Source organism: Oncorhynchus mykiss, chromosome 25 (genome assembly GCF_057628025.1).
Source record: "Oncorhynchus mykiss isolate SJ-2025 chromosome 25, ASM5762802v1, whole genome shotgun sequence".
Classification (NCBI taxonomy): domain Eukaryota; kingdom Metazoa; phylum Chordata; class Actinopteri; order Salmoniformes; family Salmonidae; genus Oncorhynchus; species Oncorhynchus mykiss.
Window position 1 is genome coordinate 47,722,318 of NC_143046.1, and position 72,089 is coordinate 47,794,406.

General features: G+C 42.3%; 1 protein-coding gene and 1 long non-coding RNA gene across 2 annotated transcripts; one reads left to right on the forward strand and one right to left on the reverse strand.

The window, feature by feature from the left end:
- Positions 1-387: 387 nt before the first annotated feature.
- ptger2a (prostaglandin E receptor 2a (subtype EP2)) lies at positions 388-25,064 on the forward strand. The gene is made up of 2 exons (XM_021584311.3): positions 388-1,716; positions 20,704-25,064. Exons 1-2 carry the CDS (start codon positions 901-903, stop codon positions 20,884-20,886), a joined length of 999 nt encoding a protein of 332 aa, XP_021439986.1. The 5' UTR covers positions 388-900; the 3' UTR covers positions 20,887-25,064.
- An 11,338-nt stretch (positions 25,065-36,402) lies between these two features.
- On the reverse strand, positions 36,403-43,193 carry LOC149972013 (uncharacterized). Its single transcript, XR_016491524.1, has 3 exons — positions 41,636-43,193; positions 40,895-40,993; positions 36,403-40,681 (listed from the first exon to the last, which is right to left on the reverse strand). It is a non-coding gene; the product is annotated as an uncharacterized LOC149972013 (long non-coding RNA).
- Positions 43,194-72,089: the final 28,896 nt, after the last annotated feature.

The following is a 72,089-nucleotide window of genomic DNA, read 5'->3' on the forward strand; positions in this document are numbered from 1 at the left end:
AACTTATTGTGGGAAGCTTGTGGACGACTACCCAAAATGTTTGACCCAAATTAAACAATTTAAAGGCAATGCTAAAAAGTACTAATTCCACACCCATGTAAACTTCTGACCCATTGGGAATGTGATGAAAGAAATAAAAGCTGAAATAAATCATTCTCTCTATTATTCTGACATTTCACATTCTTAAAATAAAGTGGTGATCCTAACTGACCTGAGACAGGTAATTTTTACTCTGATTTAATGTCAGGAATTGTGAAAAACTGAGTTTAAATGTACTTGGCTAAGGTTTATGTAAACTTCAGACTTCAACTGTAAGTCGTCCGTTGCCGCCATAGTGGAGCAGCGATACTGAGCTCTTAAAAGAGCTTTTGGGTGTGGAAAATGCGTGCTCATTGTAGGACTAAGTCGAGACCAGGATGTCGGGTTTGTCCTGAGACTTCTCGCTTCTCTGGTTCTTCAGACCAGTCCTGCTGCTGAAGATAATGGGAGGCTGATTGAGGGGAAGCATTCTCTTATATAGGGACACCTGTACCCCTATTGGCTGCAGGTGTGTGCATAATTTTCTCTCAGGCTATTTGCTGCCTAGGCAGCTGGGTAAACCACTAGGAGGAGAGCTCCCATATGGGGCGGAGCTCCACGATATAGAAACCTTAGCTCACTATACTTCACTGATGAGTTGTAATTCGTGTGAAGAAAAGGTGGAGAGAAGACGCTTGTGGCGCCATCACAATAGGTGCCCTCCTCTCTCAACCTGTCTTATCACAAGCTCCCAGACACCGCAGCATTTTAAAGTGCTGAAACTAAAGCACCTAAGTCTAATTCTGCGGAACAGCAAATCGTTTTGGAATATCACACAGATAGAGCAGGACTGAAGTATTTGACGGAGGCAAAACTCTTCCTATGGCAAATGACACAGAGAATGACCCATGCCACAGCAATCTGCACATTGACAAGGGGAACCCGCGCATCAGCGCGATCATGTTCTCCGCCGGAGTGATAGGGAACTTGGCCGCTTTGATCCTTTTGGAGATCCGCCGAAGGAAGTACCAGAGCCGGCAGCGACTGTCGCTCTTTCACGTTCTGGTCACCACGCTGGTCGTCACGGACCTGATGGGCACCTGTCTGGTCAGCCCTTTCGTCCTGGCTGCCTATTCCTTAAACACCACCATTATTGCTATGTTTAACACTGAACCTCCTGCAATGTGTGAGTATTTTGGATTCTGTATGACTTTTTTCAGCTTGGCCACTTTATTTCTCCTTTTCGCCATGGCGCTCGAGCGATGCCTCTCAATTGGCTACCCCTACTTCTACGGGCGGCACATCACTAAACGTTGTGGATACATCACCATTCCTTTCATCTATTTAGTTTGCGCGGTGTTTTGCATCATGCCCTTTTTGGGTTTCGGGGACTACGTGCAGTATTGCCCGGGGACGTGGTGCTTCATTGACATGAATCCGTTAATGCCCGAAGACCGTGTTTACCCAGTCCTGTACGCAACTGTTATGCTCATTTTAGTCCTTTCTGTAGCGGCTTGTAACGCCTTTGTCGTTTATCACCTGGTTTTGATGTACCGGAGGCGCAAACTAAACGGGGGATCCGTGACAACTCGGAGTAAGAAGGACCGGAGAGTCCTCTCCATGTCCGAAGAGGTCGAGCATCTCATCGTACTGGTGTTCATGACGGTGATATTCATGATTTGCTCCCTTCCTCTGGTGGTAAGTTTTTAAAAACTATTCTAAATGTTGTACTGTTCGCCTCCCAAGTGTCCCTTTGATAGTCTGACACATATTTTGCGCAATCGAGTCAAGCTATATTTCTCACTTGATAGGTAATAACCATTTACTTGTCTGCAGACAGCTCTAATGCTATATTACTTGCTATAACAGTGGTAGGCTACATGTGAGGTTTATATGGTAGGCTATGTCTCTCTATGAAATCTTTAACGTACTCAAAATTACTGTTATTTAATCATGATCATTATTATGATAATAGTTAGACAAGCTAATAGCCCGTCTCGCCATGCGTTATACCTTGGCATATTGTCTACTGAAAGTAAAAGGCAAAGCCAACATCCAAACAGTTTGACATCCAAAAATATTAGGATGCCTGTCTAATACATAAAAATGTGCATGTATAAACAAAGAGTGTTTCTCAGAAAAAGAAAGACAAACATGAGTAACACATGTTCTTATTCAGTACCGTTAGGCAATAAAGAGGGCAATGAATTTCAATAAAGACATTCACATATGTCTTATATATCTCAAAGCATTTTGCAACCGAAGATGAAGCATTACAGTTTAACCACAACTAGCATGTCAAATCGTGCCCATATGTTGGAGCTATATTTCTCCTGCTCCTAAAAATCTGCCTGTCATTGACTGAGGAATTGCCTCAATGCCCTGTTCATGGTATATTCTAAGGATCAATGTACATTAACCTAAGATTTTAGATGGGATTTTGTGAATCCACGTGCAATGGTATGTCAGGGGTGGACACTTGTCTCAGTCAGCTGTGATTTGTTGTGATTAGCAGATTGAGTCCTGTAAAGACACAGCAACCCCAGTGTCCCATATATCACCATTAATGGAGTTACATGGTCATTAGTCCTAATTGCCTCTGGTTCAATAAAGTGGTGATTGAATCCTCCTGGCTCTTCATATATGTCAGATTAGACTAGCGTTCCTTGGGGATAGTGTGCCAGTTATGCTATGATATAAACACATTATGTATTTCAACACTTACTACATGGAGTTTGTGTTATTATTACTATATTTAATGAAAGAAGCGAAAGGAAGTAGACAACAATAGGAAACTGAGTGGTACCTATTTATAGATCACTGTATGTGTCATGTAGGCAGGAAACCAAATGCCAACCAACCAGTGACATTTCACACAGAAAAATTCCCCCACAAAACCAAAACTGGTCATTACAAAAGTCAACTTTGGTCATTTAACTCTGACAGGTATAATCATTTAGAGTGCATTGACATTTATGATGTCTCGTTATAAGGCTATAAGGGGGTCATACATTACGAAAAGTCAATGCATTATAACTGTATCATAATGTATCATCTGTATCATCTGTCAGGTCAGCTCTCTCACAATTGGAGCTTCATAAGGGTCGCACAGTGGCGGTTCAGGTCCCCAACAGTGGGACCAATTCAGTTTCGCTCTCAACCACCCCCGCTCCGTATGATGGATGAGATCCATTGATAGATTTAAGGTCACCAATAGGTAGATGGCATGAAACATGTGCTTGTTACAGAAGAATGACCTCCTGCTAAATTGACAAGGTGTCTGCCCCGATGGAGAAAAGCAACAACGGCCCTACGCACAAACGCATGGATGTCCCATGACGCCGTCTGTAAATCAATCGTGAAAGCGGAACATCGGCCTTGCTTATCGTGCCAAACACAGGACCCCACATACTGTAAGAGTCTGGTTGTTAACCACATAACTTGTATAGGTTATAAATAACAACATAATTTGTTCAATTTCAAACATTCCATTGTGTTCGAAAACTCTGACTCTTAAAAGGTGATAAATGAGGATCCTATAGTTTTAAGCGTATTTCCCACTTCTTGGTTAATCGTTCTTATCTCTCAGTATAGTGCACTAGACTCTATCTAAGGCAATGCAGACAGTCAGACCCCCCTGTGGGATTCAAGCCTATACTCTAGGTCGGTCTGCTGTTAATGAAACCGCATCCTGCCTCTGTGCCCTCAGTCACAGATGATATGATGAATAATTAAACATAGTTTCACTGTTGCGATTGGACACCTACTGAGAATACAGCTATCTGCTTGTCTCATCAACATCCACCCAGAGTGCTCTCTAACTAAACCACAAGCAACCGCGTGAAACAATCCCCCCAGCGTTTTCTCAAGTTCCAGGGTACGTAGGGTTCAGACAGAGCATAATTAGTGGAGAATTTGAAGGAGCTCTCTGAAGTATTTGTGTTTAGTAGATTAAGCCCTGGGGATAAGGTGCTGTTCCCTGACTCTTGGGAAACAAAATTGCACCTCGGTTGGAGGGAATACCAAAATTACATGTAGGCTATTTCTTCAGTCGTCTTTTGCTCGATTCCTCAAGTCCTATCTCATCGCTTCCTTCTCAAAAACACATTGGAGGAGAAAGTCAGAAAGGAGGAACCATGTCTTCTCCAATACGTTCTGAGGAGCCATAGAGAAAGGACACAAGGAAAGAATAGTATAGAATCAACATCTGGAGGTACTTATAAAGCCATTACTATATTTGCCTAATGCTTACTGGAATACGAATGTATTGAGAGCACTAATCAACCCTCTCACACTTAGTAGTGTCAATAATTCATATGGATGAGCTTGGCTCCATTGCACTTTGTGAGTACCTACGGTCCTGTGCACCGTGCAGACACAGAAGTAAGGCCTGGCTGCGGTGTGTTTTTCACTCTCCTCGAGGTTGTTCTCACTGCTAGTTCCACCCACAGGATATTGGAGTAATTGTGGTTGTTTCAGGAAATTGGCCCACTTTTACTGGGGTCAGCACTTGTGTGTCACACTGGGAAAGCCAAATAGTGCACATAGCTTAGCCACATAGAGCAGGGGCTGTGTGTGTTTGTGTGTGTGTGTGCCCGGTCGAGGAATGTGTCTCACTAATACTGAGAGTAATAACCTGTGAGATGGTCACATTTTCCAATCATTATTGTGGAATTACTTGATAGGGATATTGATGGCATTTGTACTTTATTTGACTTTATTTCAGAAAATAGCATCTGTTCTAAGGTACAGACAGACTGTTGGAAATTTGTACCAGACCAAATCTTTCGCTCGCATCTTCGGCTCTCTGCCATTTAGCATGTGGAATAGATATTTAGATAGTGTCATTGTTGCTCTGGCCTCAGCCTACCCTCTCTCTTGTTTGATTAGCTTATCAATAAACTCTGTATGTTTTAAAGTTGCACTATGCAGAAATTGCTCCACCATTTCCTGGTTGCTAAAACTCTAATAGTTTGCCTAATTTCAGTTTATGTGGCAAAATAAGCGAGTATAGTGTTGAGAATCTTTGTACCATCTAGTGTATTTTCCATAACCAAAAATATTATTATTTCAGCAGTGTCAGAGTCTAGGTGATGTGGGTGCGGCGGAGTCTGGCGCAGGATACAGCGATGAGTAATAATAGTAACTTTACTCAAAAATAATCTTCCAACAAGGAGAACGAAAATCCAGAATCACATAAACGAGACAACTGACAACAATAAACACGCACAAAACCATGATGGCTCCAGAGGGTTAAATAGGGAAAGAATTCAAACGTAATGGGAACCAGGTGTGTACAATCAAGACAAAACAAATGGAAAAAGAAATGTTGATCGGTGGAGGCTAGGAAGCCGGTGACGTCGACCGCCGAACGCCGCCCGGACAAGGAGAGGCACCTACTTTGGCGGAAGTCGAGACAAGCTGTTTGAAGCTGGTGTACAAAACCGACAGTAAAAGACACAAAAACAAAACTTAGAAATAGAAATAGTGCACATAAAACATATCTACTGCTTGTTATACTTTACATTTTTATTTTATATATATATATATAATATATAAAATATATTTTTAAATACATTTTCCTTTATTATTTTCCCCTAACCCTACCACACCTCCACTATTTTGAGTAAAATAATGGACAACAACACTTAGGCTTCTACTTCCAGCTTATATATACATTTTCCAGACACATAATATTTTACAATAGTTACCTTTTTGTTTGTTTTTAGTCCCATCCTTCAGCTACCCTCAACCCCTTTCATATATCTCTGAAGACCGTCCAGGTTTGATTTCTATTTGCCATATATTTGTCAACTGTGCTGTGATGCTTCACAAAAGTATTGAACCTTTCTATTCTCATAGATTCTACATATTGTAAATTAAATAATAATTTTGCTAAGAATATTATCATATTATTGATTGATTGACTATGACTTTTTAAATCAGCCAGCAGTGCTATTTAGCTCCAGGTAAATGTTGCAATTCTTCAGCCATTCCTGAACCTACGACCAAAAACAAGCTACATATGGACGGTACCAAAACAAATGATCTAATGATTCTGACACTTTGCAGCAAAATCTGCAGAGCTGGGATGGTTGTATCCCCCATATATATAATATTCTATTGGTTGCAAGAATTTTGTATAATAATTTAAATTGAAAAACTCTTAAGTTTTGAATCCAGCATTGTTTTGTGTATCGGTTGATAAACCGTGTGCCATGGAATTAGTACATCAAATCTCTGTGGTGTAGCTGTTCATTTTTTTGTCCTTAGATTAAACTGGTATACTTTTTTTTGAATTATCACAATTTTCTTTAACTAATTTTGGTCTTTAAGCAAGGCAACAGACAAGTTCCTTATTTTCTCCCCCTTCCACTTGGCTCTTCCATTTTTGCGGCAATGCTGCAATTAGTTGGTTGTAATTTTGAGTAGAGCAGACATTTCCATATATTTTTGTGAGCTACTCCACCAGTCCTTTTTATGATAACATTTACAAAGATTATATATATTTTTTTATTATGACATTGTTTTTTTAATCAATTAGTATATTTGAGTTTAACCATAACATTTCTTGTAATATTTGTTCTGTCTTTTCTGGTGGATTAAACTGAAATTGCAACCAACTTTTTATGGCATGTTTTAATAGCGATATTTTGGATTTTAATTTTCAAATAACCGAAAGTGAGACATTGTAATCTGATTAAAGGGAAAAGGGCCATTCTTGAATATGGGGTGAGACATTTTTACTCATCTGCTAGATAACCAGTTTGGGTTTAAGTATAACTTTTGTATGACTGAAGACTTTAGTGAGAGGTCTACTGCTTTAATATTTAATCATTTCTGCCCTCTGAATTCATATTTGTTATATAAATAGGCCCGTTTAATTTGTCTGAAATGCCGTTCCAAATCAAATGGAATATTTTTTGCTCATATAATTAAAAAAACAAGTCACTAGGTGTAGGCAAGACCATAAGCAAATAGGTATACTGGGAAATTACGAAAGAGTTAATCAGGGTGATTATTTTCATTTCCATGGTAGCAAGATCTTGATGGAAGCTTGGGAGGTGTGAGCATGGCCACTAAAGTGCTATGGATAGTTAAAGCCAGGACTAAGTTATTGGCTAGAAAGTCTAAGCTGCTTGATAAGGACTCCATGAGAGTGCTAGCCACTGCCCTCATTCAATGCCATTTTTACTACACTGGTACTTCCTGGTTTGGGGGCTTATCTAAGCTTCTGAAGGGTATCATTTGGCTGTACTTTTGTAGAGACCCATCCACTTGGCAATATGTGGCTGGGGGTTATAGCATTTCTTTCAGATCAAATCAAATCAAAGTTTATTTGTCACGTGCGCCGAATACAACAGGTGTAGACCTTAAAGTGAAATGCTTACTTACAGGCTCTAACCAATAGTGCAAAAAATGTATTAGGTGAACAATAGGTAAGTATAGAAAAAAAACATTAAAAAGACAGTGAAAAATATCAGTAGCAAGGCTATATACAGTAGCTAGGCTATAAAAGTAGTGAGGCTACATACAGACACAGGTTAGTCGGGCTGATTGAGGTAGAATGTACACAAGACCTACTTCCAAGAAAACAATATCTTAAATGGAATGCAATCAGGTTTTAGGTCTGGACACAGCACTTTTTCAGCAACATTGAAGGTTTTAAATGACATCCACTGTGCTCTTGATAAGAAGTTACATTGTGTGTGTTTTTATTGATTTGTCAAAGGCATTTGACACCGTGGACCATGCTGTGTTAGTGCAAAGGTTAAAATGTTGTGGAATTACTGGTCATGCTCTAGATTGGTTTATAAATTACCTATCAAATCGTACACAATGTGTAATGGCGGATGGTTGTAAATCTGAGTCCATAGAGGTGTGCTCAGGTGTTCCGCAAGGTTCTATTTTGGGCCCACTGTTGTTCATTTTGTATATCAACAACATTGGGGTTCTTATTGAAACAGCGGATGTTAATTTTTATGCAGGTGATACGGTTCTTTATTCAAGTGGTAGTAGTTTATCTTTAGCTTTTGAAAATGCCCAAAGAGCATTTAACATCATTCAACAGAATCTGTATGATTTAAAGCTGATTCTAAATTCGGGTAAAACAAAATGCATGGTATTTTCAAATGCCAGGCATGTTACAAATCATGTCATTGCTACATTGGCTGGACATACTATAGAGCAAGTTAAAGTGTACAAATATTTGGGTTTGTGGGTTGATGATAAGCTGACCTTCACTGTGCATGTAGAAACTTGATAAGGAAGCTCCAGCTGAAAACAAGATTTTATTACCAGCATGAGGCTTGTTTTTCTTTTGAGGAAGGAGCTGGCACGATGTACGTTACTGTCGGTTTTAGATTTGAGTGATGTTATATATATGCAGGCCTCAGCCACTACCCTGAGAGCACTTGATTCAGTGTATCATGCAGCCCTCAGGTTAATTTCAAATCAGAAACGTCTAACACATCATTGTGATCTCTACAGCGCTGTTGACTGGTCGTCATTGACCTTACGTAGGCTTAAACACTGGTATACACTGATTTATAAGGATATATTGGGTAAAATGCCATTTTATCTCTGTTCTTTTTTAGTCAGGTCAGTAAATAAATATCAATTTGGTCCCATTCTGATTTGCTTCTAACAGTACCAAAAATTAGAACAGGTCATGGTAGAAATAGTTTTAGTTACTTAGCACCTTGGTCCTGGAATTCTCTCCTGAACATTTTAAAATGTGTTGATCAAGTTTCGTTGGTGGAGTTTAAACACTTGATCTATGTATATATCATAGAAGAGTGTAATTGTTTTGAGGCCAGCTGTTTTTAGTCAAGATGTTTGTGTTTTTAATGTAAAATATTTGTGGCACTGTATGTGTGTTTATAGTTTTGTTTAATGTTGTGTTAGTGTATGTAAGTTGTTTTGTCTGAAACGCTGTTCCCTCTGCTGCTATTGGACCAGGTCTCTCTTGGAAAATTAGATATTATCTCAATGAGAAAAAAACGGTATAAATAAAGGTAAAATAAAAAAATAGAAAATAAATGTACAGTCATGACCAAAAGTTTTGAGAATGACACAAATATAAATTTTCACAAAGTCTGCTGCCTCAGTTTGTATGATGGCAATTTGCATATACTCCAGAATTTTATGAAGAGTGATCAGATGAATTGCAATTAATTGCAAAGTCCCTCTTTGCCATGCAAATGAACTGAATCCCCCCAAAATATTTCCACTGCATTTCAGCCCTGCCACAAAAGGACCAGCTGACATGTCAGTGATTCTCTCGTTAACACAGGTGTGAGTGTTGACGAGGACAAGGCTGGAGATCACTCTGTCATGCTGATTGAGTTTGAATAACAGACTGGAAGCTTCAAAAGGAGGGTGGTGCTTGGACTCATTGTTATTTCTCTGTCAACCATGGTTACCTGCAAGGAAACACGTGCCATCATCATTGCTTTGCACAAAAAGGGCTTCACAGACAAGGATATTGCTGTCAGTAAGATTGCACCCAAATCAACCATTTATCAGATCATCAAGAACTTAAAGGAGAGCGGTTCAATTGTTGTGAAGAAGGCTTCAGGGTGCCCAAGAAAGTCCAGCAAGCGCCAGGACCGTCTCCTAAAGTTGATTCAGCTGTGGGATCGGGGCACCACCAGTACAGAGCTTGCTCAGGAATGGCAGCAGGCAGGTGTGAGTGCATCTGCACGCACAGTGAGGCAAAGACTTTTGGAGTATGGCCTGGTGTCAAGAAGGGCAGCAAAGAAGCCACTTCTCTCCAGGAGAAACATCAGGAACAGACTGATATTCTGCAGAAGGTACAGGGTTTGGACTGCTGAGGACTGGGGTAAAGTCATTTTCTCTGATGAATCCCCTTTCTGATTGTTTGGGGCGTCCGGAAAAAAGCTTGTCCGAAGAAGACAAGGTGAGCGCTACCATCAGTCCTGTAAAGCAAAAAGCCTCCTGAGACCATTCATGTGTGGGGTTGCTTCTCAGCCAAGGAAGTGGGCTCACTCACAATGTTGCCTAAGAACACAACCATGAATAAAGAATGATACCAACACATTCTCCAAGAGCAACTTCTCCCAACCATCCAGAAACAGTTTGGTGATGAACAATGCCTTTTCCAGTATGATGGAGCACCTTGCCATAAGTCAAAAGTAATAACTAAGTGGCTTGGGGAACAAAACATCGATATTTTGGGTTATGGCCAGGAAACTCCCCAGACCTTAATCCCATTGAGAATTTGTGGTCAATCCTCAATAGGCGGGTGGACAAACAAAAACCCACAAATTCTGACAAACTCCAAGCATTGATTATGCAAGAATGGGCTGCCATCAGTCCGGATGTGGCCCAGAAGTTAATTGACAGCATGCCAGGGTGGATTGCAGAGGTCTTGAAAAAGAAGGTTCAATACTGCAAATATTGTCTCTTTGCATCAACTTCATGTAATTGTCAATAAAAGCCTTTGACACTTATGAAATGCTTGTAATTATACTTCAGTATTCCATAGTAACATCTGACAAAAATATCTAAAGACCCTGAAGCAGCAAACTTTGTGAAAATTTATATTTGTGTCATTCTCAAAACTTTTGGCCACAACTGTAGATATGGTTAAAGTGACTATGCATATATGATGAACAGAGAGTAGTAGTAGCATAAAAGAGGGGTTGGCGGGTGGTGGGTGGCGGGACACAATTCAGATGGCCCGGTTAGCCAATGAGCGGGAGCACTGGTTGGTCCGGGCAATTGAGGTAGTATGTACATGAATGTATAGTTCAAGTGACAATGCATATATGATAGACTGAGAGTAGCAGCAGCGTAAAAGAAGGGTTGGGGGGGCACACAGTGCAAATAGTCTGGGTAGCCATTTGATTACCTGCTCAGGAGTCTGATGGCTTGGGGGTAAAAACTGTCGACCCATCAATTTAGACAAGTGTGTCTGGGTAAGTGTCATCTAATATTTATAAAATATTTTTTATCTGGACACTTCCTGTTTACATGGAATTTTTCCTTATTGTAGGCTACTACTTTTACCACATTTGGTCTTAATCTTTACTACACCACTCACTGTTTAGCACCTCATGCGAATCCTTAAAAAGATGGGTGGGGCTGGCTTAAGAGGGCGTGAACAATGCTGAATGGGTGTAGACAAAGGAGAGTTCTCCAGTAGGTACCAAACATTCAAAGACTATTCTCTCAAAAGTTGGTATTTACAAGTCTGTCAACTTTCAAAGCAGAATTACTTTCCCATTGTTCCTCAAATGCAGTGTATGATATACCATTTTGTAGCTCTGAGTCTCTACTTTTATCCTATGTAAAAAAAAAAAACAATTTCAAATTTTCCTACATAAGACCGAGCCGGTCCCCCACATTTATGGTTCTGCATCCAGATATCTGTTTACTTTCCCCATGTTAGGGATGCACACAACCACAGCAGCAGATCAAATACATTTTATTGGTCACATACACATGTTTAGCAGATGTTATTGTGTGTTTAGCAGAATGCTTGTCTTTGTAGCTCCAACAGTACAGTAATATATAACAATTCACAACAATACACACAAACTTAAAAGTAAAATAATGGAATTAAGGAATATATAAATATAAGATGAGCAATGTCGGAGTTGCATAGACTAAAATACAGTAGAATAGAATACAGTACATACATATGAGATGAGTAAAGCAAAAATATGTAAACATTATTAAAGTGACTAGTGTCCCATTATTAAAGTGGCCAGTGATTTCAAGTTTATGAATATAGGGCAGTAGCTGCTCAGGTGCAGGGTTACGTAACCGGGTGGAAGCCACCTAGTGATGGCTATTTAACAGTCGGATGGCCTCGAAATAAGAGCTGTTTTTCAGTCTCTCGGTCCCAGCTTTGATGCACCTGTACTGACCTCGCCTTCTGGATGATAGTGGGGTGAACAGGCAGTGGCTCGGGTGGTTGTTGTCCTTGATGCTCTTTTTGGCCCTCATGTGACATCGGGTGCTGTAGGTGTACTGGATGGCAGGTCATTTGCCCCCGGTGATGCGTTGTGCAGTCTGCACCACCCCCTGGAGAGCCCTGCGGTTGCGGGCGGTGCAGTTGCCATACCAGGCGGTGATACAGCCTGACAGGATGCTCTCAATTGTGCATCTGTAAAAGTTTGTGAATATTTTAGGTGCCAAGCCAAATTTCTTCAGCCTCCTGAGGTTGAAGAGGCGCTGTTGCGCCTTCTTCACCACGCTGTCTGTGTTGGTGGACCAATTCAGTTTGACCGTGATGTGTACGCCGAGGAACTTAAAACTTACTACCCTCTCCACTACTGTCCCGTCGATGTGGATAGGGGGGTGCTCCCTCTGCTGTTTCCTGACTCCTTTGTTTTGTTGACGTTGAGTGTGAGGTTATTTTCCTGACACCACACTCCGAGGGCCCTCACCTCCTCCCTGTAGGCCGTCTCGTCGTTGTTGGTAATCAAGCCTACCACTGTAGTGTCGTCTGCAAACTTGATGATTGAGTTGGAGGCGTGCATGGCCACGCAGTCGTGGATGAACAGGGAGTACAGGAGAGGGCTCAGAACGCACCCTTGTGAGGCCCCAGTGTTGAGGATCAGCGGGGTGGAGATGTTGTTATCTACCCTCACCACCTGGGGGCGGCCCGTCAGGAAGTCCTGTACCCAGTTGCACGGGGCTGGGTCAAGACCCAGGGTCACGAGCTTGATGACGAGTGTGGAGGGTGCTATGGAGTTAAATGCTGAGCTGTAGTCGATGAACAGCATTCTCACATAGGTATTCCTCTTGTCCAGATGGGTTAGGGCAGTGTGCAGTGTGGTTGTGAATGCTTCATCTGTGGACCTATTGGGGAGGTAAGCAAATTGGACTGGGTCTAGGGTGTCAGGTAGGGTGGAGGTGATATGGTCCTTGACTAGTCTCTCAAAGCACTTCATGATGATGGAAGTGAGTTACCTTAGCTTTCTTGGGAACAGGAACAATGGTGGCCCTCTTGAAACATGTTGGAACAGCAGACTGGGATAAGGATTGATTGAATATGTCACCACCAGCCAGCTGGTCTGTGCATGCTCTGAGGACGCGGCTGGGGATGCCATCTGGGCCTGCAGCCTTGCGAAGGTTAACACGTTTAAATGTTTTACTCACGTCGGCTGGAGTGAAGAAGAGTCCGCAGGTTTTGGTACCTGTCTGTGTCAGTGGCACTGTATTGTCCTCAAAGCGAGCAAAGAAGTTGTTTAGTCTGGGAGCAAGACATCCTGGTCCGCGACGGGGCTGGTTTTCTTTTTGTAATCCATGATTGACTGTAGACCCTGCCACATACCTCTTGTGTCTGAGCCGTTGAATTGCGACTCTACTTTGTCTCTATACTGACGCTTAGCTTGTTTGATTTTCTTGCGGAGGGAATAGCTACACTGTTTGTATTCGGTCATGTTTCCGGTCACCTTGCCCTGGTTAAAAGCAGTGGTTCGAACTTTCAGTTTCGCTCGAATGCTGCCATCAATCCACGGTTTCTGGTTGGGGAATGTTTTAATAGTTGCTGTGGGTACGACATCGCCAATGCACTTGCAAATAATCTCGCTCACCGAATCAGCGTATACGCCAATGTTGTTGTTTGATGCAATGCGGAACATATCCCAATCCACGTGATCGAAGCAATCTTGAAGCGTGGAATCAGATTGGTCAGACCAGCGTTGAGCAGACCTGAGAGTGGGAGCTTCCTGCTTTAGTTTCTGTCTATAGGCTGGAAGCAACAAAACGGAGTCATGGTCAGCTTTTCCAAAAGGAGTAAGGGAAAGGGCCTTATATATGTCGCGGAAGTTAGAATAACAATGATCCAGGGTTTTACCAGCCCTGGTAGCACAATCTATGTGCTGATAGAATTTAGGGAGTCTTGTTTTCAGATTAGCCTTGTCAAAATCGGCAGCTACAATGAATGCAGCCTCAGGATACGTGGTTTCCAGTTTACATAGAGTCAAATAAAGTTTGTTCAGGGCCATCGATGTGTCTGCTTGGGGGGGAATATATGCGGCTGTGATTATAATCGAAGACAATTCTCTTGGTAGATAATGCGGTCGACATTTGATTGTGAGGAATTTAAGTCAGGTGAACAGAAGGACTTGAGTTCCTCTGTGTTGTTATGATCACACCACGTCTCGTTAATCATTACGCCCCTCTTCTTACCAGAAAGATGCTTGTTTCTGTCTGCACGATGCGTGAAGAAACCAGCTGGCTGTACCGACTCCATAGCGTGTCTCGAGTGAGCCATGTTTCCGTGAAGCAAAGAATGTTACAGTCTCTTATGTCTCTCTGGAATGCTACACTTGCTCGGACTACATCAACCTTGTTATCAAGAGACTGGACATTGGCGAGTAGTATGCTTGGGAGTGGTGCACGATGTGCCCGTCTCCGGAGCCTGACCAGAAGACTGCTTCGTCTGCCCCTTTTACGGCGTTGTTGTATTGGTTCGCCGGCTGGGATCCAATCCATTGTCCCAGGTGGTGGGCAAAACACAGGATCCGCTTCGGGAAAGTCGTATTCCTGGTCGTAATGATGGTGAGTTGACATTGTTCTTATATCCAGTAGTTCCTCCCGACTGTATGTAATAAAACCTATGATTACCTGGGTACCAATGTAATAAATAACACGTATAAAAAGGCGAGGCGCCGGAAGTGTAAAAATATACCTTTGACCATATACCTTTGACTATTGGATGTTCTTATAGGCACTTTAGTATTGCCAGTGTAACCATATAGCTTATGTCCCTCTCCTTGCCCCTACTAGGGCTCGAACCAGAAACACATTGACAACAACCACCCTCGATGCATCGTTATCCATCGCTCCACAAAAGCCGCGGCCCTTGCAGAGCAAGGGGAACAACTACTCCAAGTCTCAGAGCGAGTGACGTTTGATATGCTATTAGCACGCACCCCGCTAACTAGCTAGCCATTTCACATCGGTTACACCAGCCTAATCTCGGGAGTTGATAGGCTTGAAGTCATAAACAGCGCAATCCTTGAAGCATTGCGAAGAGCTGCTGGCAAACGCATTAAAGTGCTGTTTGAATGAATGCTTACGAGCCTGCTGCTGCTCAGTCAGACTGCTCTATCAAATATCAAATCATAGACTTAATTATAACATAATAACACACAGAAATACAAGCCTTAGGTTATTAATATGATCAAATCCGGAAACAATCATTTAGAAAATAAAACGTTTATTCTTTCAGTGAAATACGGAACCGTTCCGTATTTTGTCTAACGAATGGCATCCCTAAGTCTAAATATTGCTGTTACATTGTACAACCTTCAATGTTATGTCATAATTATGTTCAATTCTGGTCAATTAATTATGGCCTTTGTTAGGAATAAATGGACTTCACACAGTTCGCAATGAGTCAGGCGGCCCAAACTGCAGCATATACCATGATTGCTTGTGGAACGGTTGTTAAGACACTAACAGCTTACAGACAGGCAATTCATGTCACAGTTATGAAATCTTAGGAGGCCTTTCTACTGACTCTGAAAAACACCAAAAGAAAGATGCCCAAGGTCCCTGCTCCTCTGCGTGAACATGCCTTAGGCATGCTGCAAGGAGGCATGAGTACTGCAGATGTGGCCAGGGAAATAAATTGCAATGTCTGTGCTGTGAGATGCCTAAGACAGCACTGCAGGGAGACAGGACGGACAGCTGATCGTCCTCGCAATGGCAGACCAAGTGTAACAACACCTGCACAGGATGGGTACATCCGAACATCACACCTGCGGGACAGGTACAGGACGGCAACTGCCCAATTTACACCAGGAACGCACAATCCCTCCATCGGTGCTCAGACTGTCCGCAATAGGCTGAGAGAGGCTGGACTGAGGGCTTGTAGGCCTGTTGTAAGGCAGGTCCTCACCAGACATCACCGGCAACAACATGGCCTAAGGGCACAAACCCACCGTCGCTGGACCAGACAGGACTGGCAAAAAGTGCTCTTCACTGACGAGTCACGGTTTTGTCTCACCATGGGGTGATAGTCACGTTTATCGTCGAAGGAATGAGCATTACACCCCGAGGCCTGTACTCTGGAGCGGGATCGATTTTGTGGTGGAGGGTCCGTCATCTGACGCTGTGTGTCACAGCATCATCGGACTGAGTTTGTTGTCATTGCAGGCAATCTCAACGCTGTGCGTTACGGGGAAAACATCCTCCTCCCTCATGTGGTACCCTTCCTTCAGGCTCATCCTGACATGACCCTCCAGCATGACAATGCCACCAGCCATACTACTCGTTCAATGCGTGATTTCCTGCAAGACAGGAATGTCAGTGTTCTGCCATGGCCAGTGAACAGCCCGGATCTCAATCCCATTGAGCACGTCTGGGACCTGTTGGATCGGGGGGTGAGAGCTAGGGCCATTCCCCCCAGAAATGTCTGGGAACTTGCAGGTGCCTTGTTGGAAGAGTGGGGTAACATCTCACAGCAAGAACTGGAAAATCCGTTGCAGTCCATGAGGAGGAGATGCACTGCAGTACTCAATGCAGCTGGTGGCCACACCAGATACTGACTATTACTTTTGATTTTGACCCCCCCCCCACCCCTTTGTTCAGGGACACATTATTCCATTTCTGTTAGTCGCATGTCTGTGGAACTTGTTCAGTTTGTCTCAGTTGTTGAATATTGATATGTTCATACAAATATTTACACATTTGCTGAATATTTACACAGTTTGCTGAAAATAAACGCAGTTGACAGTGAGAGGATGTTTCTTTTTTTGCTGAGTTTATATTACACTTGATCTTACTTAAATAAGTTCCTTCATTTCTTTTTGTTTTTCCTCCAAAGTATTCTGTGCCTCTATGGTACAGTTTTTATTGGTATCTATCTGTACTATTAGTTCCTCTATTTGTTAATGTGAATTCTTTTGACCTAAATTGCTTTTGTTTTAAAGATGAAAACTGAATTACATGGCCTCTAAAGGAACATTTTAAAAGTGTCCCATACAATAATGGAATCTGCTGTACCTACAGTTGAAGTAGGAAGTTTACATACACCTTAGCCAAATATATTTAAACTCAGTTTTTCAAAATTCCTGACATTTAATCCTAGTAAAAATGCCCTGTTTTAGGTCATTTAGGATCACTACTTTATTATGAGAATGTGAAATGTCAGAATAGTAGTGGAGACAATTATTTATTTCAGCTTTTATTTCTTTCATCACATTGTCAATGGGTCAGACCTTGTGGGACCTTGTGAAGATGCTGGAGGAAACAGGTACAAAAGTATCTTTATCCACAGTAAAACGAGTCCTATATGACATAACCTGAGCGGCAGCAAGGAAGAAGCCACTGCTCCAAATCCACCATAAAAAAGCCAGACTACGGTTTGCAACTGCTCATGGGGACAAATATCGTACTTTTTGGAGAAATGTCCTCTGGTCTGATGAAACAAAAATAGAACTGTTTTGCCATAATGACCATCGTTATGTTTGGAGGAAAAAGGGAGAGTCTTGTAAGCTGAAGAACACCATCACAACCGTGAAGCACGGTGGTGGCAGCATCATGTTGTGGGGGTGCTTTGCTGCAGGAGAGACTGGTGCACTTCACAAATTAGATGGCAATATGAGGAACAAAAATGATGTGGTTATATTGAAGCAACATCTCAAGACATCAGTCAGGAAGTTAAATATTGGTCGCAAATGGTTCTTCCAAATGGACAGTGAAGCCAAGCATACTTCCAAAGGTGTGGCAAAATGGCTTAAGGACAACAAAGTCAAGGTATTGGAGTGGCCATCACAAAGCATTGACCTCAATCCCATAGAACATTTGTCGGCAGAACTGAAAATGCGTGTGCGAGCAAGGAGGCCTACAAACCTGACTCAGTTACACCAGCTCTGTAAGGAGGAATGTCCAATATTCACCCAACTTATTGTGGGAAGCTTGTGGAAGACTACCCGAAACGTTTGACCCAAGTTAAACAATTTATAGGCAATGCTACCAAATACTAATTGAGTGTATGTAAACTTCTGTACCACTGGAAATGTGATGAAATAAATAAAAGCTGAAATAAATCACTCTCTCTACTATTATTCTGACATTTCACGTTCTTAAAATAAAGTGATGATCCTAACTGACCTAAGACAGGGAATTTTTTCAAGGATTAAATATCAGAAGTTTTGAAAAACTGAGTTTAAAGGTATTTGGCTAAGGTGTATGTAAACTTCCAACTTTAACTGTCTATCTCACTAGATCATGATATTTAAGCCTCCATATATCCACGATATTCGTGATTTCCTTAAGTGCATAAGGGTGATATTTTGTAGTGTGATTTCCTTTACGGTCCATTGATGTATTTAAAACCGTATTATAATCTCCCACCATAATAATAGAGTCTTGTGTTGCTTGTAGGCTTGAGAAATTATTATATACTGAACAAAAATGTAAACGCAACATGTAAAGTTTTGGTCCCATGTTTCATGAGCTGAAATAAAAGATTCCAGAAATGTTCCATATGCACTAAAAGCGTATTTCTCTAAAATGTTATGCAGAAATGTGTTTAATGAGCGTTTCTTCTTTGCCAAGATAATCCATCCACCTGACAGGTGTGGCAAATAAAGAAGCTGATTATCATAAACAGCATTATCATTACACAGGTGTACCTTGCATTGCGGACAATAAAAGGCCACTCTAAAATGTGCAGGTTTGTCACACAACACACAACACACAATGCCACAGATATCCCAAGTTTTGAGGGAGGGTGCAATTGGTATGCTGACTGTAGGAATGTCCGCCAGAGCTGCTGCCAGAGAATTTAATGTGCATTTCTCTAACATAAGCCGCCTGTTTTAGAGAATTGGCAGTTTGTCCAACCAGCCTTATAACCGCAGACCACATGTAACCACGCCAGCCCAGGACCTCCACATCTAGCTTCTTCACCTACGGGTTCATCTGAGACCAGCCACCCAGACAGCTGATGAAACTTAGAAATACTCCTGTCTGTAATAAAGCCCTTTTGTGGGGAAAAATAAATGGGTGGATCTGGCTTCCAAATGGATGGGCCGGTGCCTCCCAGGCACCCCTGCCCAATCATATGAAATCCATAGATTAGGGCCTAATGATTTTACTTAAATTCACTGATTTCCTTATATGAACTGTAACTTAGTAAAATCACAGAAATGTTTGCATGTTGCATTTATATTGTTATTCAGTATTTACAGTATGTTTTCAAAGAAGCATGGATCATCATTATTCTTATACTCTGCTTTCAAGTAGAATGACGAATCTATAACTTACATTACTATGTGAATTTGGTCAAGTCGCCCAAAAAGTTACATATTGGCATTTTAATTAGGGCACAGTTACAGTAAAGATCTATACTATTATATCATTTGAATGTTCTCCATAGGTAGGATTGCATATTTCCATCTTCTTTGGTCCAATTAATATATAAAAATGTGAGGCTATTTTAGGAAAATAAACAATTTCTCAAGTTTAAGGCCGTCTTAAATCATCTAAATACAGTACTCTTGAGTATAGGGTTACATACCGCCAGTGCGTGGTCGTGTTGGTACGTTTTCTCACTCACAGTCAATCATTGCTGTGACCCTTGCAACGCCATGGGCCCAGTAGTGTGTTGTAGTGAATAACTATTTATGAGCAAGTGAAGGGTGGTGTTCGAGAGGACACAACCAAGGTTCCCATGCTGCTATCCTCTGAGGTCCTGCCAAAATGTGTTTATATATTTATTTATTACTTTACAGCCTTCATATTTGGTTTATTTGAGAGCGTTACTCCATAATTAGCTTCCTCTTCTGAAGCTTGTGTTTCACAAAAGACGATCTGTTTCCGATAATCTGACATTGAAGCTGATCTCCTAAAATGAAGCCTCTCCTTCCAGTTCTCTGCTGCCAATGACTGGAACGAACTACAAAAATCTCTGAAACTGGAAACACTTATCTCCCTCACTAGCTTTAAGCACCAGCTGTCAGAGCAGCTCACAGATTACTGCACCTGTACATAGTACATAGCACCTGTACATAATTTAGCCCAAACATCTACCTCTTTCCCTACAGTATTTATTTTATTTTTGTATTTGTTTTGCTCCTTTGCACCCCATTATTTTTATTTCTACTTTGCACATTCTTCCACTGCAAATCTACCATTCCAGTGTTTTACTTGCTATATTGTATTTACTTTGCCACCATGGCCTTTTTTTGCCTTTACCTCCCTTATTTCACCTCATTTGCTCACATCGTATATAGACTTGTTTCTACTGTATTATTGACTGTATGTTTGTTTTACTCCATGTGTAACTCTGTGTCGTTGTATGTGTCGAACTGCTTTGCTTTATCTTGGCCAGGTCGCAATTGTAAATGAGAACTTGTTCTCAACTTGCCTACCTGGTTAAATAAAGGTGAAATAAAATAAATAAAAAATTATGGTGACAGCGGTGACACTTTTTATGTTGGGGGTATTTTCATTTTATTCAGAGAGGGATAGGATGAAATGAGTGGGGAACATCAGAGAGGGGGAATGAAGAATAGTAGTGGGGCTGGGATTTGTACCCACGCTGGGGAGGGGTGGAGGAATACTGTATGTGCTGCAGGTGTTGGCGTTACCTGTTAAACAAGCCTCAGGCATGGATACCGCACTTAGACATCCGCGGTAAGACATTAGGACTTGCTATTCAGTGTCTTTTCTTCCTCTCTTGTCTCTTAGATCCGTGTGTACATAAACTCCGTGGGCCAGCGGAAAGAGAGCCACAAGACGGACCTCATCGCCCTCCTCTTTCTCTCCACCAACTCCATCGTGGACCCCTGGGTGTTCATCTTCCTCAGCCCGTCAGTGCTGCGCTTCTTCTGGGGAGCGTTGTGCAAGGTGCCCCTCCTGCGCTCCAGGTAGTCCTTCTTCAAGTCTTCCCTGGGGAAGGACACGCCCGCCCAGCTGGAGCTGTGCCATCCCAGTGCTTCCTCTGAGTTCACCCACCCCCCATGTCCACGCAGATGGTTTGACCCGCTGATGTATTGGACCTGATTGGGGTCTTGTAATAGCCTCCGAAGGGAGTAGCCACTCAGAATAGAGCTGCTGCCCACATGTCCCGGCCTGCCCAGTGGTCTGGTTCTATGGCGGGGGGAGAGGTGTTGAGCTACTTAGGGGCGACAGCTGGACAAGCGGAGCAGCAACCTACACATTCCTGCAAATGTAGGCTGCAGCGTTCTTGTTTTAGAACAAGCTCTGAGAGGCTCAAATTGGAAGACTCCGGAGGCCAGCAGCAGACGGACAGTTGGACTCGAACTCCAAGGAGAGTGGGGTTGCATTACGGGTCATGTTCTTAAAAGCACTACACGTTATATGTTCTTACAGCATGGACTCCCAACCAGAGGCCACTACAAGGACAGCAACATAGGATTCACAACACTGAAGGGACTAAATCAGATAAGGACTGTATTTTATATGAGTTGATCATGTTCCAGAGGCTTGCGTTGTTGGCGCCATACCCTTTTAGCATGCCCCGGGACTCCCAGGGAAGTTTCTTTGTATTGAGATGTTCCTTCTACTATCATATGACATCCTTGTGGTTTGGGGAATTGCGTATCATGAATAGAACATTCAGAGACTTCATCCATGTGATGCAAGCTGGATTCACACACACACTATCCCTGCTCCCTGCAGCTATGATCTGTTCACCTTTCCTCCCACTGGGTGCTCACCTCGAAAAGCCAAAGGGCAAGAGCTCGAGAATGACATTTATTTTTGACACACTGATTTTTTATCCTTCTTTTGTCAGATGGTTGAGTGGCACTATGAACTTGGAACCAGATGTTGGTTATTTGAAGTTGGGTAAGCATGCAAAATGTATGTGGTGATGTTATGCTGGAATCGTAAGAAGATAAAGGAGGTGTTGTCTGTATTCTTGAGGTTTCTTTGTGATGAAATGACAGCCTGAGTATTTATTATGATGTGTGTTCAGATCTCATTGATGTATTAATGCACCCGAAGCTGACAAGGAGCTTATGATGTTCAGTGTGCAGTTCTAAATCTGTCATTCCCGTGTGCACGTGTGTGTGTCAGTGTCAAAGAGATGGCACCGAAAATACATGATGTTTACAGGGAATCCTACCATGTACCTATTATACCTATTGTTCATGTATTCGCGTTAATCAGTACTGCGGAAGATCCTGATTGAGACTGACAGACGTGTATTAATGTGCCAGCGCGTGTGTGTGCGCCAGTGGGTGTGTGTACGTTTGTGCATTTGTGTGTATGCGTGTGTTAACACTTCTGTAAATATGCGCCTGACTCATCCATCCGTCAGCCTTTATCCGCCCAACCCTTTCTGGAACCCCACCTCCTGTCATAGGCCCACGTCAGGGATGGCATCCAGATGTGTGTTTTAACAAAGTTAGACTCTTAACCACCCCTTTAAAAAGTTATTACTCTTCCATAATCAAAACAAACTGAGGGATCTGACAAGCTCCACCAATAGAACTTGCACAAGCAAATCAGATGCTCATGTGGCCTTTGGGAGACAACATTAGATTAACAACATGCAGAGCCTTGAATTGGATCACTAGTCACGAATACTAACGAAATAAACAGAATAATGACATCATAATTATATGGAGTTAATTACATTGCAGCTGGCTCCCCGGGAACAGGCATACGATTTTGATTACAAATGTGATTAATTCGGTTTATTCTCTGGATTGATTAATAAAGACGATTAGTCATGTCATTTGCATGTCCTGGGTCGTGTTCATTAGGCACAGAACAAAAGATAAATGGACCGAAACGGAGGAACTAGCTGAACTTTTCCAATAAGAAAAGCTCAATTTCGGTTTTAGCTGCCATAGCTAAGGTCTGTTATGGTAAGTCGGCCTAAGACCCCCTGCCTCGTGGTGGGAGAATGTTGAATAGATTTATATTCTCAAGCTCCTGCAAAGGGGAATGGGAGACCAGAGGCACAAACCTCCTCTTCCAGAGTGCCTTCAGAAAGTACTCACACCCCTTAACTTTTTCTACATTTTGTTGTGTTACAAAGTGAGAATTATTTGTTTTCAATTGTCCTTTTTGGTCAACGATCTACACAAAATACTTTGCACACCTGGATTGTACAATATTTGCCCATTATTATTATTTAATTCAAGCTGTGTCAAATAGTTCATTTTCAAGTCTTGCCATAGATTTTCAAGCTGATTTATGTCAAAACTGTAACTAGGCCACTCAGGAACATTCAATGTTGTCTTGGTCTTGTGTTTTAGGTTATTGTCCTGCTGAAAGGTGAATTAGTCTCCCAGTGTCTGTTGAAAAGAAGACTGAATCAGGTTTTCCTCTAGAATTTAGCCTGTGCTTAGCTGTATTCCGTTTATTTGTATCCTAAAAAACTTGTTGCCTTGTTGCAAACATGACACATGTTTTGGGAATATTTGTATTCTGTACAGGCTTAATTCTTTCCACTCTGTCATTTAGGTTAGTATTGTGGAGTAACTACAATGTTGTTGATCCATCCACATTTTTCTCATATCACAACCATTAAACTCTGTAATTGTTTTTAAAATACCCATCGGCCTCATGGTGAAATCCCTGAGCAGTTTATTTCCTCTCCGGCAACAGAGTTAGGAAGGATGCATTGTAGTGACTGGGTATATTGGTACACCATTCAAAGCCTAATTAATAACTTCACCATGTTTAAAGGGATATTCAGCTTTTTTTATTTTATACACATTGACCAACTGGTGCCCTTCTTTGCAAGGCACTAAAAAACCTCCCTGGTCTTTGTGGTTGAATCTGTGCTTGAAATGCAGTACTCGATTCAGGGACTTTACAGATAATTGATTGTGTGGGGTACAGAGATGGGGTAGTCATTCAAAAATCATGTTAACCACTATTGAACACATGTAATTTTTGTGATTTATTATGCACATTTTTACTCCTGAGTTTAGGCTTGCCATAACAGAGGAGATGAATACTTATTGACTCAAGACATTTACAGCTTTCATTTTTTTTAATTAATCTACAAAATGTTCTACAAACAAAATTTCACTTAACTTTATGGGGTATTGTGTGTAGATCAGTGACACAAAATCTCAATTTAATCACAAAAAAAGGAGGTGTGAATACTTTCTGAAGGCACTGTATGTAATCAATGGCTGAAGCCATGGCAACCCACCACTAGCCCTGCAGCAGATACACAATTCAGAAGTGCTTAACAAATGTGTGTCTTTGTGCTTCCTTTATCAGATAAGATGATTCACCTTGTCCGTTTTAAGAAAATGTGTTATTGATACAGTTGCTGTTCAAAGTCATTTCACATTTCAAAAGGAACCCGTAATATTTTAGAGAGAGCAGCATGCATCAATCTGCTGAACATATCTCTCTTTGTGTGCATCCCAAATAGCACCCTATTCTCTACATACTGCACTTTTATATATATACGGTAGGGTATAGGGTGCCATTTGGGACATAACACACTGGGCACAAACTTGTTTCAATGTAATTTGTCAACGTATTGTGATGTGGAATCTACATAGCTAGAAAATCATCAAACTGTTGTTTTGAGGGTGAAATTTCAACCACAGGATTATGTTATCATAGTAAACAAATTTGAAAATAGACAAACATTTGTATCTTTTTAAAACAATTCAGTCACTCATCGGAGAGAGAAAGAAATGTGTTTATCACCAACTGCAATGTGGTGTCTGTCAATGTGGCACGCGTCGCCAAGTGCTGCCATCCTCCCAGACGTGATCATTTGATTCCCCTCGTTCAACCTGTCTGGTGTCATTTGGGTTCGGCTGACTCGTACGTTCTGCACATTTAGAATGTACACGTGGTTGCCTTGACGGAAACCCAACGTGACATATTCCAGGCCTTGTACCTACGTATCATTGCAGGCTATGATCATTTCAAGAAAGGCAGCTCGAAAACAAAGTCAAAGTATGTCCTTTTTTGCTTTGTTGCTTGCAGCTAGTACGGTTTGTGTCTCAATGGCCGATTTTTGTTTTTTAAATGTGTCAATAAAATGATTGATGTTTTCGTTCTGTAACATAGCATAATAAAGCTGGTACCACTACAGATGATTTCTGTGCCATGTTCTTTTTCCCCGCTTTTGTCAGCTGCTCTACCATTTCCTGTGAGACAGTTATCACCTAAACCTAGGGCCTCATCACGAGATCCAAAATGTCAGCACTGTTTCGTGCTTCATCAAAAATGTAATTCAATCTCATATTATTAAAGATGTCCTTGTTAATATAATTATCTTATGGCAGCCCTGGGTTTAATGGGCGCAGAGAGAGGAAGCATTTGCAAAGTTGATATGTGTTTACTGCATTCCTCGGGACAGGCAAAGGCAGGGCACTGGTAGATCTACAGAAGAGAGTCAGAAAGGGGCAGACAGGAAACAGCTTCTATGTGGCATGTTGAGCGATAGGAGTGCGGTTACACACACACACACACACACACACACACACACACACACACACACACACACACAGAGCTCAAGTGAGATAGGGGAGACCTCATGGGTGGAGAGTGCTAAATGCCAATCGTAAAGGCCAAACATCGCAAAAATGCCTCAAGCACTTGAAGAAAGATTAATAATGCAACTCGGAGATAGATGGTACATTAATAAATATACATACTCTTCCGTTCGAAGTTTGGGGTCACTTAGAAATGTTGTTGTTTTTGAAAGAAAAGCACATTTTGTCTATTAAAATAACATAAAATTGATCAGAAATACAGTGTAGACATTGTTAATATTGTAAAGGACTATTGTAGCTGGAAAAGTCTGATTTTTAATGGAATATCTACATAGGCATATAGAGGCCCATTATCAGCAACCATCACGCCTGTGTTCCAATGGCAAATTGTGTTAGCTAATCCAAGTGTATCCCTTTAAAAGGCTAATTGATCATTAGAAAACCCTTTTGCAATTGTTAGCACAGCTGACAACTTTTCTGATTAAAGAAGCAATAAAACTGTCCTTCTTTAGACTAGTTGAGTATCTGGAGCATCAGCATTTGTTGGTTCGCTTACAGGCTCAAAACGGCTAGAAACAAAGAACATTCTTCTGAAACTCGTCAGTCTATTCTTGTTCTGGAAAATGAAGGCTATTCCATACGAGAAATTGACAAGAAACTGAAGATCTCGTACAACGCTGTGTACTACTCCCTTCAAAGAACAGCTCAAACCAGAATAGAAAGAACAGCTATAACCAGAATAGAAAGAGGAGTGGGAGGCCCCGGTGCACAACTGAGCAAGAGGACAAGTACATTAGTGTGTCTAATTTGAGTGGCCGACGCCTCACAAGTCCTCAACTGGCAGCTTCATTAAATAGTACCCGCAAAACACCAGTCTCAACATCAACAGTGAAGAGGCGACGCCGGGATGCTGCCCTTCAAGACAGAGTTGTAAAGAAAAAGCCATATCTCAGACTAGCCAATAAAAAATGAAGATGGGCAAAAGAAAACAGACACAGGACAGAGGAAGACTGGACCAATCTAAGTTTGAGGTATTTGGATCACAAAAAATAATATTCGTGAGATGCAGAATTTTTTTTTAAAGATGCGGGAGGAGTGCTTGACGCCACCTGTCAAACATGGTGGAGGCAATGTGATGGTCTGGGGGTGCTTTGGTGGTGGTAAAGTGGGAGATTTGTACAGGGTAAAAGGGGTCTTGAAGAAGGAAGGCTATCACTCCATTTTGCCATGCGATACCCTGTGGACGGCGCTTAATTGGAACCAATTTCCTCCTAAAACAGGACAATGACCCAAAGCACAGCTCCAAACTATGCAATAACAATTTAGGGAAGAAGCAGTCAGCTGGTATTCTGTCTATAATGGTGTGGCCAGCAGTCAACAGATCTCAACCCTTTGAGCTGTTGTGGGAGCAGTGGGAGCAGCTTGACCGTATGGTACGTAAGAAGTGCCCATCAAGCCAATCCAACTTGTGGGAGGTGCTTCAGGAAGAATGGGGTGAAATCTCTTCCGATTACCTCAACAAACTGACAACTAGAATACCAAAGGTCTGCAAGGCTGCAAATGGAGGATTCTTTGACGAAAGCAAAGTTTGAAGGACACAATTATTATTTCTAACCTTGTCAACGTCTTGACTATATTTGTCACGACTTCCGCCGAAGTCGGTTCCTCTCCTTGTTCGGGTGGCGTTCGGCGGTCGACGTCACCAGTCTTGTAGCCATCGCCGATCCACCTTTAATTTCCCATTTGTTTTGTCTTGTTTTCCCACACACACCTGGTTTACATTCCCTCATTGCTTGTCATGTATTTAACCCTCTGTTCCACCCATGTCTGTGTGTGAAATTGTTTGTTGTAAAGGGTTTGTGCACTCTGACTGGTTCGCAACGGGTTATTTTGTACCCATATGCCGTTGGTTTTGCATATTAAACTGCTCTGGTTTATTACCCAGTTCTACTCTTCTGCGACTGACTTCCCTGCAGCCAGTCACGCACCTTACAATATTTCCTATTCATTTTGCAACTAATTTCATGTATGTTTTCATGGAAAATAAGGACATTTCTAAGTGACCCCAAACACACTGAAATATGGATATTGGGTAAATAAAGTTATTCCATTGATTTTAATATTCACCACTGGTACATATGTCTACACACAAACACACAGATAAGCCACTAATCTAGCTTTTGATGGTGTTTGTGTGTAGGCGTATGCACCTCTGGTGTGCATGCACACACACACCAATAAGCAACTGATCTGTCCATCTTTTGATACTGTGTGTGCGGCAGTCATGGCTGCTTTAGTGATAAACCTCTTGCTGAGCAGAGGACTTGAGTGTTCCCTGGCGCCAGCTCCCTGCCTCGGGTTACAAAAGGGATATTTGGCAGTTTGGCACTGTTCAAGCAGTGTGTGTGTGCATGCATGTGTGCAAGGTGTGTGTGTCAGCATCATTACTTCCCTGGAAATTGCAACCCCTTAAACACATCTCACAGTCTCCGAGAGTCAAGGTATTGTATGCACCAGGAATTACTGGAAAGTCTGTACCACAATGCGTCACTAGCTTACAGTATATTACTCATCTAAGAGTAGTTTGATTGAACCCAATGAGTCCCACCGTCGCAACGTCGCGATTTAGGACTTCTAACCCCTTTTAAACATTGTTTGTTTGGGCTACATACTTCTGGGTTGTACCATTAGATTTGTCTATTTCTTCTGTATCCGTTACCAACCGTTAGTCTCTGTGATTAACGGGGGCTGAGCTATAACCGTGTTCGTGAATCCAGAAGGGGCCAGGGTCTTTTTTTACAAAAATGTTTTTAGAGTCAGAATGCTTTGGTCTACAAACTATTAAATGTTATCTATGAAAAGCTGAGACAAGTTTTGCTCTGATGCTCACAAACTACACAAGTCATTAGAAGGTAAGGGGTTCTTCCACATAGACAATCATAAGAAAGTGTATATAATGTAATAAGCTCACATAGTGGCTGTCAGAAACTCCAAACAGTTGTCACTCATATTTAAAATATCCAGTAATGCATATTGTTCTCTTTTTTCCAGTTTCAATTTTTTTTAAAGTTTCACACCAAATTCAATTTTAATATCATAAAAGTACAAACATATAGACCAGTATGTTCACAATATAAAAGAAAACACAAAAATACATAAAATCTGTCAATTAATATTCCTTTCACATACAATACATAGTAATTACCTTTCAGGCTGTTCTGTTACATATAACCGTATAAAGTTATTGTCAAAAGATCTACACAGATAAACTGTTTCATTACAAATAAATCAAACAATGAAAACTCAATGCCTGTTCTCTGACCAAAAGGTAATGCTAACTCTGAACAGTGCTATGCCATAGCAATGACATTTACACTTTCTCTACAAATATTAACTTTTAAATCCCAAACACAGAGTAACCTTTAGGAAGTCAGTGCAACATATATACAGTGCCGTCAGAAAGTTATATCACAACCATTGACTTTTTCCACATTTTGCTCTGTTACAGCCTGAATTTAAAAATGTATTTAATTGAGATTGTGTCATTGGAATACACAAAGAGGAATTTTGACATTTTTACAAATTAAAAATGAAAAGCTGAAATGTTTGAGTCAATGAATATTCAATATTCCCTTTGTTATGGCAAGCCTAAAAAAGTTCAGGAGTAAACATTTTCTTAACAATGAACAATACTGTAAGTTGCATGGACTTACTCTGTGTGCAATAATAGTGTTTAACATGATGAATTACCTAATTTCTGTACGCCCCAAATACAATTATCTGTAAGCTCCCTCAGTCGAACAGTGAATTTCAGACCCAGATTCTACCACAAAGACCAGGGAGGTTTTCCAATGCCTCGTAAAGAAGGGCACCTATTGGTAGATGAGTAAAAAAACAGACATTGAATATCCCTTTGAGCATGTTGAAGTTATTAATTACACTTTGGATGGTGTCTCAATACACCCAGCCACTACAAAGATACAGGCGTCCTTCCTAACTCAGTTGCCGGAGAGGAAGGAAACCACTCAGGGATTTCATCATGAGGCGAAAGGTGACTTTAAAACAGTTTAATGGCTGTGATAGGAGAAAACTGAGGATGGATCAAAAACATTGTAGTTACTCCACAATACTAACCTATATGACAGAATGGAAAGAAGGAAGCCTGTACAGAGTAAAAATATTCCAAAACATGCATCCTGTTTGCAATAAAGCACTAAAGTAAAACTGCAAAAAAATGTGGCAAAGAAGTTAAATTAATGTCCTGAATACAAAGTGTTATGTTTGGGGCAAATCCAACACAACACATCACTGAGTACAACTCTTCATATTTTCAAGCATGTTGTTGACTGTATCATGTTATGGGTATGCTTTTCATCGGCAAGGACTAAGGAGTTTTTTTTAGGATAAAAAGAAACGGAATACAGCTAAGCACAGGCAAAATCCTTGAGGAAAACCTGGTTCAGTCTGCTTTCCAACAGACCCTGGGAGACAAATTCACCTTTCAGCAGGACAATAACCTTAAACAAAATGCCAAATATACACTGGAGTTTCTTACCAAGACGACATTGAATGTTCCTGAGTGGCCTAGTTACAGGTTTGACATAAATCGGCTTAAAAATCTATGGCAAGACTTGAAAATTGCTGTCAATGTCACGTTCTGACCATAGTTCTTTTGTCTGTTCCTTGTTTTAGTGTTGGTCAGGACGTGAGCTGGGTGGGCATTCTATGTTGTGTGTCTAGTTTGTCTATTTCTATGTTTGGCCTGATATGGTTCTCAATCAGAGGCAGGTGTTAGTCATTGTCTCTGAATGGGAACCATATTTAGGTAGCCTGTTTTGTGTTGGGTTTTGTGGGTGGTTGTTTCTTGTCTTTGTGTCTATGCACCCGATAAGACTGTGTTCGGTTTTCACATTTATTGTTTTGTAGTTAGTTCATGTTAAGTGTCTCTTATTAAAGAACATGAACTCTAACCACGCTGCGTTTTGGTCCGCCTCTCCTTCCCAGGAAGAAAGCCGTTACAGAATCACCCACCACAACAGGACCAAGCGGCGTGGTGACAGGCAGCGGCAGCAGGAGCAGCGCAAGGAGCAATGGACATGGGATGACGTTTTGGACGGCAAGGGTTGCTACACATGGGAGGAGATGCTGGCGGGAAAGGATCGCCTCCCATAGGAACAGGTGGAGGCAGCTAGGAGAGCAGAGGCAGCCAGAGAGAGGAACCGGCGATACGAGGGAACACGGCTGGCAAGGAAGCCCAAGAGGCAGCCCCAAAAATGTATTGAGGGGAGGCACACAGGAAGTATGGCGAAGACAGGTAGGAGACATACGCCAAATTCCTGTGCTTACCGGGGAGCGAGAGAGACCGGACAGGCACGGTGTTATGCTGTGGAGCGCATGGTGTCCCCAGTGCGAGTGCATAGCCCGGTGCGGTACATACCAGCTCCTCGGATTGGCCGGGCTAGAGTGGGCATCGAGCCAGGTGCCATGAAGCTGGCTCTATGCATCTGGTCTCCAGTGCGTCTCCTTGGGCTGGCGTACATGGCACCAGCCTTGCGCATGGTGTCCCCGGTTCGCCTGCACAGCCCAGTGCGGGCTATTTCACCTCGCTGCACTGGCAGGGCGACCGGGAGCATTCAACCAGGTAAGGTTGGGCAGGCTCGGTGCTCAAGAGCTCCAGTGCACCTGCACGGTCCGGTCTATCCAGTACCACCTCCACGCATCAGCCCTCCGGTGGCAGCTCCCCGCACTCGGCCCTGAGGTGCATGTCCTCGGCCCAGTACCACCAGTGCCAGCACCACGCACCAGGCCTACAGTGTGCCTCGCCTGTCCAGAGCTGCTAGAGTCTCCCGTCTGTCCAGAGCTGCTAGAGTCTCTTGTCTGTCCAGAGCTGCTAGAGTCTCTTGTCTGTCCAGAGCTGCTAGAGTCTTGTCTGTCCAGAGCTGCTAGAGTCTCCCGTCTGTCCAGAGCTGCTAGAGTCTCCCGTCTGTCCAGAGCTGCTAGAGTCTTCCGTCTGTCCAGAGCTGCTAGAGTCTTCCGTCTGTCCAGAGCTGCTAGAGTCTCCCGTGTGTCCAGAACCGCCAGAGCCTCCAGTCTGCAAGGAGCCGCTAGAGCCTCCAGTCTGCAAGGAGCCGCCAGAGCCGACAGTTTGCAAGGAGCCGCCAGAGCCGCCAGTCAGCCAGGATCTTCCAGAGCCGCCAGTCAGCCAGGATGTTCCAGAGCCGCCAGTCAGCCAGGATCTTCCAGAGCCGCCAGTCAGCCAGGATGCCCCAGAGCCGCCAGTCAGCCAGGATCCCCGAGAGCCGCCAGTCAGCAAATTGTGACCAACATATGTTGTGTGTGTCACATGCTCCTTGACAAAAACAAGATAGCTCCTGACATTCCTACATATTTACAACTCGTTAACTTTCTTCCACACTTTAGGTCCTTTAGTACACATGGATGGGGAATTGGTAAGGAGGTGGGAAGTGGCAAGTTGTTCCCCATACTAGCAAATAAGGTGCACTATAAGCCCCTATTGAGTTGACTGTAAGATGTGTAGTGAAGGCTGACCTAGTGTATGGTATGTGAACATCTGTCCCTACTGGATCGTCTGACTTGTTCAGTGTGCGAGGCATTTAATGGGGAATTTATAGATCTCTCTTCAGTAACTGGTTCTTCACACTGTTCGTGTGAAAAGTGCGTGTTTACTGTGAACACTGAAGCTGTACCCGCTTTAAGTGTTACAGTTTCAGACAGTGGTTGAGTAGGCTACTTCGGCTATTTGATCATAATGTAGGCCTATCAGATTGGCCTACCATCAAAAAATGCATCCCATAACATTTTAACATGGAAATAGCTGTTCTATCATACAGCCAGTAGCAGCCAATGTGTGGTGTTCAGTGTAGGCCTACACTCCATGAGACTATTTTTTTTAAACATGCTGGGCTTGAAATGAACCTGTTTATACACTTGTCTTTCAGACAATGAGGTGACTGAAAATGTTGTTGTGTTTTTTTGTTGCAAGAACCTACTTTACAAAATAAAATGCATTATTATTCCCATAGCATTATTACAGTGAATCAGACAAATTATGCTACCCTCTGCCTATTGGCGATTTAGCTTCGGCAAGCCTGTTTTAAAATACAACACTGACCCCTTTAAGACAAAGAAAAGCTCTTTACACAAAATGTACATGTTTTCTGCTCTTGTAGGATGCAATCAGTCCCCCATTGTAGACTATAAATTATCAATAACTGAGCCAATAACTCACTAACTAGCAAAGGATATGAACAAATGTGCACACGTGGCTACATACAGCTCTCGCTTTGATCTCCAAACAAGCTCATCTATTCACGACCGATCATGCTATAAACACATTCCATTTCAAAGTGAATGGCACAGATCCATATACAGTTGAAGTCAGAAGTTTATATACACTTAGGTTGGAGTCATTAAAACTCATTTTTCAACCACTCCACAAATGTATTGTTAACAAACTATAGTTTTCGCAAGTCGGTTAGGACATCTACTTTGAGCATGACACAAGTCATTTTTCCAACAATTGTTTACAGACAGATTATTTCACTAATAATTCACTGTATCACAATTCCAGTGGGTCAGAAGTTTACATACACTAAATTGACTGTGCCTTTAAACAGCTTGGGAAATTCCAGAAAATGATGTCATGGCTTTAGAAGCTTCTGATAGGCTAATTGACATCATTGGAGTCAATTGGAGGTGTACCTGTGGATGTATTTCAAGGCCTACCTTCAAACTCAGGGCCACTTTGCTTGACATCATGGGAAAATCAAAAGAAATCAGCCAAGACCTCAGAAAAAAACAAGTACAAAAGTATCTATATCCACAGTAAAACAAGTCCTTTATCGACATAACCTGAAAGGCCGCTCCGCAAGGAAGAAGCCACTGCTCCAAAACCACCATAAAAAAGCCAGACTACGGTTTGCAATTGCACATGGGGACAAAGATCATACTTTTTGGAGAAATGACCACTGGTCTGATGAAACAAAAATAGAACTGTTTGGCCATAATGACCATTGTTATGTTTGGATGAAAAAGGCATGGGGGTGGCAGCATCATGTTGTGTGGGTGCTTTGCTGCAGGAGGGACTGGTGCACTTCACAAAATAAAACTGTAATATCTTACATTTACCCAGAGTTGCAGCTGAACGACGACATTAATGCAGCTGGTGGATTATACACTCTACCAGGTGCTAAGGGTAGGTAACAACATGTCCACCACGCTGATCCTCAACACGGGGGCCCCTCAGGGGTGCGTGCTCAGTCCCCTCCTGTATTCCCTGTTCACTCAAACACCATCATTGTTTGCTGATGACACAACAGTGGTAGGCCTGATCACCGACAACGATGAGACAGCCTATAGGGAGGAGGTCAGAGACCTGGCCGTGTGGTGCAAGGACAACAACCTCTCCCTCAACATGATCAAGACAAAGGAGATGATTGTGGACTACAGGAAAAGGAGGACTGAGCAAGCCCCATTCTCATTGACGGGGCTGTAGTGGAGCAGGTTGAGAGCTTCAAGTTCCTTTGCGTCCACATCACCAACAAACTAACATGGTCCAAGCACACCAAGACAATCATGAACAGGGCACGAAAAAACCTTTTCCCTCTCAGGAGACTGAAAGGATTTAGCATGGGTCCTCAGATCCTCAAAAGGTTTTACAGCTGCACCATCGAGAGCATCCTGACGGGTTGTATGGTATGGCCTGGTATGGCATTTGCTCGGCCTCCGACCGCAAGGCACTACAGACGGTAGTGCATCACTGGGGCCAAGGTTCCTGCTATCCAGGACCTCTGTACCAGGCGGTGTCAGGGGAAGGCCCTAAAAATTGTCAAAGACTCCAGCCACCCTAGTCATAGACTGTTCTCTCTGCTTCCGCACGGCAAGTGGTACCGGAGCGCCAAGTCTATGTTCAAGAGGCTGCTAAACAGCTTCTATCCCCAAGCCATAAGGGCTATCCAGACTATTTGCATTGCCCCCTGCCCCCCCTCCCCCTCTGGAACGCTACAGCTATTCTCTGTTGTTGTCTTTCCATAGTCACTTTAATAACTCTACCTACATGTACATATTACCTCAATTACCTCGACACTGGTGCCCCCGCACATTGACTCTGTACCGGAACCACTGTATATATTATTTACTGCTGCTCTTTAATCATTTGTTATTCTTATCTCTTACTTTTTTTAGGTATTTTCTTAAAACTGCATTTTTGGTTGAGGGCTTGTAGGTACGTAAGCATTTCACTGTATTCGGCACATGTGACAAATACATCTAGATTTGATTCATCCAGACAGGATGCTCTCAATTGTGCACCTGTAAAAGTTAGTGGGGGTTTCCGGTGACAAGACACATTTTTTCAGCCTCCTGAGGTTGAAGAGAGCCGCTGTTGCGCATTCTTCACCACACTGTCTGTGCGCATGGACCATTTCAGTTTGTCGGTGATATGTACACAGAGGAACTTAAAACTTTCCACCTTCTCCACTGCTGTCCCATCGATGTGGATATGGGGGTGCTCCCTTTGCTGTTTCCTGAAGTCCACGACCATCTCTTTTATTTTGCTGATATTAAGTGAGAGGTTATTTTTCGGACACCACAATTTTCATGTGCCTTAATAATAAACTTGTATGCCATCTGTAAATACGAATAAAATGGTTAAATTACGAGCCTTGTTGGTTAAGCCACAAAAAAGTGGCAACCTTCCCACTAGCCATGATTGGCTGAGATAATGATTGGGCTGGACATGCCAAGAGAGGAGTTCCGATTGGTCTGTGTTGGTAATCCTGCCGAACGCGTCTTTAAAAAAATGTATTGTTTGTGGAGCTGCATAAGTGTTGCCCTCCACTTTCTGGAGAGTCAAGTTTTGAAATCAGTGGAATTAGAGTATGATAGCTAAAGAGATGGAGAAAACACCAGTCTCCGGATTACATCTTCAAACTAAGGGCAACCATGATTATGTATACAGGTAAGATAGTCTAGCGTCAGCTAGCTACATTTTCAGATATTACACATTTTCTAATTTTGACAGAAAGTGGTTTCATTTCAAGCTAAAATGTACTGTTAGCTGGCTAGCTAACGTTAGCAGGCTGGCTCCCTAGCTGACATTATTATTTGTTTCCCAGAGTGGTTTGCTGTTCTAGTTAGAGCCTAATGTTAGCTTGCTAACATTGAACATGGTTGGTTAGCTCCCAGCACTGGCATTGTTGGCACTGTTCATTGTTGTTTAACTAGCTAAAGTTAGCTCGCTGGCTCGTTAGCTAACATTACGTGACGTGTGTGATCTTACACTTTGTTTACCTAGCTAGGTACATTGTTTACCTAGCTAGCTAGCTAGCTATATATCTTAAGCTAAAGTGTACTGTTAGCTAGCTAGCTAACGTTGGCTGGCTGGCTCCCTAGCTGATGTTATTATTAGTTTCCCAGAGCCGTTTGCTGTTCTAGTTAGAGCCTAATGTTAGCTTGCTAATATTGAACATGGTTGGTTAGCTCCCAGCACTGTGACATTGTTGGCATTGTTCAATGTAGTTTAACTAGCTAACATTACGTGACGTGTGTACAACACCCGTTGAATATGGCCGGTGTCAGTAAACGTCAGGCTGTTAGGCTGTTTTCATGTTATCCAGAGGTAAACAAATCATCGATCAGAGCGCCAGGTGTGAACTCTGAGAGCGAAATGAGATGGGTGGGGCTAAATCTTAAGAGGGTGTGAACGATGCTGAATGGGTGTAGACAAAGAAAAGCACTTCACTAGATAGCAAAACATTCAAAGGCGATTTTCTCAAAAGCTAATTTACAAGTTGATCAACTTTCAAAGCAGAATTAGTGACATACCATTTCGTAGCTCTGAATCTCCACTTTTATCTATCTAATCTAATAAAAAACACAATTTCAAATGTTGCTACATAAGATCGAATCCAGGTGGAGAGTCACATGTGGCAATGGTCTATTTGCATATAGGCCTACTGCAGCTCTGATTGGTTACGCCACATCAGTCTGTGTAGAGTTGGGCCTAAGTAGTGCCTGCCAATGCAATAGAATCCTATTCCAATGCTTTCTGCCTACAACAAAATCTCTTGCATAGTTTTTCATAGTTCAGTATGTTGCATTGAAATGGTCTAATATCGAGTTGATTTGATCACCATTCCCACAGTAAAGGGAAATGTTGATAGTGTTAACTAAGGGGGAAAACTCTAGAAAGTTAAGTGACGTTCAATCTCATGCTTCTCTGCATGGGCTGATATTTCTTCTGAAAAGCAGTCCCGGGGGAGTTGCACACCGGCACGCAGCTTAGAGGGATCGTTGGGTACTACTGAGTTCTCCATGAACTGGCATCAAGGTAGGTCTCTCATGGTAAGTGCTTTCTTCTCACTGCTCCTTTCTTCTCATAGGTATCATCAACCAGTAATGTGCACCTGAACCTTCTACTTTTTCAGAATCCGTAGTGTCACTGTTCTGAGTAGTGATTTTCTGTTCTTTCCCTTAGCAGGTTCTGTCCTCACTGGCTGTGGAGGTGAGTTACAGGTACGTTATTGACTTCAAGTAGCAGGTTCCGATGTAAAGTCTGTGTTCTGCCTTCACCTGTTTCGGGACATACCTTGTACACAGGATTGTCTCCAACTTGTTCCTTCTCAATGTAAGTTGTCTTCTCCCAGTATGACTGTAGTTTCCCAGGACCTCTTCGCTCACTGACAATCCGCACAAGCACACTGTCTCCTGGGTGAAGGGATACATCTCTCGTCTGTTTATCATAGTACCTCTTCTTTCTCGCGCTGGATTGCTTACTGTTCCCCGATGTGATCTTGTATGCCTCATACATTCTGTTGGCCTACAGGTCCACTGGCAGGGGTGGATGGCTGCCATATAGTAGGTAAAACTGAGAAAATCCAGTGGCTTCGTGTCTGGTGACACTGAATGCATGTATGATTTGGGTGAGATTGTCTTTCCACTCGCATTTCTCCATCTCTTCGAGTCTCCCACTTCTGAAAGCTGTTTTAGAGTCTTGAAGAGCTTGTTTTTGAACTTGTGTTCCTGATCAAACTTATACACTTGGAACTACGCTCACGGTAATCATAATACTTTGCCCCGAACCGCCACCCGTTGGGGGTAAGAAATAATGTATGTACGTGTTTGGATGTCTTCCTTTGTTGTTTATCTTTGTTGGACCCAGGCCTTCGTGGAAAGGGTTCCGTTGGCCTTCTCCCGAGCTCTTAAGTTGAAGGCTCTGATTGTCCACAAGAGGTCACAATGTCCTTCTTCTTAGTTAACCGTGGCTTGAATGCCTTGTACTGTAGTCTGAAGCAGACTAACGGAGTGGTGTTAACTTTCACTCCAAGAAAGAGGGGTCCTCTGAAGACAGCTCATCAGCCATGTTGATGATCCCCAGTGGGGTGATGAGAGCAGCGTAGTAGACAATGATTTGAAGAGAGTAACAGGATGATCCTATTCACTTTCTTAGTTATAGTACTTAGAACAGCTACTCAGCCGTAATATTGATTGTTAGAGAGGCTACATTGTCGTCCTCACCTCGTGTTGATTTTCAGAGTCGTAACCAATGGAGACCTAAGCTGCACCTTGGGTCCTTCTGGTCTGATATGTTAATTCTCAACTCATCCTTTGTACGCTCTGGTAAAATGGGGGTGTTTCCATCATGCTGACACGCTCTCTGAGCTCCCTCGGGCCTGGCTACTTACTGGGTCAACGTATCTTCAAAACTACAATCTCGTTAGAAAACTAAAATCACATTCCTATCTAAACAAAAATATTAACATCATCTTTGTTATTTCCTACACAACGTAAAGGATGAAAACCTGACATACACAGTGTGTATACTGTTCAAGTTACAAATATTTATATATATACACAAATATTTATATACAAATATTTATATTTTTATAAAAATTTGAATCACAAAATCGACATTAGTTTTCCATAAACCATCTCTCATCATTACCCACATTCGGGTCAACTAAGGGCAACTGTGGCATGGCATTTGGAATGCTTGAAATGCTTTCCCAACAGTCTTGAAGGAGTTCTCACATATGCTGAGCACTTACTATGGCGTATCACTGCAGAATGCTGTGGTAGTCATGCTGGTTAAGTGTGCCTTGAATTCTAAATAAATCACTGACAGTGTCACTAAAGCAAAAAAGCACCCCCACACCTCCTCCTCCATGCTTCATGGCTACTTTGACGTATCTCAAATATAAAATATATGTTGATTTGTTTAATACTTTTTTGGTTACTACATGATTCCATATGTGTTATTTCATAGTTTTGATGTCTTCACTATTATTGTACAATGTAGAGAAGAAAAACCTTTGAATGAGTAGGTGTGTCCAAACTTTTGACTGGTACTGTATATACTAGGCAGTGTCAGGCCCAAAAAATTGTCAAAGACTCCAGTCACCTAGGTCATAGACTGTTCTCTCTGCTACCGCAAGTCTAGGTCCAAATGGCTCTTAATAGTTTCTACCCCCAAGCCATAAGACTGCTGAACAATTAATCAAATGGCCACCCGGACTATTTACATTGACCCCCCCCCCTTTGTTTTTACACTGCTGCTACTTACTGTTTATTATCTGCACAAATTATTAACCTGCACAAATTACTAACCTGTACCCCCGCACATTGACTCGGTACCGGTATCCCTTGTAAATAGCCTCGTTATTGTTATTTTATTGTGTTACTTTTCATTAAATGTTTTACTTTAGTTTATTTAGTAAATATTTTCTTAACTATTTTCTTAAAACTGCATTGTTGGTTAAGGGCTTATAAGTAAGCATTTCACGGTAAGGTCTACTACACCTGTTGTATTCGGAGCATGTGACAAATAACATTTGATTTGATTGTTTTTTATGCAGATTTGAGAATATGCGCATTAATATCTGTCGCAAATTGGATGGAAACCTACCTTATGTCTTGGAGTGTGCAGTTATGATTTTGGAATGCTGTACATTTCATTCAAGGTTTACAAAATGCCATCATCTAATTTCCCCATCACTTTCCCTATGCCTATCCACTATTTAAACTTACAGGCCGCAAATCAAGGAAAGACGTTCTGATCTCATTGAAGCTGGGTCGGAATGTTTTCCTGCCTATCATGTAGACTGGTGTTGGGAGGACCACTGGTAGAAGTGTTAAAGCGATGTCACCTTGTGTTTCTGGAGAGAAGAATGTTTAGTGAATAACTTGATTGTTTCAGGTTAAAAATAAATGAGCATCTGAGACACCACCAGCAGGGTCAATTAAAACTATACCTGCACTTCAAAGAGAAGATATTGGGCCTGCTTTTCTCTGGGCTAACAAAGCAAAGTTGTTTGTCCTTGAAGACCGTGATCCAGTTATCAGTGAGTTTCCCCAGGCAGTTTAAATTGAGAAGTCTTGAGTAATCATTAGTAAAGCAGACAACAACTTTGTAAAAAAAACAACATAAAAAATAATATTTTTAAGAAACAACATGCATTGACAAAAACAATAGACAACTTCACATTTACATACGTATCAACAAACATCAATGACATCACACTTGCTCAGATCCACATGTTCCCACCATATCCACATGCAATGCTGTTTCTAATGCCTGTGAGACTCAAAATTGTGTTATGGTGAAACCAGACAAACAACTACTTTTCCATCACTAGTTATGGCTAACACATAACTATTGAAGTCCACCTGATTTATTTGATGTTGTCGTCACAATGAGTCGATAATGAAGGGGTCTGTGCTTTTACTGGTTTACTCTCCTCTGGTTCCTTCTCACTCAAACACCCACAGCCACACACAGCCCCTGAGCGCCACCCCCTTCTATTACAATGGTTGGATTTTCAAATCCAAACAATGAGAGTTCTCAAAAAAACATTTGAGAGAACCATTCAAACCCTGTCGTACAATTTATTAGCAAATATTGCAATAACAAACAGCCTCCTTTCCAGCCCAGTGTGGTCACAGCTCTCCCTGCACTGTGAGTCACGTGGGTCGCTTCAGCCAGGCTAGTTAATCACAGCAAACAGAATCAAATTCAAGTCTGTTTTTGTAAAATATTTAACCCACCATGCCTGGAGTATCCAGTAGACACGAATACTCTCAGACTGTCTTGGCCCCATTCTGTCTGGTACACTGAGCCCTCTGGATCATGGTCTCTTTCATGTACTCCGCAAACGTTGTTCAGCCACTTGGTCATCTGTGCTGCCCTCTCACATTTTACTCTGTTGTGAGCAGAAAGTATTAAATTAATTATAAATTCCTTTTAACAATCAGTTTTCAAAATATACAATCAATCTTTAAACATGTACCTGGCAAGACTCTGCTACTGCGCAAGCTTGTGTGTCTCTTGGTGTGTCCACAGTCCTATCTATTCATGTGTGTGTCCCGAGGACATCCTCTCGTTTATAAAAAGGTGGCTTTTACAGAATACTCACTGCATTTAACTTCAGGCTATAGTCGAGTCCTCCAACAGCAAGAGCGTTTCGTGTTCCATCTCTTCCACTGCAGAACGACAGATTTTTCAACTTGCTGGCCTGGGGATTCGAATCAATGATCTTAACCACTAGGCTTAACCACTAGGGGGGAGATCTTAAGGGATAGTTTCACTCACATTTCCAAATGAAATACTTTGAGGGAAGGGTTGATAAGATAGGTCAAATGGTTGCACAAAGGGGGTGGCAGTAGCTTTGAGATCAGAAAGGTAGGCCGATATTTGAACATCAGAACTGCCTGCAGGGAAATCTGCAGGGAGTGATCTGTCAGCCAGTTTACCAGCTACAATATCTCTGTATACTTCTGCTGTTGTGCCCTTGAGTAAGGCACTTTACCCCTAAGAGTCCATGAGCTCCTCCCAGGCTGTGATGTGTGTGTTGTGTGTCAGGTTGGTCACTGTGACAGAACATCTGTGCAAATTACCAATAAAACAAGTATGGTAAAATGTAGGCCAGACTATCTATGGTAGCTGTGCATGTAATGTATCTAGTCCCAAAAGTGGCTGCATGGTTCTAAGAGTCTACAGTGAAGTTAAGTCTTTCAAGTATCCATTAAGGTTGTACTTTTGGTTATCAATGACAATGTGGAAGGATGTTTTACACAGGGTCAATGAAAATCTGTGTTTTTTTCACCCCCAAAGCTCTGTCCCAACTCTCAAAATGGAATTTCTAAATTTTACTTACCATCAAACTTTGTAATGAAAGAGGCCAGGTTCCACTCATTCAGGGTATCTTTACAAAGCTGTCCATTCACTGTCCTTGACTCTGCATTTAAGAACAGAAATAAAGAAATGTTAGAAACATAGCTAGCTAGCTACACTAACTTGGCTACATTAAATTGAAGTTAAGCTAACGTTAGGTAGCTAACATTAGTTAACAGAAATGGTATCGATCCTCCTCAACTCCACAAGTCCTACTAAAGCCACTGTCAGAAACCATTGAAAAATAGTACAGTAACACTAGCTAACTCAATCACCATGCAAGCATGAGATAAGATTAGGTTGGACAATAGAACAAGTCCAAATTCATCCAAGGCTGAAAAATGGCAAAAGGACATTGGCTAAGCTAGCGCGAGCCCATAGCAAATTAATGGAAACAAACGTTCGCAGAGCCTTTTCTGACTGGAGTGATGCTTAGAATTCCATTTCCAGTGTTTATATACAGTTGAAGTCAGACGTTTACATACACTTTACCCAAATACATTAAAACCCAGTTTTTCACAATTTATTACATTTAATCAGAGTAAAAATTCCCTGTCTTAGGTCTGTTAGGATCACCACTTTATTTTAAGAATATGAAATGTCAGAATTATATTAGAGAGAATGATTTATTTCAGCTTTTATTTCTTTCCTCACATTCCCAGTGGGTCATAAGTTTATATACACTCAATTAGTATTATGCAGCATTGCCTTTAAATTGTTTAACTTGGGTCAAACGTTTTGGGTAGCCTTCCACAAGCTTCCCACAATAAATTGCACACATTTTTTCAGTTCTGCCCACAAAATATATATGGGATTGAGGTCAGGGCTTTGTGATGGCCACTCCTTGGTCAGGTCAGGGCTTTGTGATGGACATCCCTTGTCTTTGTTGTCCTTAAGCCATTTTGCCACAACTTTAGAAGTATGCTTGGGGTCATTGTCCATTTGGAAGACTGATGTCTTGAGATGTTTCTTCAATATATCCACATAATTACCCTACCTGATGATGCCATCTATTTTGTGAAGTGCACCAGTCCCTCCTTCAGCAAAGCACCCCCACAACATGACAAATGGAAAATGAAAAGTGGATTTGCGATGGCGTTCCGAATGCGGCGATCGACATCACCGACCTTGTAGCCGGTGACTATCCACTTTTCATTTTCGATCCACTTTTCATTTTCCATTTGTTTTGTCTTTGTTTTACACACCTGGTTTCAATTCCCCAATTACATGTTCATTATTTAACCCTCTGTTTTCCCCACGGTTTTTGTGCGTGATTGTTTTATGTATGTTCGGTCTGTTATTGTGGGCTCGGTATTTCGACATGTTATTGGAATATTTGAGTAAAGTTACTTGTTACTCATCTGCTGTCCTGCGCCCGACTCCTGTGCACCAGCTACACCTAGACCACTACAGAATCACGCACCCAAAAATTGGAGTCAGCAGGAGCAGACAACCCCTATTTGGCGATCAAGGAGCACGTCCAGCAGCATGCGACTATGTTGCAACGTCTCGGCACCGCCATGGATCGCGTGCTGCAGACGATGGACCGTTGGGAGGCAGGAGGAGTTCTTCCAGCACCTCCACCCCTACCCCAATGACCTCCACCCACCGAGCTGAGGCAATGACGCTTTTGGTCACCTGAGGGCTCTGTTTACCTCGGCTCACGTGCTGGCTCACCCAGATCCCTCTTTAGCGTTCATAGTGGAGGTGGACACGTCCGAGGCTGGGATAGGAGCTGTGTTCTCTCAGCGCTCTGGTACACACTACAACAGACACCACTGTTCACCCCTCCTTCACCCGGTCCCAGTGGGATTCGGCTCGCGCTCCAGAGGGAGTATGTTGGGACGGCTGCTGGATGCAAGTTGTACCTACTCCAGCTGGAACTCTACCTGGCGACCGTCCACCCTGCTCCTTCGGGACGTGAACGCGTGTCCGCCCTCGTCTCCTGTCTCTCAGGGAAAGCCCTGGAGTGGGCCAACGCCGTATGGGAGGAAGGAGAAGCTGTGATGGACCATTACGTGGAGTTCACCCGCAGCTTTCAGGCAGTTTTCGACTGTTTTCGACAGTTTGACAGTTTTTTGGGAAGTCCAGACCAGGTCTCCACCGTGCGCATCCCCTCTGAATATGCCGATTTGGCTCAGGCCTTCTGTAAGAAGACAGCGGCTATGGAAACATATGTATCCGAATCCCTGGGGAAAGTGTACACCCTCCACTTCACCTGCCTCCTCGAAGTTTTATTTTTGTGAAGAAGAAGGATGGAGGTCTGCGCCTGTGCAGTGACTATCGAGGTATCAACCAAATCATTGTGAACTACAGCTAACCGCTGTCTCTCATAGCCAGTACGATAGAGTCAATGCACGGGGCGCGCTTCCTCACAAAATTGGATCTTAGGAGCGCTTACAACCTGGTGCTTATCCAGGAGGGGGACGAGTAGAAGATGGAATTTAGTACCACCTCAGGGCACTATGAGTACCTCGTCATGCCATACGGGTTGATGAATGCTCCATCAGTCTTCCAGGCCTTTGTAGACAAGATTTTCCGGGACCTGCACGGGCAGGGTGTAGTGGTGTATATCGATGACATTCTGATATACTTCGCTACATGCGCCGAGCATGTGTCCCTTGTGCGCAGGGTGCTTGGTCGACTGTTGGAGCATGACCTGTACATCAAGGCTGAGAAATGTTTGTTCTTCCAACAGTCCGTCTCCTTCCTGGGGTACCGCATTTCCACTTCAGGGGTGGAGATGGAGAGTGACCGCATTTCAGCCATGTGTAATTGGCCGACTCCCACCACGGTAAAGGAAGTGCAGCGGTTTCTAGGCTTTGCCAACTACTACCGGAGGTTTATCCGGGGCATTGGTCAGGTAGCGGCTCCCATTACCTCACTGCTGAAGGGGGGACCGGTGCGACTGCATTGGTCAGCTGAGGCAATGACGCTTTTGGTCACCTGAGGGCTCTGTTTACCTCGGCTCACGTGCTGGCTCACCCAGATCCCTCTTTAGCGTTCATAGTGGAGGTGGACACGTCCGAGGCTGGGATAGGAGCTGTGTTCTCTCAGCGCTCTGGTACACCGAGCGAAACTATGATGTGGGGGACTGGGAGCTGTTGGCTGTTGTCAAGGCTCTGAAGTCGTGGCGACATTGGCTTGAGGGGGCTAAACACCCTTTTCTAATCTGGACTGACCACCGTAATCTGGAGTACATCTGGGCGGCGAGGAGACTGAACCCTCGCCAGGCAAGGTGGGCCATGTTCTTTACCCGTTTTGTTTTCACACTGTCCTACAGACCAGGTTCCCAGAACGCTAAGGCAGACACACTGTCCCAGAAGTATAACAAAGAGGAGAAGTCCATAGATCACACTCCCATACTTTCGGCCTCTTGCCTGGTGGCCCCGGTGGTGTGGGAGCTGGACGTGGACATCGAGCGGGCGTTACGTACAGAGCCCACTACCCTCCAGTGTCCAGCTGGGCGTCTGTACGTTCTGTCTGCTGTCCGCGACCGTTTGATATTTTGGGCCCACAAGTCACCCTCCTCTAGTCATCCTGGCATCGGTCGGACAGTGCGGTGTCTTAATGGGAAGTACCCTCGCGGGACCCAGGGACCCTCGCCGCAAGCCCCGGACTGGGGACCCTCGCCCCAGGCCCCGGACTGGGGACCCTCGCCGCAGGCTCCGGACTGGGGACCGTCGCCGAAGTCTCCGGACTGACTCGTGGAGCAGGCACAGGATGAACCGGGCTGTGGGGGAGCACTGGAGATCTGGTGCTTCTCCTTGGCACCACTTTTCCAGGCTGAATGGCCACTTTAGCCTGGCATCTCCAGAGCGCAGGCACAGGTCGATCCAGGCTGTGGGGGAGCACTGGAGATCTGGTGCTTAACACTTGCACCGCTCCTAGTGACTGAATGCCCACTTTAGCCCGGCATGTGCGGAGCACAGGCACAGGACACAATGAACTGTCACAGCGCACCGGAGACACAGTGCGCAGAGCCGGCGCAGGATACCATGAGCGCTGAGCTGGCACAATCTGCCCTGGCTGGATGCCCACTCTAGTGTGGCACTTGCGGAGAGCTGGCTCCGACCCACCGTGCTGTGCATGCGCACTGGATACACCGTGCGCTTTACCGCATAACACGGGGCCTGACCAGTACCACACTCCTTGCCATGAGCACAGGGAGTTAGCTCTGCCAACTTCCCTGTGTTCCCCCCCCAAAAAAAAGTTTTGAGTGGCTTTTCGGGCTTCCATCGATGATTTGCCTCACATATCGTCGCCGCTCCTCCTTCGCTGCCTTAATCTCCTCCTTTGGACGGCGATATTCTTCAGCCTGCCTCCAGGGTTCTTTACAGTCCAGGATCTCCTCCCATGTCCATGAGTCCCTTTCTCCACACTGCTTGATCCTTTGGTGGTGAGTAGTTCTGTCACGATCGTCGTATGGAATGGACCAAGGTGCAGCGTTGTGAGCGTACTTTTTTCTTTATTTGCAAATGTCGCCAACATAACAATAATACAACAAAAAGTAACGTGAAGCTCCGTAAGGCTATACATGCACAAACGAAGACAACTACCCACATCTACCAAAAGGAAAAAAGTCTGCCTAAGTATGATTCCCAATCAAAGACAACGCCAGACAGCTGTCCCTGATTGAGAACCATACCCGGCCAAAACATAGAAACAAACAACATAGAATGCCCACCCCAAATCACACCCTGACCTAACCAAAATTGAGAAATAAAACGGCTCTCTAAGGTCAGGGCGTGACACATGGTTTTTGTGCGTGATTGTTTTATGTATGTTCGGTCCGTTATTGTGGGCTCGGTATTAAGACATGTTATTGGAATATTTGAGTAAAGTTACTTGTGTTACTCATCTCTGCTGTCCTGCGCCTGACTCCTCTGCACCAGCTACACCCATACCACTACAATCTCCAATGTATCGTCCATGTAAAAACCTGTCTGATTAGGATGAATAATATGGAACAAAACCTTTTTAATTCTATGCACTAAGCATTTAGCTAGAATTTTTGCATCACAATACTGAAGTGTAAGAGGCCTCCAATTTTTTAAATGGACTGGATCTTTATATAAATACCACTTGGATCCTGTTTCAGTAATAATGAAATCTGACCTTCTTGTTGAGTGTCCGATAATCAACCATTCAAATAGGAATGGTGAAAACATGTTAATAATGGTACACTGAGTATCTCAAAACAAGTTCGGTATACCTCCATTGGTATGTCATCAAGCCCTGGAGTTTTCCCAGACTTATAGGCTTTAATTGTATCAAGATGTTCCTCCTCTGTAATTTGGCCTTCACATGAGTCGTTCTGTACACATGTTAATTTTACATTATTAATAGGAAAAAAATCCATACAGCTTCAGTTAGTGGAGATGGATGAGACTGAAACGAAAACATATGTTTTAAGTACTTTACTTCCTCTTTCAAAATATTGTTCAGTAAATCACGAGTAACTCCATCATTTGTAACAAATTTCAGTAAAACAATTTTGGTAGCATTTCTATGTTGAAGATTGAAAAATAATTTGCTTACATGCAGTTACTTACCTTAACGTATAAATTGAAGACGATACAATCATTCATCAGTCAAAAAGAGTGTTATGTGTAAGTGCATCACACAAATATTTCCAGGGTGTTGATGGATCCTCCTCCCAATGCATCCTCTTCCAACACCACTGGTGGAGGAAGGGTATCCATCTGCAAAAGTTACGTTTTGCTTTGATGCTAACATGCTAACATGCTACTGAACCGTGATGCCAGCATATTGACAAGCATACAGTGCCTTGCGAAAGTATTCGGCCCCTTTGAACTTTGCGACCTTTTTCCACATTTCAGGCTTCAAACATAAAGATATAAAACTGTATTTTTTGTGAAGAATCAACAACAAGTGGGACACAATCATGAAGTGGAACGACATTTATTGGATATTTCAAACTTTTTTAACAAATCAAAAACTGAAAAATTGGGCGTGCAAAATTATTCAGCCCCCTTAAGTTAATTATTTGTAGCGCCACCTTTTGCTGCGATTACAGCTGTAAGTCGCTTGGGGTATGTCTCTATCAGTTTTTCACATTGAGAGACTGACATTTTTTCCCATTCCTCCTTGCAAAACAGCTCGAGCTCAGTGAGGTTGGATGGAGAGCATTTGTGAACAGCAGTTTTCAGTTCTTTCCACAGATTCTCGATTGGATTCAGGTCTGGACATTGACTTGGCCATTCTAACACCTGGATATGTTTATTTTTGAACCATTCCATTGTAGATTTTGCTTTATGTTTTGGATCATTGTCTTGTTGGAAGACAAATCTCCGTCCCAGTCTCAGGTCTTTTGCAGACTCCATCAGGTTTTCTTCCAGAATGGTCCTGTATTTGGCTCCATCCATCTTCCCATCAATTTTAACCATCTTCCCTGTCCCTGCTGAAGAAAAGCAGGCCCAAACCATGATGCTGCCACCACCATGTTTGACAGTGGGGATGGTGTGTTCAGCTGTGTTGCTTTTACGCCAAACATAACGTTTTGCATTGTTGCCAAAAAGTTCAATTTTGGTTTCATCTGATCAGAGCACCTTCTTCCACATGTTTGGTGTGTCTCCCAGGTGGCTTGTGGCAAACTTTAAACGACACTTTTTATTGATATCTTTAAGAAATGGCTTTCTTCTTGCCACTCTTCCATAAAGGCCAGATTTGTGCAATATACGACTGATTGTTGTCCTATGGACAGAGTCTCCCACCTCAGCTGTAGATCTCTGCAGGTCATCCAGAGTGATCATGGGCCTCTTGGCTGCATCTCTGATCAGTCTTCTCCTTGTATGAGCTGAAAGTTTAGAGGGACGGCCAGGTCTTGGTAGATTTGCAGTGGTCTGATACTCCTTCCATTTCAATATTATCGCTTGCACAGTGCTCCTTGGGATGTTTAAAGCTTGGGAAATCTTTTTGTATCCAAATCCGGCTTTAAACTTCTTCCCAACAGTATCTCGGACCTGCCTGGTGTGTTCCTTGTTCTTCATGATGCTCTCTGCGCTTTTAACGGACCTCTGAGACTATCACAGTGCAGGTGCATTTATACGGAGACTTGATTACACACAGGTGGATTGTATTTATCATCATTAGTCATTTAGGTCAACATTGGATCATTCAGAGATCCTCACTGAACTTCTGGAGAGAGTTTGCTGCACTGAAAGTAAAGGGGCTGAATAATTTTGCACGCCCAATTTTTCAGTTTTTGATTTGTTAAAAAAGTTTGAAATATCCAATAAATGTCGTTCCACTTCATGATTGTGTCCCACTTGTTGTTGATTCTTCACAAAAAATACAGTTTTATATCTTTATGTTTGAAGCCTGAAATGTGGCAAAAGGTCGCAAAGTTCAAGGGGGCAGAATACTTTCGCAAGGCACTGTATTGGTATTATAATACAGCAACGTATTCACCTAAAAATATAAGTGTTAAGACAAATCATTAGTTAGCTAGCTGTCACATGAATTGTGAAAAAATATGATAGCTAACATTAGCTAGCTATGTGCTCGCCAGTCAGTCAGATTGAAACTAGAATCAACAAAATGTGTTTCACTCTATCCCATAAAACATGACATTGCTAATGAGGCATAATTTAGCTAATACAATTGTAAAGTTTATTAGGAAGTTAACAACTTTGGTAGGTACAATTGCTAGCTAGATAGCTAGGTTTCCATTTTCCAGCAGATGTTTCTAATCTTCTTGATTGGTTACTGGTCTTGGAATTTGTCGTTCACCAGAAATGGCAAACTGTTTGCCACTAGTGTTCAATACATGTTGCTGCCATAGGTTTGCCACAGATTCAAATAGAATCTTGAGAGAATTCTCTGCCAGAAAAAAACTTCTGGCGAACTGTTTGCCACTAGTGGCAATAAATATTATTGTTGCCAAAGGTTTACCGCAGATTCACCAATAGTGGCAAACATTTGCAAACTTCTCGCAACATTTTGTGGCACACTATTTAGTTTGCAGCAAATTTGCCACAAACTTGCATGAAGTCTGCAGCAACAAATTCATTTTTGTAAGGGCCCATTGGAGGTATATGAAAAAATAAAATAAAAACAAATACATAAATATAATAGCTTAGAAAAAATATATCTCTTTCTCAAAACACCAAATTGTGACCAACATATTTGTGTATGTCACACAAACAATTTCTCTGGTGGACCTTGTTTTTTAAATTTGTCAATAAAATGCATGAAGACAACTGTTTATGTCAAATTGCTTTGTATTCTTCTTGTAGCACTGGTTGTCCTGAAAAGAAAATGGTAAAACACTTCATTGTGAGGCTTAATATAAGGGCTAGACATGCAGAGAAATTCAAGTCAGATAAATGAAAAGCCGCTTTTTGCTGTGGTCTCAGGACTGATAGAGTTAATTAGGTGTGCTTTGCCAGATAAGATAGTGATGTTTTTATACCTGATCTTTCATGTTCTTATGTGAGATTTCTGATAAATAATGTGATGTTTGCTTTCAAGTGTGTTTCAGGTGCCTTTGAACATTTTTCTTCATCCAGTACCAGTTGTTTTCTCTATCTCAGTGCATAGTTCTACCAAAACGGCTCAAGGTTTGAGAAATGTATTAGCACTCCCCTTGTGATGGCTCATAATATGTTCTACAAAATAAATGAATACACATACGTTTAACTGTGTTACAAGAATTCTTCATGTTGAAAAGATTTAAGCATATGAGTAATCAAGTAACATGCACTTCTAACATACTCATAATTTCATTTAGAGAAAGTGTCCCATCTCTCACTTGCTTTGTTGCTTGTGAAGGAATGCAATCAATGTAGGCACAAAAATACTGAAACAAATGCTGTGTTGGCACAAGCCAAGATACTGTACTTCCACAATCAAAAATCATCCCAACAAACTTTTTTTTTGATTACAATTTTTTTTTAATTTTTTTTTAACAATGACCAAGTAACTGGAGAAATATTCTCAAAACATGATTAAAAGGTACTGAGGCCATATCTACTGTATGAGACTAAGCTTAGCTGGGGGGCTATGTCACTTATTTACTACCATGGGAAACAACAAACCATGAAATCCAAATGATTTGGACGAGGCTCAATATTGTTTTAGCTCACGAAATGACCACAACTTCTGAGAGGTCCTTGCATATCTGCTCTCCTCGCACGCACAACCCCTCACATCCAAACATTCTCCCTTTTACTCCAACAGTTTGAGATCATGCCAGAGAAAACATGGGAAAGATAGATGGTTTGACTGGCTTTTATCAAGATTGAGGAATAGCTTTTCATGAGACAGCTGCAAATGGTAAAACCACAACAAGTTTCAACCACTTCGGGGCCGGTATTCATAAAGCGTCTCAGAGTAGGAGTGAAGATCCAGGATCAGTTTGGACTTTGAGATCATAATGAACAATATTACATGGACACGGGAGGCCTGATCCTAGATTGGCACTCCTACTCTGAGACTTGATACTCATGTGAACAGAGGGATGAATTAAATACCATATGCGGATGGCTTTTGGAGAAAAAGATGTTTGACAAGATACAATGCTATTTCATAGTAAACAAATTAACAACAGACTTTCAGCTCGCTTATAGGGAAGGACACTCAACATGTATGGCACTGACACAAATGACTGGTGATTGGCTGAAATAAATTGATAATAAGATTGTGGGAGCTGTTTAGTGCAACTTTTGATATTATCAATTATAATCTGCTGCTAAAAAATATACGTGTTATGGCTTTACATCCTCTGCCATATCATGGACTGAGACATACCTATCTAAAAGCTCAGACACACTGGTAGGATTGACTAATGTTTTCCTGACAACAGTACTTAAGCCTCGATCACACCTACAGCATCATTGCGCAAAATGGTACGCAGCATCATCTGGATATGTGTGCAACAAAAGTTTAACATTCACCTTCCGATACCATTTCTGTCAAGCCATCTGCACATCCAGTTTGATGCATACTTTCGATAAATCCAGCGTATGCACCACACAGAACGCACTGAAACTGCCTCTGCAACGCAATGCTGCAAGGCAGACACAGGGTTCCAATGGAAATGTACTTCTGGTGTATCAAAATGCAATGACGCTGTCGGTGTGATCGAGGCGTTAGCACCTATGTAAATCTCTTTTGTGTTCACACAGCAAAGTCCTTGGAAGTCATCAGCCACTCAACCTTGTTAAAATACTCCAAACCAGAGTGTGCAGTAGCTTTGTTTGACAGTGCATATCCATGCGTATTGCTTATGGTCTAAATTCCAAGCTATCTGAGCTAATGTTGTTGTTTTGTAGAATACTAGCCAGATGGCCACAGCTAGATAACTACCTAGCAAGAGGACGAATAAACAATTGATTTTACTCTCCATAATCCCTTACGGCCAGTGCCAGCCCATAGCCAAATGTTTAGCTAGTTAATGTTAAAATATTTGTTAGCTAGCACAACATGGTTCGCTAGCTAGCTAAGGACACTGTACTAACTCTGCAGCTCACACAGGCAGCTATTTCATGGAAACTAGCTATTCCATTGTGATTTAATTATAATATCAATACTAGGAAGTATTTAGTGTTGTGTGCATTGTGAACTAGCATCCCATAGCCTACATTGCATTCAAAGTGTGACTGGCTAATCTGTGGATGTACAGAGAAAATATCTTATTTTTCTTATTTTTTTGGCTCCCCCACGTGGGGGTTCATGCTCTCTGATTGGCTGAAAGTCAAGTTGTTGGCCGCTTGACTGGCATTGCGATTCTACAAGTAGAAATGGTAGGTTTGTTGCTACCGATTCAGCATGCAGCAGGTATCGCTTTTGTTCTAGCAAGAGAAGGAACCCCCCCCCCCCCCCCCACTGTGATAAGTATCTATTGGCAGTCTATCGGCAGTGAGATTCTCGATCTGCTTCATGCCTAATAGAAGACTGAGGGTTTATTTAATGGAAGACTATCTACTGTAAACCAGGAAGTGTGTGATAATGGTATACCTCAAGGCAGCTGTCTTGGTTCTTTACTGTTTTGGGCTCCCGAGTGGCGCAGCATTCTAAGGCACTGCATCTCAGTGTTAGAGGCGTCACTACAAACCCTGGTTAAATTCCAGGCTGTATCACAACCGGCCGTGATTGGGAGTCCCATAGGGCGGCGCACAATTGGCCCAGCGTCGTCCGGGTTAGGGTTTGGCCGGGATAGGCCATCATTGTAAATAAGAATTTGTTCTTTACTGACTTGCCTAGTTAAATAAAAATATATAAATAAAATGGTATATTTTTACTAATGACCTACCACTAGCGTTAAGTAAAGACTCTGTGTCTCTGTACGCTGATGACTTAACATTATACACGTCAGCTACCACAAAGAGCTGCAGTCAGTTTTAGTATGAGTGGCTAGTAATAAGCTCGTCCTAAATATATTTAAAAAACTAAAAGCAATTTATCTGGGACAAATCACTCGCTAAACCCTTAACTGCAACTAAATCTTATAATGACTGGGGCTTTTGAGCAAATTGAGGAAACTAAACTTCTGGGTGTAACCCTAGATTGTAAACTGACATGGTCAAAACATATTGATGCAATGGTTGCTAAGATGGGGAGAGATCTGTCTATGGTAAAGCACTGCTCTGCATTCTTGACATCACAATCAACCAAACAAGTCCTACATGCCCTAGTTTTATCAAGCCTGGACTACTGCCTACCTGGACTTACTGCCCAGTTATATGGTCAAGTGCTGCTAGGCAAATTACAGTTGGCCCAGAACAGAGCAGCAAGGCTGGCCCTTAAATGTAAATGGAGGGCTAATATCTCTCAAAGTAGAGGAGAGATTGACTGCATCACTACTTGTCTTTGTGAGAGACATGTTGAAAACACCACATGTTCTGTTCAAACAGCTAACACACTGCTCAGACACCCATAAATACCCCACAAGACATGCCACCAGCGGTCTCTTTACAGTCCCAAGTCCAGAACAGAGGCTGGGAAATGTATAGTACTACATAGAGCCAAGACTACATGGAACTCTCTTTCACATATGGTAACTCAAACTAGCAGTAAAATCAGATTAAAATAAAACAGATAAAACAACACCCACACATTGTAATATTCTAATATTGTATTGTTGTTATATTGTACATTTAAATGTGTAATGGTGGAGCAGTGTACATGTTACAGTGCTCAATGTCTTGTGTGATGTATTGTTTTATTTATGATGTCGACTATTGTTTTGTTGTGTTGTTTTGTTCCTGTTTGGACCCCAGGAAGAGTAATGGCTGCCTTGGCAGCAGCTAATGGGGATCCTAATTCAATTCTAAATATGGCAGCTGTTTTCAGTTAGTTAGATCTGAGTAATACTAACCGAAGCTATAACAACATACCACCAACATAAAAGCTGATGGCGATTTACGGAAAGAGAGAACCTCAGGCTTCAATTGGATTCAGATGAGGCAGAGAAAAGAGTGTTTGGATTCATGGTTCCCACAGCGCCGCAAGGCAGCCTAAACAGAGAGCTCTGTAAATCTTGTACATGTATTTTATGTTTTTCTGTGTTTTTTGATCGCTTTTTAATCAGCTTTTTAGTTTCTGATAAGTCATTGAGTTGTGGATGGGATATATCTGGTTATTTTTACCCACAGACTTGCAGGACTGATGGAGGGTTGACGTGTCTAGTTTGGCTAGCTAGCTAATCAAATCAAATTTTATTTGTCACATACACACGGTTAGCAGATGTTAATGCGAAATTTGTGCTTCTAGTTCCGACAATGCAGTAATAACCAGCGAGTAATCTAACCTAACAATCTAACCTAACAATGATCTTTATTGCCTTCCTGTGACATCGGGTGGTGTATGTGTCACGCCCTGGTATTGGTATTTTGAGTTTTCTTTATTATTTTGGTCAGTGTTTGTTTGCAGCAGATAAGGCTGTTTAGGGTTTCGCGTTACGTTTATTGTTTTTGTATTGTTCGTGTTTATCTTTGATTAAAGATGTATCGAAATAACCATGCTGCATTTTGGTCCTCCTCTCCTTCGACGGAAGAAAACCGTAACAGTAGGTGTCCTGGAGGGCAGGTAGTTTGCCCCCGGTGATGTGTTGTGCAGACCTCACTGCCCTTTGGAGAGCCTTACGGTTGTGGGCAGAGCAGTTGCCGTACCAGGCGGTGATACAGCCCGACAGGATGCTCTCGATTGGGCATCTGTAAAAGTTTGAGTGCTTTTGGTGACAAGCCAAATTTCTTCAGCCTCCTGAGGTTGAAGAGGCGCTGCTGCGCCTTCTTCACCACGCTGTCTGTGTGGGTGGACCAATTCAGTTTGTCCATGATGTGTATGCCGAGGAACTTAACTTTCTACCCTCTCCACTGCTGTCCCGTCGATGTGGATAGGGGGGTGCTCCTTCTGCTGTTGCCTGAAGTCCACGATCATCTCCTTTGTTTTGTTGAGTGTGAGGTTATTTTCCTGACACCATGCTCCGAGGGCCCTCACCTCCTCCCTGTAGGCCGTCTCGTCATCGTTGGTAATCAAGCCTACCACTGTAGTGTCGTCTGCAAACTTGATGATTGAGTTGGAGGCGTGCATGGCCACACAGTCGTGGGTGAACAGGAGAGGGCTCAGAACTTGTGGGGCCCCAGTGTTGAGGATCAGCGGGGTGGAGATGTTGTTATCTACCCTCACCACCTGGGGTAGGCCCATCAGGAAGTCCAGTACCCAGTTGCACAGGGCGGGGTCGAGACCCAGGGTCTCGAGCTTGATGATGAGTTTGGAGGGTGCTATGGAGTTAAATGCTGAGCTGTAGTCGATGAACAGCATTCTCACATAAGTATTCCTCTTGTCCGGATGGGTTAGGGCAGTGTGCAGTGTGGTTGCGATTGCGTCGTCTGTGGACCTATTGGGGTGGTAAGCAAATTGGAGTCGGTCTATGGTGTCAGGTAGGGTGGAGGTGATATGGTCCTTGACTAGTCTGTCAAAGCACCTCATGATGATGGAAGTGAGTGCTACGGGGCGGTAGCCATTTAGCTCAGTTACCTTAGCTTTCTTGGGAACAGGAACAATGGTAGTCCTCTTGAAGCATGTGGGAACAGCAGACTGGGATAAGGATTGATTGAATATATCCATAAACACACCAGCCAGCTGGTCTGCGCATGCTCTGAGGACGTGGCTGGGGATGCCGTCTGGGCCTGCAGCCTTGCGAGGGTTAAAACGTTTAAATGTTTTACTCACATCGGCTGCAGTGAAGGAGATTCCGCAGGTTTTGGTAGTGGTCGTGTCAGTGGCACTGTATTGCCTTCAATGCGAGAAAATAAGTTGTTTAGTCTGTCTGGGAGCAAGACATCCTGGTCCGCGACTGAGCTGGTTTTCTTTTTGTAATCCGTGATTGACTGTAGACCTTGCCACATACCTCTTGTGTCTGAGCCGTTAAATTGCGACTCTACTTTGAATCTATACTGACGCTTAGCTTGTTTGATTGCCTTGCGGAGGGAATAGCTACACTGTTTGTATTCGGTCATGTTTCTGGTCACCTTGCCCTTGTTTAAAACCTGTTAAGGATATGGCAGACATACGCCCCCTTTGGAGAGATTGGGTACCCCTAGTAAACTGGAAAAAAATCTGTCAAAAATTGCTAATATATGCAAATACAAATTATTATTGGATAGAAAACACTCTAAAGATTCTAAAACCGTTGGAATTATGTCTGTAAGTATAGCAGAACTCACAGGGCAGGCATTCTTCCAAACTAGTTTTTGTGGCCATGAAAGTTGGAGCAACTTTGACGTCATGACCCCACCCTTCCCAACCAGTTATGATTCACTTTCTATCTCTTCCGCTAGATGTCCTCTTTCAGTAGAGCTTTGAATCGTTCAAATCGCGCGAGAATTGACCCAATGGGAGTGAAATTAGTGCGTGCCACGAGAGAATAGGCTGTGCGTATGGGCGCGAATTGGTCCCAGCCATTCCTTTGTTCCAGCACTCAGGAGAAGGGTAGACGATGGCCGATTGAATTGAAGTTTATTTTGCGTGTCTAAAACATAATAAAGCTTGCTTCTGCACTTAGTTTGACCTGTTTAGTCGACATATAATATGTAATTTTGAAGTTTTGATGCGCAACTTTTCCGGACCAGAGGACGTTTTGGGTGCATTTCAGCTGATGTTATTAGCAGTAGCTAATACAAAGACGCAAGACTTGAAACCAAACGGTGTATTGGATAAGTATGAAGCCTTCCAGAACATTCTGAACGAAGACCATCGAAGGTAAGGGAATATTTATGCTTAAATCTGTGTTTCTGTTGACTCAAACATTACGTAGAAATGTAGCTTGGAACTGAGCGCTGTCTCAGCATATGGAATAGTGTGCGATTTCTGTAACGTTAAAAATAAATCTAACACAGCGGTTGCATAAAGAAGCAGTGTATCTTTCTAACTATATGTAGAACATGTATATTTAGTCAAAGTTTATGATGTCTATTTACGTTATCTTGCCGCGCTACATAGATTTCCTGCAGGCATTTTTGAGTAATTTCTGAACGTGAACTCACTGTAAATGGACATTTATGGATATAAATGGCATATTATTGAAAAAAATATATATGTACTGTGTAACATGTCATATTACTGTCATCTGATGAAGATTTTCAAAAGGTTAGTGAGCGATTTATTTTTTAATCCTGCGTTTGTTGATTGCATGTTTTGGCTATTCAAATGAGCTGTGTCTGGTGGTGGTTTTACATATATATGTGCTATGTTTTCGCCGTAAAACATTTTAGAAATCTGACTTGCTGGCTAGATGAACAAGGTGTTTATCTTTCATTTGAGCTATTGGACTTGTTAATGTGTGGAGGTTAAATATTTTTAAGAATATTTTTGCGTTCCATGCGCCACCGTTTCAGCTGAACGTGGGAGGGTTGATCCCCAATTGGGAACCAGTATCGTAGACAGGTTAAAGCAGTGGTTCGCGCTTTCAGTTTCGCGCGAATGCTGCCATCAATCCACGGTTTCTGGTGTGTCTGCTTGGGGGGAAATGTATGCGGCTGTGATTATAATCGAAGAGAATTCTCTTGGTAGATAATGCGGTCTACATTTGATTGTGAGGAATTTAAGTCAGGTGAACAGAAGGACTTGAGTTCCTGTGTGTTGTTATGATCACACCACGTCTCGTTAATCATAAGGCATAACCCCCGCCCCTCTTCTTACCAGAAAGGTGCTTGTTTCTGTCAGTGCGATGCGTGAAGAAACCAGCTGGCTGTACCGGCTCCGATAGCGTGTCTCGAGTGAGCCTTGTTTCCGTGAAGCAAAGAACGTTAGTCTCTTATGTCTCTCTGGAATGCAACCCTTGCTCGGATTTCATCAATCTTGTTGTCAAGAAACTGGACATTGGCGAGTAGTATGCTCGGGAGCTGTGCGCGATGTGCCAGTCTCCGGAGCCTGACCAGAAGACCGCTTCGTCTGCCCCTTTTACGGTGACGTTGTTTTGGTTCGCAGGCTGGGATCCAATCCATTGTCCTGGGTGGTGGGCAAAACAGAGGATCCGCTACGGGAAAGTCGTATTCCTGGTCGTAATGATGGTGAGTTGACGTTGCTCTTATATCCAGTAGTTCCTCCCGACTGTATGTAATAAAACCTATGATTACCTGGGGTGCCAATGTAAGAAATAACACGGAAAAAAACAAAATGCTGCATAGTTTCCTAGGAACGCAAAGCGAAGGGGCCATCCCTGTGGCACTCTCTGCGGCCATCTCTGTTGGCGCTAGACTGCTTCTTGATCAATGAGACCTGACTGCATTTTTTAAATGGCAGAGAGCTCATTGTGAGGATGTCTACTGCTCTGGACTGTGTGGTGGGCTTTTTTGCACTGAAACAGCAGCAGAAGCATCACCCAAGTGGGTGCTACATGTTTGTTGTAAGGGAGTACAAAGTCCAGGCTAGAGAGAGGATGAGCTGATGACAACATCAGGACCAGCAAGCCAACTCCATCACCATCACCATCACCTGGCATCACAGGCTACAGAGAAGCCCAGAATAACATCAGAGCCGGTTAGCCAACTGCATCAACATCGTCTGGTATTCCCCGGCCATCTTTTTTTCCCCCAACTTTTTCACTCCGGACGCTTTATCTTCTTGATGCACCCATCCCGTTACTGGGATCATTTTCTTCAACATCCGCTGAATTGCAGAGCGCCAAAGTCAAATTAAATTACTGAAAATATTTCATTGTCATGAAATCACAAGTGGAATATATAGAAAAACACAGCTTAGATTGTTGTTAACCTTTTGCGTGTAGGGGGCAGTATTTTAGTTTTTGGCAAAAAAACGTACCCATTTAAAACTGCCTATTTCTCAGCCCCAGAAACTAGAATATGCATATAATTGTCAGATTAGGATAGGAAACACTCTAAAGTTTCCAAAACTGTAAAAATATTGTCTGTGAGTATAACAGAACTTCAATCAAATCAAATGTATTTATATAGCCCTTCGTACATCAGCAGATATCTCAAAGTGCTGTACAGAAACCCAGCCTAAAACCCCAAACAGCAAGCAATGCAGGTGTAGAAGCACGGTGGCTAGGAAAAACTCCCTAGAAAGGCCAAAACCTAGGAAGAAACCTAGAGAGGAACCAGGCTATGTGGGGTGGCCAGTCCTCTTCTGGCTGTGCCGGGTGGAGATTATAACAGAACATGGCCAAGATGTTCAAATGTTCATAAATGACCAGCATAATTATAATTATAATAATTATAATCACAGGCAGAACAGTTGAAACTGGAGCAGCAGCACGGCCAGGTGTACTGGGGACAGCAAGGAGTCATCATGTCAGGTAGTCCTGAGGCATGGTCCTCTGGCTCAGGTCCTCCGAGAGAGAGAAAGAAAGAGAGAATTAGAGAGAGCATTCTTATTTTATTCTGATATTGCAGGCGAAAGCCTGAGGAAAATCCAATCAGGAAGTGCCTCTTATTTTGAAACCTCTCTGTTCCTATGCATGCCTATGCATGCCTATCCTCCATTTAAAGGGATATCAACCGGATTCCCTTTTCTATGGCTTCCCTAAGGTGTCAAATGTCTTTAGACATAGTTTCAGGCTTTTTTAACAAATTTCAATTTACAAAAAAAAAATGACGTTTTCGTCTTTTGAGCTTCTTGTCATGAAATGTATGCAGCCTACTCAATCACTTTGTATAGCTACTGTTTACAGGCCTCCTGGGCCATATACAGTGTTCCTCACTGAGTTCCCAGAATTCCTATTGGACCTTGTAGTCATAGCAGCTAATATTCTAATTTTTGGTGATTTTAATATTCACATGGAAAAGTCCACAGACCCACTCCAAAAGGCATTCGGAGCCATCATCAACTCAGTGGGTTTTGTCCAACATGTCTCTGGACCTACTCATTGTCACAGTCATACTCTGGACCTAGTTTTGTCCCATGGAATAAATGTTGTGGATCTTAATGTTTTTCCTCATAATCCTGGACTATCGGACCACCATTTTATTACGTTTGCAATTGCAACAAATAATCTGCTTACAGACCTCAACCAAGGAGCATCAAAAGTTGTGCTATAAATTCCCAGACAACACAAATATTCCTTGATGCCCTTCCAGACTCCCTCTGCCTACCCAAGGACGTCAGAGGACAAAAATCAGTTAACCTGTCACATTCTGACATTAGTTCCTTTGTTTTGTCTTTGTTTAGTATGGTCAGGGCGTGAGTTGGGGTGGGCAGTCTGTTTGTTTTTGTTGGTTTCTGTGTTCGGCCTAGTATGGTTCTCAATCAGAGGCAGGTGTCGTTAGTTGTCTCTGATTGAGAATCATACTTAGGTAGCCTTTTTTCCACCTGTGTTTCATGGGTGTTTGTCTTCTGTGTCAGTGTTTGTTCGCCACACGGGACTGTTTCGTTGATGCACGTTATTTTGTTTTGATCCAGTGTTCTGTTGTTTTATTAAACATTATGGACACTTACCATGCTGTGTTTTGGTCCTCCGATCCTTCTCGCTACACTTCCTCAGAAGAGGAAGATGAGGTTCGTTACATAACCACCTAACTGAGGAACTCAATTTGTGCAATAACCTAGATGCAGTTGCTCCCCTAAAATTTTAAAACATTTGTCATAAGAAACTAGCTCCCTGGTATACAGAAAATTCCTGAGCTCTGAAGCAAGCTTCCAGAAAATTGGAACGGAAATGGCGCCACACCAAACTGGAAGTCTTCCGACTAGCTTGGGAAGACAGTACCGTGCAGTATCAAAGAGCCCTCACTGCTGCTCGATCATCCTATTTTTCCAAATTAATTGAGGAAAATAAGAACAATCACAAATGTCTTTTTGATACTGTCGCAAAGCTAACAAAAAAGTAGCATTCCCCAAGTGAGGAATGCTTTCACCAGCAGTAATAAATTCATGATCATTAGAAAGCAAATTACGGACTTCTCTTTAAATCTGCGTATTCCTCCAAAGCTCAGTTGTCCTGAGTCTGCACAACTCTGCCAGGACCTAGGATCAAGAGAGACACTCAAGTGTTTTAGTACTATATCTCTTGACACAATGATGAAAATAATCATGGCCTCTATTCCTTCAAGCTGCATACTGGACCCTATTCCAGCTAAACTACTGAAAGAGCTGCTTCCTGTGCTTGGCCCTCGTATGTTGAACATAATAGACGGCTCTCTATCCACCGGATGTGTACCAAACTAACTAAAAGTAGCAGTAATAAAGCCTCTCTTGAAAAAGCCAAACCTTGACCCAGAAAATATTTTTTTTAACTATCGGCCTATATCAAATCTTCCATTCCTCTGTTTTAGAAAAATCTGTTTTAGCAACTCACTTTCTTCCTGAAGACAAACAATGTATAAGAAATGTTTTAGACCCCATCATAGCACTGAGACTGCACTTGTGAAGGTGGTAAATGACCTTTTAATGGCGTCAGACCGAGGCTCTGCATCTGTTCTCGTGCTCCTAGACCTTAGTGCTGCTTTTGATACCATCGATCACCACATTCTTTTGGAGAGATTGGAAACCCAAATTGGTCTACACGGACAAGTTCTGGCCTGGTTTAGGTCTTATCTGTCGGAAAGATATCAGTTTGTCTCTGTGAATGGTTTGTCCTCTGACAAATCAACTGTACATTTCGGTGTTCCTCCAGGTTCCGTTTTAGGACCACTATTGTTTTCACTTTATATTTTACCTCTTGGGGATGTCATTCGAAAACATAATGTTAACTTTCACTGCTATGCGGATGACACATTTCAATGAAACATGGTGAAGCCCCAAAAATGCCCTCGCTAGAAGCCTGTGTATTTCAGACATAAGGAAGTGGATGGCTGCAAACGTTCTACTTTTAAACTCAGAGATGCTTGTTCTAGGTCCCAAGAAACAAAGAGATCTTCTGTTGAATTTGACAATTAATCTTGATGGTTGTACAGTCGTCTCAAATAAAACTGTGAAGGACCTCGGCGTTACTCTGGACCATGGTCTCTCTTTTGACGAACATATCAAGACTGTTTCAAGGACATCTTTTTTCCATCTACGTAACATTGCAAAAATCTAACTTTCTGTCCAAAAAATGATGCAGAAAAATGTATCCATGCTTTTGTTACTTCTAGGTTAGACTACTGCAATGCTCTACTTACTTTCCGGCTACCCGGATAAAGTACTAAATAAACTTCAGTTAGTGCTAAATACGGCTGCTAGAATCCTGACTAGAACCAAAATATTTGATCATATTACTGCAGTGCTAGACTCCCTGCACTGGCTTCCTGTTAAGGCAAGGGCTGATTTCAAGGTTTTACTGCTAACCTTCAAAGCATTACATGGGCTTGTTCCTACCTATTTTTCCAATTTGGTCCTGACGTACATACCTACACGTACGCTACGGTCACAAGACGCAGGCCTCCTAATTGTCCCTAGAATTTCTAAGCAAACAGCCGGAGGCAGGGCTTTCTCCTATAGAGCTCCATTCTCTCAACTTGGATTCTCTGCGTGGCGGACATCTTTGTGGGCTATACTCTGCATTGTCTCAGGATGGTAAGTTGGTGGTTGAAGATATCCCTCTAGTGGTGTGTGGGCTGTGCTTTGGCAAAGTGGGTGGGGTTAGATCCTGTTTGGCCCAGTCCGGGGGTATCATCGGATGGGGCCAAAGTGTCTCCTGACCCCTCCTGTCTCAGCCTCCAGTATTTATGCTGCAGTAGTTTGTGTCGGGGGGCTAGGGTCAGTCTGTTATATCTGGACTATTCTCTAATTCTCTCTTTCTCTCTCTCGGAGGACCTGAGCCTTAGGACCATGCCTCAGGACTACCTGGCATGATGACTCCTTGCTGTCCCCAGTCCACCTGGCCATGCTGCTGCTCCAGTTTCAACTGTTCTGCCTGCGGCTATGGAACCCTGACCTGTTCACCGGATGTGCTACCTGTCCCAGACCAGCAGGAACGGTAGAGATATTCTTAATGATCGGCTATGAAAAGCCAACTGACGTTTACTCCTGAGGTGCTGACTTGATGCACCCTCGACAACTACTGTGATTATTATTATTTGACCATGCTGGTCATTTATGAACATTTGAACATTTTGGTCATGTTCTGTTATAATCTCCACCCGGCACAGCCATAAGAGGACTGGCCACCCCTTATAGCCTGGTTCCTCTCTAGGTTTCTTCCTAGGTTTTGGCCTTTCTAGGGAGTTTTACCTAGCCAACGTGCTTCTACACCTGCATTGCTTGCTGTTTGGTGTTTTAGGCTGGGTTTCTGTACAGCACTTTGAGATATCAGCTGATGTAAGAAGGACTATATAAATAAATGTGGATTTGAAATTTGATTTGATCATCATCATTAAACTATCATCTAACTCAGTTTAGATCTACTGCTCTATGGCTATGACAATGTCGTCGTTTCCTTTGTTTCATCATGTGTAATCCAAGTATGCCTTGTAGCCTAGGCCTACGATGTTTACAGCAGTAGTGGAAAAAGTACCCAATTGTCATACTTGAGTGAAAGTAAAGATACTTCAAAGAAAATAACTCAAAGTTAGTCACCCAGTAAAATACTACTTGAGTAAAAGTCTAAAAGTATTTGGTTTTAATGTACTTAAGTATCAAAAGTAAATGTTATCGCTAAAATATACTTTAGAAAAGTAAAAGTATAAATCATTCCAAAGTCCTTTAAGCAAACCATACAGCATTATTTTCTTGATTTTTTTACATTTATGGATAGCTCACTTCAACACTCAGACATAATTTACAAACGAAGCATTTGTGTTTCGTGAGTCTGTCAGATCAGAGGCAGTAGGGATGACGGGATTTTCTCTTGATAAGTGTGTGAATTAGATAATTTTTCTGTCCTGCCTAGCATTCAAAATGTAACTAGTACTTTTGGGTGTCAGGGAAAATGTAAGGAGAGGATTGTAGTGGAGTGAAAGTAAAAATTGTAAAAAATATAAAAATATATATATTTTTTTAAATGTAACCATTATTTAACTATGCAAGTCAGTTAAGAACAAATTCTTATTGACAATGACGGCCTACCGGGGAACACTGGGCTAACTGCCTTGTTCAGGGGAAGAACGACATATTTGTACTTAAGTACTTTACACCACTGATTTACAGTATGTTTGTTCATTTTTTTTACCATTTTATTTAAGAGGACCACAATGGAAATACGTTTAAAAAAATATTTTGTCATCCTCAATGATTTTAAATGATCAAATCCATCTATTTATCTGTGGTACAAATATTAAACTGTAATATGACCATTTTTTAGACTGTGTCTAAAGCAGCTTACAGTGGCACATGAGGGATATGAACTTTCAACTACCATAATCACATTCTCGCAACCACCTGATCTACAACTTTCTGAGGATGCTTGAACCAACCCACTCCTTTCACCATATTCTTCACCAAACCACTTCCTTTGACAAAACCACTCCTGTTTACCCAACTGCTCAAGAGCACCGCACTACTCCAGATTTTGTTCGCTGAGAAAGGGAGTTCGCCTCTGGTTAAAAAAAAAGAACAGACATTGCCCAATTCACAAATGCCCAACATTACAGCACTGTCTGACCTCATGGGGCTGAGACTAGCTTTGTGCTCATCTCCATGGGACCATCCGAGCAGGGAGATCCCCATCCCACTTCTGACAGCAATGTAGCCAATTCTAACAAATAGTGGACAATGTGGCCACTCCCTCTTATGAAGTAGGAGACGGAGACACTCACAAATAAATATAATGAGGTGCAGACTAAAGATTACTCCTAGTTATGTGTTATTACTTGACTGAACCAAAACTTTGTTGAGTCAGTGCCCGGGGGCATAACTTCCTCTATTTTTTTCTAAGCTCCTTCAGATCAACCATAAAATTGGTCTGAGAAAAACCCCTCTTCAAAGACCACTGGGACCATTACAGACCATTACAACCCAGTGAGTCAGCTGATAGTCTGCAGTGACATTTATAATGATGAAAAAACAAGGTAACACTTTATTTGAATTGTCCATTTGTAGATGCTCTACAGACTTTCAGTAATATTTTAACTAACTACTAACCCTAACCTTAACCTCAGCCCTAGCAATAACCTTAACCCTTATTCTAAAGTATGACTATCTGGACTATCCGAATAAAGTGTACCCACCAACAAGAACAGAAATGGAAGGAATGTTCCAAAAATATGAGATTTGGTATCATTTCTATGTTGTATTTTTCTGTTTCTGCGTCTCATGAGGAATGAATAAGACTGACTAGGTGAATAACACATTTTGGCTACGTTGTGCAGCACATGTACAGTATTATTAGAAAGATATATGAATGCCTTGAGTAACGTTGAATTCATAGATGTGTTGGCAGTGCCAGTCTAATCATGATCCTTTTGTTTTTTGGGGGGGAAACTCCAAGTCAGCTCAGTGGCAGAGCAGTTAAAATTATTTGAGCAGATGTGATTCCTTACTCACCTAGTCTTTTTATAGGAGTATCATTAGAGACTTGTCTCAACACATTCTGAGCAACACTCTATTCACAGTTTCTCTCTCTCAGATTATTGGATCCTTGCATAGGCCTACCTCTCCTTCCCTTCTGCTTCACAAATGTTTGTCATAATTAAGTAATGGTACTTGAGGTGGGGGTGAATCAACTGCAACCTCAATCCATTTCAAGTAAGATCTTATTTTTTTAATTTTTTTATTTAACTAGGCAAGTCAATTTGGAACAAATTCTTATTTACAATGATGGCCTACCAAGAGACAAAAGGAATCCTGTGGGGACTAAGGCCTCTTCGTTAGACAGAGAAGTGTCATGGAAGGGAGCCATGAGAATTTCTTGTGGTATTTCTTATCAAACAGGAAGTGCAAGTCAGTGGAGCGTATTGACAGTTATGGACAAGGAATTGGGGGTTTGTCTCTTGGGACCAAAAAGTATCAGGGGACCGATATTGATGCAACACCCCCGGGTGCAGTTTATAGAGAAGCTGGTGGGGATTCAAACTTTTAAACGACCACCCATGCTACTGGAAATTTCCTACGGCATATTAACCTCAGCAAATTGCTTGTTCCAATGGAGTTTATGATCAATTATTGGGAGTAATTACCATAAAATGGCATACAATTAAAATATAAAGAAGCACTTCCACACACTTTATATGTATTTTATGTGAATTCCCCAAATGGTTTTTAATTTAGCCTAGTAAGTAAAATATTTATGTAATCAAAAATGCCAAATTGCTTTCCTAGTAAAAGAGGAAAACGGCTCAAAATGGGAATGGTTCCCGGATTCCCACGCTCCATGGTTAAGGATTTCGTAGTAGGGTCTTGTTGGCACCAAGATAGCACTTGGTGCCTGGGTAACACTTTATAATAAAGTTTGCTCATAATATTTTAATAATCATCTCCCACATTCACACATATATAAACAACTTTTAGAGTATGTATTAACGATTTATAAGATCATTCATAAGATGCTTAATAAATCCTTAGTAAAGTATTTTTGCTGTCCCTAATCTAAAGTGAGGGCTATTTATACTGACATCACATGCCATTGGTAGATGCTCCAGCAGTAGAATTAATCTCAAAATAATCTAGAACATATCAATGGTAAAATAATCTTCACAGAACACATGATGTTTAAGAATATGCACATAATACAGGATGTTACCAGTGCCTGAATTGATGTGTTTGAGGTGGACTAAATAGGTGGCGGTAGTCATTTTGGTTTCCAATACTCTATCTTTAGGTGCCTGCTGTACTCATACTTTTTTAAAGCCAATATTCTAGAAGAGGTGCCAGTACTCAGGAAGTATAACATTTGAGGTGTGTTCTTGTCCAATTCTAGAGTATACCTTACAGTCAACCACCAGACAGGGTGAGGAATAAAGAAGAATTGCAAACTGGCATCCGAATTCCATCTACCATTGTCCTTGCCTGTCTTTTTCTCTCTTCTTTTCTCTCTCAAAGGATAAGGAAATAATTAATGAATTAATCTCTCTCTCTCTCTCTCTCTCTCTCTCTCTCTCTCTCTCTCTCTCTCTCTCTCTCTCTCCTTCCCCCATATTTCTTGTGATTACAAATGACTGTTTAATAGCTCCCACATGCACTTATGCATATCACTTGAGTGGAGAGTTAAGAGAGGATCTGCCAAGGGTACCATGTTTCCTGTGTGGGATAGCAGGCCTCATCAACAAAACCTCACAACACGCACACACTGTTGTAGATACACACATGCACAAGCACACACCAAACCACCCACCCAAACACGTTTGTTTTACTATCCTTGTGGGGACCAAACAATGTATTCCATTCAAAATCCAATTTTCCCTAACCCTAACCTGTTAAACTAACCCTAACCTTAACCCCAAATCCCTAACCCTAATTGTAATCATAACCGTAAACCTTACCCCTAAGCCTAAAACAGTCTTTTTCCTTGTGGCGACTGGCGAAATGTCCCCACTTGTCCGAATGTTCCACACACACACACACACACATACACACACACACACACACACACATTTTCTCACACAGGGACATTTACCTCTGGCCTGCTAATGATGGCTGTAATCACTGCCTGGCCTTGCCATCTGCTCAATCGACAACAACTATTCCGGTCAAGGACTTTAGCAGAACCTTTGGTGAAATTTCAACAAAATGACGGCTAGACTGTCTTTGACGGGAACAACAAGGCAGCATTAAGCAGCCACATGTCTGGTTTTGATATCAGTCCCCTGGTGTTATTTCTAACAGATTTTGACCTTTCTACAGTGGGAGGCAAAACTTGACAGAGGGTTAGGAAACTGCTATGAAAGAGCTGGCACATGGCTACGGTTAGGGTTCAGTTCAGCCATGTCTGTTAAACACGGGCCAAATGGCACACTATTCCCTATGTAGTGCACTACTTTTGACCAGGACCTATAGGATGTAAATTGATCAGTTTAATTGATGCTTACTTGCTAAATAAGTATTGATAGTTAACCTTGTGATCATTGTTTGCAATTGGTGCTTGAGGTAGTCGACCCTAAGTCCCTCAGTCATACAGTATGTTCTCTGGGCCCTATGTTCCCTCAGCCCTATGAGCCCTCACCCATCTACACACAATACCCATAATGACAAAGTTAAAACATGTTTTTAGAAATTATTGCACATGTATTGAAAATTAAATACCTAATTTATATAAGTATTCACACCTCTAAAGCAATACTTTGTAGAAGCACCTTTGGTAGCGATTACAGCTGTGAGTCTTTCTGGGTAAGTCTCTAAGAGCTTAACACACCTGAATTGTGCAACATTTGCCCATTATTCTTTAAAAAGTTCTTCAAGCTCTGTCAAATTTGTTGTTGATAATTAATAATAATTTTCCTTTAGAATGTTGCCTGTGCTTAGCTCCATCCAAATATAGCACTTTGTTTGCAGTATTTTTGCAAACAGGATAAATGTTTTGGAATATTTTTTTTCTGTACAGGCTTCCTTCTTTCCACTCTGTCAATTAGGTCAGTATTGTAGAGTAACTACAATGTTGTTGATTCATCTTCAGCTTTTCATCCTCACTTCTATCACAGACATGCAACTTTGTAAACTCAAATCAAATCAAATCAAATCAAATTTTATTTGTCACATACACATGGTTAGCAGATGTTAATGCGAGTGTAGCGAAATGCTTGTGCTTCTAGTTCCGACAATGCAGTAATAACAAGTAATCTAACTAACAATTCCAAAACTACTGTCTTGTACACAGTGTAAGGGGATAAAGAATATGTACATAAGGATATATGAATGAGTGATGGTACAGAGCAGTATAGGCAAGATACAGTAGATGGTATCGGGTACAGTATGTACAAATGAGATGAGTATGTAAACAAAGTGGCATAGTATAGTATAAAGTGGCTAGTGATACATGTATTACATAAGGATACCGTCGATGATATAGAGTACAGTATATACGTATGCATATGGGATGAATAATGTAGGGTAAGTAACATTTATATAAGGTAGCATTGTTTAAAGTGGGTTAGGATTTGATTTCACCATGATTTCACCATGGCCTCATGGGCGGAAGCCAGCTTGTGGTGACTATTTAACAGTCTGATGGCCTGCAGATCGAAGCAGTTTTTCAGTCTCTCGGTCCCAGGTTTGATGCACCTGTACTGTCTCTGCCTTCTAGATGGTAGCGGGGTGAACAGGCCGTGGCTCGGTGACTGAGGTCCTTGATGATGTTTTTGGTCTTCCCGTGACACCGGGTGCTGTAGATGTCCTGAAGGGCAGGCAGTGTGCCCCCTAGTGATGTGTTGGGCTGACCGCACCAGCCTCTGGAGAGCCCTGTGGTTGCGGATGGTGTAATTACCCTACAGGCGGTGATACAGTCCGACAGGATGCTCTCAATGGTGCATCTGTGGAAGTTTGTGAGGGTCTTAGGGGCTTAAGCCTCCTGAGGTTAAAAAGGCACTGTTGCGCCTTCACCACACTGTCTGTGTGAATGGTCCATTTCAGGTTGTCAGTGCACACTGGGGAACTTTAAGCTTTTCACCAACTCCACTGCGGCCCCATGGACATCTTGAAGCAAGTGGGGACAACAAACTGGGATAGAGAACGATTGAATATGTCCGTAAACACTCCAGCCTGCTGGTCTGCACATGCTCTGAGGTAGAGTATGGTATGGGCATCGCAAGCCGTGTTCCCTCAGCCCTACAGTGCATTCGGAAAGTATTCAGACCCCTTAACTTTTTCCACATGTTGTTACATTACAGCCTCATTCTATTTACTTGATTTGAACTTTTTCTCCCCAATTTCGTGATATCCAATTGGTAGTTACAGTCTTGTCCCATCACTGCAACTTCTGTTCGGAATTAAGAGAGGCGAAGGTCGAGATCCATGCATCCTCCAAAACACGACCTTGCCAAGCCGCACTGCTTCTTGACACACTGCTTGCTTAACCCGGAAGCCAGCCACACCAATGTGTTAGCGGAAACACCATATGGGACAAGGACATCCCAGCCGGCCAAAACCTCCCCTAACCCGGACGACGCTGAACCACTGCGCCAATCGGGACGCCCCCTATAGCCTTATTCTAAAATGGATTAAATAAAACAATATCCCATAATGACCACGTGAAAACAGGTTTTAAGAAATATTTGCACATTTATTAAAACCTAAAAACAGAAATACCTTCTTTACATAAGTATTCAGACCCTTTGCTATGATACTCAAATGAGCTCAGGTGAATCGGGTTTCCATTGATCATCCTTGAGATATTTCTATAACTTGATTGGAGTCCACCTGTGGAAATTCAATTGATTGGGCATGATTTGGAAAGGCACACACCTGTCTATATAAGGTCCCACAGTTGACAGTGCATGTCATAGCAAAAACCAAGCCATGAGGTCGAAGGAATTGTCTGTAGAGCTCCTAGACAGGATTGCGTCGAGGCACGGATCTGGGGAAGGGTAGCAAGACATTTCTGCAGCATTGAAGGTCCCCATGAACGCAGTGGCCTCCATCATTCTTAAATGGAAGAAGTTTGGAACTACCAAGACTCTTCCTAGAGCTGGCCCCCGGCCAAACTGAGCAATCAGAGGAGAAAGGCCTTGGTCAGGGAGGAGACCAAGAACCCGATCGTTACTCTGACAGAGCTCCAGAGCTCTGTGGAGACTGGAGAATCTTCAGAGAAGGACAACCATCTCTGCAGCACTCCACCAATCAGGCCTTTATGGTAGAGTGGCCAGACAGAAGCCACTCCTCCATAAAATGCACATGACAGCCCACTTGGAGTTTTCCAAAAGACACTTAAAGACTCTCTTTAAGAGAGAAACAAGACTCTCTGGTCTGATGAAACCAATATTGAACTATTTGGGCTGAATGCCATGTGGAAAAACTCCCCAAATACAGGTGTGCCAAGCTTGTAGGGTCATACTCAAGAAGACTCGAGGCTGTGATCGCTGCCAAAGGTGCTTCAAAAAAGTACAGAGTAAAGGGTCTGAATACTTATGTAAATTAGATATTTTAGTTTGTTGTTTTAATACAATTTGCAAAAATATCTAATAGCCTGTTTTTGCTTTGTCATTACCAACTATCAGTGTGTAGATTGATGACGGGAAAAAAAACAATTGAATCCATTTTAGAATAAGGCTATAATGTAACAAAATGTGGAAAAAGTCAAGGGGTTTGAATAGTTTCAGAAGGCAGTGTATTTTCTCTCAACCTATGTTCCCCGGGCCCTATGTTCCCTGGGGCCTATGTTCCCTCAACCCCATGTTCCCTCAGTACCCACTGAACCAATTGCACAAATGCTTATTGTCCAAATAATTTGTATTGTACCCAAATTTGGAAGGAGATAATTAGAATAATACCCAGTGTGATTTGCAAGTATTGATTTTTACATAACATTTTGGTAATTTAGCAGGCACACACATCATAGTGCCATCACACTTCTGACACCAATGCAGTACATTTGGGGTGACAGGTGGCCATTGCTGTTCAGGCAAGTGACAAAATGACAAATGACAAAATACTCAAAAGTAATTGAAATACATATTTCAAAAACATGTAACAGAAATACTGTGTGTTTCTCAATATGCATACTACCGTGCTCCACACTCTAATGCTCAGAGTGCATTCGCAGACCACATTCTCTTCAGTACGTTCTTGTGAGGACGAGAGTGTGGAGAATGCATAAAACAATACATTTGAGAACCACTCGCACTCACCCTACTGCATTACCTCACGCTTCACCTCCCCATTCACTGAACCTTCTTCCTGCCAGGACAATGGCAACAATAGATGAAACAAGATATACATAAAGCAAAGGTTTTACTTCATAATTATCAGCTTGATATGTGAATTGTAACAATATAGCCAGCCAGCTAGTTAAACAGACATAAATTGCCTAAGCAGTTATGCAAGGTATGGTAGATATACATTTTTCGAGGGTAGCTACAAATTCTTTGTGGCTACTTAGCTAGCCAGTTAGCCCTATTGACATGTCTTATCCATTCACTGAACTGTCTTCCAGCCAAGACAACAAT

What these genes read in the sequence shown, in the direction of transcription:
- ptger2a (XM_021584311.3), top strand. Translation starts at nt 901, where the DNA reads ATGGCAAATGACACAGAGAATGACCCATGCCACAGCAATCTGCACATT. An exon ending in TTTGCTCCCTTCCTCTGGTG is followed by an intron (nt 1,717 to 20,703) that starts GTAAGTTTTTAA and finishes CTTGTCTCTTAG; the next exon opens with ATCCGTGTGTACATAAACTC.